General features: G+C 38.2%; 6 protein-coding genes across 6 annotated transcripts; 3 read left to right on the forward strand and 3 right to left on the reverse strand.

Annotated features, from left to right (window-relative positions):
• Window positions 1–297: 297 nt before the first annotated feature.
• Window positions 298–15,037, reverse strand: LOC120302209 (vomeronasal type-2 receptor 26-like). The gene is made up of 8 exons (XM_039330285.1): window positions 14,978–15,037; window positions 14,180–14,216; window positions 7,747–7,852; window positions 6,458–6,749; window positions 5,438–5,854; window positions 2,667–2,790; window positions 1,285–2,174; window positions 298–327 (listed from the first exon to the last, which is right to left on the reverse strand). Exons 1-8 carry the CDS (start codon window positions 15,035–15,037, stop codon window positions 298–300), a joined length of 1,956 nt encoding a protein of 651 aa, XP_039186219.1.
• A 3,122-nt stretch (window positions 15,038–18,159) lies between these two features.
• LOC120302210 (vomeronasal type-2 receptor 26-like) lies at window positions 18,160–19,526 on the forward strand. The gene is made up of 2 exons (XM_039330286.1): window positions 18,160–18,166; window positions 18,604–19,526. Exons 1-2 carry the CDS (start codon window positions 18,160–18,162, stop codon window positions 19,524–19,526), a joined length of 930 nt encoding a protein of 309 aa, XP_039186220.1.
• A 3,800-nt stretch (window positions 19,527–23,326) lies between these two features.
• LOC120302211 (vomeronasal type-2 receptor 26-like) lies at window positions 23,327–30,530 on the reverse strand. Its single transcript, XM_039330287.1, has 8 exons — window positions 30,495–30,530; window positions 29,038–29,216; window positions 27,760–28,051; window positions 26,432–27,286; window positions 25,298–25,337; window positions 24,735–24,768; window positions 24,399–24,579; window positions 23,327–24,238 (listed from the first exon to the last, which is right to left on the reverse strand). Exons 1-8 carry the CDS (start codon window positions 30,528–30,530, stop codon window positions 23,327–23,329), a joined length of 2,529 nt encoding a protein of 842 aa, XP_039186221.1.
• Window positions 30,531–33,736: 3,206 nt separating this feature from the next.
• On the forward strand, window positions 33,737–43,884 carry LOC120302212 (vomeronasal type-2 receptor 26-like; the record flags this gene model as incomplete). Its single annotated transcript, XM_039330288.1, has 4 exons — window positions 33,737–33,982; window positions 39,669–39,896; window positions 42,396–42,522; window positions 42,962–43,884. Coding segments are annotated over 4 exons (1,524 nt in total), but the record flags the coding sequence as incomplete, so codon positions are not given.
• Window positions 43,885–51,128: 7,244 nt separating this feature from the next.
• LOC120302213 (vomeronasal type-2 receptor 26-like) lies at window positions 51,129–58,436 on the reverse strand. Its single transcript, XM_039330289.1, has 6 exons — window positions 58,186–58,436; window positions 56,903–57,194; window positions 56,184–56,315; window positions 53,130–53,256; window positions 51,750–52,626; window positions 51,129–51,156 (listed from the first exon to the last, which is right to left on the reverse strand). Exons 1-6 carry the CDS (start codon window positions 58,434–58,436, stop codon window positions 51,129–51,131), a joined length of 1,707 nt encoding a protein of 568 aa, XP_039186223.1.
• A 209-nt stretch (window positions 58,437–58,645) lies between these two features.
• Window positions 58,646–71,326, forward strand: LOC120302214 (vomeronasal type-2 receptor 26-like). Its single transcript, XM_039330291.1, has 5 exons — window positions 58,646–58,705; window positions 62,072–62,158; window positions 66,606–66,833; window positions 69,839–69,965; window positions 70,404–71,326. Exons 1-5 carry the CDS (start codon window positions 58,646–58,648, stop codon window positions 71,324–71,326), a joined length of 1,425 nt encoding a protein of 474 aa, XP_039186225.1.
• Window positions 71,327–71,630: the final 304 nt, after the last annotated feature.

Consider the following 71,630-nt stretch of genomic DNA (forward strand, 5'->3'; position numbering starts at 1 on the left):
ACAAGTTTCAAGAAGCGCAGCCTCCGCTGCGAAGCTGCAGTCAGGAATTCTCCCTCAAGGTCTCGACGTGAGCAAATGGTCTCCGAGCCGAAATCTGATCTCCGTTGCTCAGCTGATCGTCAGAATTGTAAAGAGGCTACAGATCGGCAGAACGGGAGCTCCCCTCCGAACGAAGTCTGCAGCCTCCCCCTTTCAAAGCCCAAAGGGCTGCAGAGAAGGAAGGGCAAAGCCCCTATCCCCCCCCAACGCAATCTCCAAGGATTCCTAATTTGGAAGTGAAAGCCAAATTATTCTAATTTAAAGGTAACCAATTTCAATTTGAATAGTCTAAAAGAACAAAAGGAAGAATCAAGCTAAACTGGGAGCCTTCTAAAAAGCGTCTTGTCTGAGCACGAGACTAAGACAAAACTGGGAAGCCACACCCAGAAGGAGGCGTGGCAGAGTTTTTTTGTCTTAGTCTGAGCAGGTGGGATTAAATTACCCAATCAGTGGAGTCTACATCCATCCTGATGGAGAAAATGGCAGACTGCGTTGTTTGGTGACCCCCGTGAAATGGTCATTCGACCCCAAATGGGTCCCGACCCACAGGTTGAGAACCATTGCAATAGACCAACTGATAATGAGCATTGGATCCCAAATCAGCAATAAGTATAAATGGCACACCAGAAAAGTTTATGCAAAACTCTCCTGCCTCACCCGCCATTTTCCCAAAAAGAAGACCTGAACCATATAAGCAAAAGCCTCTTATCTTTCTGGATTTTCTTTTATTTTTGTGGGATTAGATTAATTTTAATAGCAATCACCTCCTAGTGTAAACATAAAGCAAAATATCTCAAGACTGAACTTAATTTCTTTAATAGAGCCACCAACTATCTGCTTTGCAAAGAATCTTGGCCAATTTCCATTATTATTAATTTGATCAATAATTTTCATTTAATCATTGAAACAAAAAAAAAACCTGAAGCTCCTTTTTAAATTTATTTTTATTTTTTGTTTCTGCACTATTGTATTTTCTTTTCTTTTTTCTTAATGTTAGCTTTTATGTTAGTTTAAAATTTTTAATAAGATATATATTAAACAAAATGAAGAACGTATCTTTATTCAGCAAAAAGCACACAATTAGCCTTCAACCATTCTCAATTTTTCAGCTAACAAATGAGCCAATCTCACCTTAGAATCTTTCAGAGATTGTCTGCATTACGTCTACCCTGGCATTGTGCCTTTATTTTGAAGCTACGAATCTTAGATTCTTCTTATGCAGTATCAATCATTCCTTTTCCTTACCATTTGATCCTTTTTATTTAATTCAGGATGTATTATAATAATATAGCATTCGGGAAGGAAAATACAACTCAATAAACCAAAAGCAGAGGTTAAGATGGAGAAAATCTCCACGGCTACCATCAATTTGCCCTTGGTGCTCAAGTAGGTGGGGATGAAGGAAATCCAAACACTGCAAAACACCAACATGCTGAAAGTGATGAACTTGGCTTCATTGAAACTGTCAGGCAATTTCCTGGCAAAGAAAGCCACTGTGAAGCTGACAATGGCCAGAAGACCCAGGTAGCCCAACACAATGTAAAACATCATCTCTGAGCCTTCGTTGCATTTCACTAAGATCTCACCCACTTGGGAATGCTTCTCTAATTCTGGAAAAGGGGGCTTGTTCACTAACCAAACAGCACAAATGGCAATCTGAATCAAAGAACAAGGCACAATAACCAAGATTGCTAGCCTCTTTCCCATCCATTTCCTCATCTTGTTCCCTGGTTTTGTAGCCACAAAAGCCAGAACCACAGTGATCGTTTTGGCCAGTACACAGGAAACAGCAACAGAGAAGGTGATACCAAACACAGCCTGCCTTAAAAGGCAGGTTTCCTTGCTAGGTCTTCCTATGAAGAAGAGGGAGCAAAGAAAACATAGCAGCAGAAAGGTGAGCAGGATACATGTGATGCTCCAATTGTTGGCTTTCACAATGGGAGTGTTCGAGTGTAACCTGAAGATTGCTATCACAATAAGTGTGGTCAGAGAAAGAAAAAGTGCCAAAGATGTCAGAGTTGTTCCCAGGCCATCTTTATAGGACAGGTAAGTAATTACTTTAGGAATGCATTCTTGTTGATTTGTGTTAGGATACTGTTCTTCTTGGCAAGACTCACATTCATCTGCATCTGAAGATCACAAGCATAAATTCATTATTTGAACTTTGTACTAATATTTTTCATACTTCCTGCTCTTTATATATTATTTGATATAAAAAAAGTTAGTATTGAACTCTACAAAAGTCTTTTAAAATGATGGTCCCCAATCTTTTCAGCTTTCTGGAACAGTAACAGCACTGGCAGTGGTGGGGAGAGGGAACAGTTTTGCACAAGCAATGGGTGAGCATACAAAGCTCCATTTGCATGAGCAGCAGGTGCACAAAGCTCACACAAATGGAGCTTCACATGTTCATACATATGCCTGCACACCACTTGCATGGCCCAGTTCCGAATAGGCACACCTTGGGGGTTGGGGTCCCTGATTTAAAAGCACAAAGAATAGCCTTTGAGTACACTACTGAAGACCATAAACCATAATAAAGTCATTAGATGTATGTGAGAGAGAAAGCACAAAATAGAAAATTTCGGGATGTTTTCCTAGATAGATCTGAATTCTACACTTAACCATTTGTGTTGAAATCCTCCCTGAAGGACACGGAATGCAATCATAACAACAGATTTGTTTCCCCTGCTGAATTAGTTTGCTTTGTCCAGGATGGCAGCTCTCAACACAGGTAGATTTTGGCACCATCTGTTAATATTGTCTATAGAACAAGAAATAGTTTTCTCCTCTCGCTGATAATTCTGAATTACATATGTTTGGAACAGATAGATTTTAGAAATTATGAATCAGGTTATTAATATCTTAGAAAGATTCCTAATTTCACAACTATCTGACATTGGTAACTCTTTCTGCATTTTTCTTTTCCCCCAATATATTTTCTAAATTCAGCTCTCTCAACAAATTTCCTTGCTGTTCTCCAGATTACCACTCAAATGATACTGATATTAAGCGTAAGAAAATATAACAGTTCCAACCTGATGAAACGTGGGATTCCACATAACGGCACTTGCATTAATGATGAATTCTTTTCCAAGTTGAAAACTGGGATCGATTCTTCCAACTTGGACTCTCTGGAAAGATTCATTGGGAAATGTCACCAAATTGATGAGGTCATAGCCTATCGCTAAATCCCTCTTCATCGAGAAATATTTCATCTCCAACGTTATTGTTAAAGTGGACTTGTCTCAAAAATGAATTAAGCTAGAGGGAAGGAGAAAGGTGTTACTGCTGTAACAAAAAGTAACGGTCACTTGGAACATCAGTGATATGACATTTAAATTGAGATATGATGCAGTACTGAAAATTAGTGTTTTCAAAGTACATCAAGAATCAAAAAGGTTTTATCTAACTAGAACATGGATGGTTAACCATAACAGCAATATTTTTCATCTGAATCTGAAACCAGGGACTCATTCCATTCTGTCTAAACTATGTAAGATGACAGAAAGGATTTTTTTTCCTGTTCCCTGAGAAACTACAAATCTGCCTATCAAATTCATTCTCCAGAGACTCACTTCTCCCATTTTTGAATGACGTGGATAAATATTTTGTTTCAAAGAAATTAGGCTATAGTCCGTTCATCACTTTTTTATTTCTACCTCAATCATAACAAACTTACACCTTTTCTGGAGCACTCCAGCTACAAGCAATTTAGGCCTTTTTACTCATTTGGGAGAAGTAACCAGTCCTTACTGTTTATTCCTCTTCTGATAGTGGGATTAAATATCTGGTTGTTTTTGCTAATTTGAGAAGGAGCCAACCCAGAATGGAGTAAATCAGGGCTTTTCAACCTTTTCACCCATTGTACCACTTTTAGGATATGTCAACATCCGAGTACCACCAGTCACCTAGCAAGGTGTCAAAAACTTGATGACCAAAAAAAAAAAAAAAGGAAAAAGGGATAAAGTACAGGTAGTCCTTGACTTACAACAGTTCACTTAGTGACTGTTCAAAGTTACAATGGCATTGAAAAAGTGCCCCCCAAGCCATAGCTGAGCAAGACACCTACCTGCCCGCCCGGTGGTGCTCTTCCTCCTGTCTGAGATTTTCATTGTTGGGAGCATTTCTGTTGAGGATTGGCAGTGGGGGTGGGGGGGGGTGTTTGGTTTTTATTTCCCTGCCCCCTCTGCTGGGACACTGTGACCATCATAAATATGAATCAGTTGCCAAGCATCTGAATGTAAATCATAAGACTCTGGAGATGCTGCAACATTCCAGCTGATCAGTGCTTCTTCAGGGCTCAGCGGAAGTGCCAGCATCGGTGCTGCTTTCCAGCTGATTGGTGCTTCCTCAGAGGTCAGTAGAAGCACCAGGATCAGTGCTGAGCTCCAGCTGGAGCCTGGAGCTGATCCTGTTGCTTCCACTGAGCCCTGACAGCCCCAAAGAAGTGTCAATCAGTTGGAAAGCGGCACTGATCCTGGCGCTTCCGCTGAGCCCTGACAGCTCTGCATCTCCAGCCATCTCTCACTTAGGCTTGTGTGGTGCTGCCACCGATTCAGCTCATTTCCCTCCCCCGCTACCACTTTTATAGGATGGTTGTGTACCACCTGCCAGGTGCCAATTTATGACAGGTGGTACCCATATCACTGGTTGAAAAGGCCTGGATTAAATTATCCATTTTCCCTATGGTGTTAAATTTAGCATTAATTTTAAATCAGTATATCATTGGTGCATCTGGACTCTCAATTTCTAATTCACTTTAAATATTTTATAAGGTATCTCCATTCTCTCAACATTCTTCTAAAAACATTCACTTGCTTTTCTTTGCAGTTTCAAATGGTGGTTGTGTTTACTAGTTTATCTCTGTTGTTACATCATGTATGCTTCTGTTTTAGTTCTCTTTTGGTTTTCTAAATTATTTTGGTTTTAATGAATTGACCAATTTACTTGTGAGTACCTGCCAGGGAGGAACATTTTGGAGATTCCATTGGCCTTGATTCCTGCTTCCCCTCCGTTTGTTCCTCCAGGAATACAAAGCATGGAGAGAATGTGCCACAAGATAAACAGCATTGTAGATGCTATAACTCCAACCAGACATCCCCATTTCAAAGACAAAATCAGGAAGGCTCTCCAGCTTCTCTTCCCCAGTGCAATTCTTCATTTTCTGTCCATAAATTATATGGATGTTGAGTGAGCAGAAGAATGTTGATGTCCAGATTTCAGACAGGAAATAAAATGTAGACTTCAGAGGATTTATTTTCTCAAGAAAATTCTGAAATCCTGGCACATCTTTGGTATGGAGTGAGAATGATAGGGTTCCATTGAAGGATTTTTTGCTAAATTGTCTGGCAGGGTTCTGAGCAGTGAAATCCCATTCACATGTTGTGATCCATACCTTCTCCAAAGGCTTGTTACGGCCAATTTCCATTGAGTATAAAGTCAGATGTAATCCTTCCAGAGACTGGCCATTTCCATATACAAGGAACACATTGATTTTACTTTGGGAGATAACAGATTGAATTTGAAGGATTTTTTTCTCAAGTATCTCTCTTAATAAAAATAGTGACATAATTGGGATCATCTGTATCCCAGCTATGCAAATATTATTTTGTAGAAGCTTGGGTCTCAAAGTTCGAAGAAAGTTTTCACCACTTTCATCGTCTGAAACAATTAGACTAACCCAATTCCATCCAAAATATTTCAGAAGTTGAACTATCCCCATGTATTGAAAATCTTCATTGGGAATCATTCGGTAGAAAGAAGAAAACCCAATTTTCTTTCTTAATATGGGGTCAGAGGAGCCATAACTAACCTGGGGAAAACATTTCAAATCACAGAAAAACATTCAATTTTGTATAAACTCTTTTTAAATGGCTGCTAATATTAGATACAAATTTACTGGACATTCTTAAAAATCCACTTTAGTATATTGTTTGGTGAGTGGATGGACTCACTTACATTGCCCATGGGTGGTCCTTTTTTTAATTAAAAGTTTTTGCAATTTTACAATAAAATCCCTCTCCCACTACCTCCCTACCCCCCAAAAAACTCTCCCCCCCTCTTCCCAGAGCTGAATACAGGGTTAAGTAGAACTAAGATCATAGGTGGTCCTTTTGAAGATGAGAAATACCAGTTAAGTAGCTTTCATATTTATGTGGTCACTAAAAATCAACATCAACTTGATGGCACATAGTCAGACAATCAATCAATCAATCAGTGTATTTACTTTGAAATTCGTGAAAAGGATATGAAAGAAATTTGATTTCTCTAGTTTACATTTCAAGCTTGCAGTAAGCCAGGTCCTCAGTTAGAAGTAGATGTAAAATGACAGTTCAAACAATAGAAGAATTTACCTTTACAACTGAGACTTAACAGATTCTCCTTTTCTTCTATATACCTATTTCCAAACATTTACCTGAGGAATCTTGTAAGTACTTAAGATGTTGGCCATGTGAATAGAATTTTCAGAGGTGAGTCCCCCAATGTTGGCCATGACTTCCTCTTCAGTGATACAGTAATAATTGAGTGGATCCCCTTGTCTTAGAAAGAGAAGATCCAAAGTGGTCCAAGTGGTTCTCCATGAATTGTACGCATTGTCATAAATCTTGGACCCTAATGTGTTGTTGGGTAACAGATCGGGATTCTTATTGATTTCTTTAATGGCAAAAAGAAAAGCAAGGACATGCTGGTAGTTTTTAGGGATTAGACTGCCAAGAGAATTTTGAATATTAGATCTTAAGGGCTAATAATTAAGTGACTTGCAGCTTAGATCATCGCTTGCCCATAGAGCTCAACTGAATATCGTTCTCTATATGATGGGAAACTCTTTCTGAAATAAATGCTTCAGATATTCCCCTAAAGCAAAGTGAATAAATTTCTTTCTTCTGTCATTAATGCACACACTATATATCTGTCTATATATTTTAGGTTTCTTTTTTAAAATTGATACTCTTTTCTTTTGTACTTTATTATATATCTCAATGGTGTAATTCATACAAGTTATAGATGTCATAAAGAAACTATGCTCTTAAATCAGAGAGATGGGGGAGACAGACAGAGAGACAGAGAGGATCTAATCTTCCAGGTAAAGTATATAAGGATACACAAAATTTTGGATGTATACTTTGGATATACAAAATTGCTTCTCCCTTTACGCATCCAAAGTACATTATTAAATATAATATAGCCATAGACATACTTTGTCAGGGTTTCTAATGAGAATTCTTGAAAGGAATTAGGGATGTAAGAATTCCTAATTACTCTCATTCAACTTGCCCAAGGTACTATACCCAAGAAATGAAACAATATCTTGGAATTAACATTTTAAAATCTTATTATTTATTCCTTATTGTCTACCAGAGGATCTAAATTGTACAGAGAGAACTATTAGGGCTCTGAGCAAATCCATCTTCACACACAGACTATCTATATGTTTTCAGTCAAAAGTTAATAGCTGAAATCTGCCTCCCACCTCAATTTCTGCTATAAGTGTGCTTGGCATACAAAATGTCAAAACATGGAGAAAATTAGAAGACAGAATAAGAGATCTATCATTATTTAGAAATAATCATTTAGGTGGGGAAAGTAAGAATGATCATCAGACCCAAACAGAATCTTCCAAGAATGAAAAACCACTGAAGGTTTTTTAAACAAAGAATGTTATGGGTTCAGAGACACCTTAGATAAAAATGAAGAATTACTTACTAAGCTTGTGTTGGTGAAGAAAGTGGATGTTCCCTAAACTTCTGTTCACTATAATTACCAAGTGTCATGGATACAAATTCTCCAATTATAATTTCATCTGAGAGACCTGAAGGATGTGTGGAAACTTTTCGCTGATAAGGATCTTTTAGAGTCAAATGTTTTCTGAAGGAATGGTTGAGCTTTACAAGCAGGAAGATTAGAAAAAGAGCTAGGAGCTCTTGAGGCAAGCCCCACCCCAATCTTACCACCATGATAAAAAAGCACCCAGCACCTTGATCAAAAGTTCAGGAAATAAAAGTGAATAATTGTGCTGTTGTCAAATGTGGATCAAAGAGTGATATTAAAAAACAACCTTTTGGCAGGGCTTTTATGCAGTAAGCACAACTTGTCAGAGCTGAAATGGCTTTGCAGTCATCGATATTCTACCTCTCACAATTTCCTTCCATTAATCACTATCATTATGCCAGTTGTAGGGCATCAAATCCCTGTTGATAAAGAAAATGATCTCAGCATAAACTCTGTATTATATACCATCCAAAGTGACTTTGTTTGAGTTAGATGACATTTATTTATTTGTGCCACATATTTATAACTTTTCCCATAAACAACTCAAGGGGCAAACATATACAACCTATCTTCCTCCTCCTATTTTCCCTAAACAGCAACCCTGTGAGGTGACAGGCTGATAGAGAGCAACTTGCCCAAGATCATCCAGCTGGCTTTAATGGACTAGAACTCATGGTATCCTGATTTCTAGCCTGATGCCTTAACCACTAGACCAGGCACACTGACTGAGGAATTCTGGGAGTTGAAGTCCACAAGTCATAATAGGGCCAAGTTTGAAGACCCCTGCACTAGACCATACTGGCTCTTATAAATTGAGTAAGTAAATAAATCAGCAATAAAATGCTTCTCTTCCCTCATTCTTCCACTGTGGGAATTAACAAGCCTTTCCATTTTTGCCCATATAGGATTCTTACTGCTGTCAACATATGTAATAAATTTCCATTTTTTTCCCCAAATTCTTCATCCAATAGTTCTAAAAGAAAATCTTCTGGTTTCAATTTTATACAGTGGTACCTTGGTACTTATCCTTAATTGGTTCCAGTGAATACCAAACAATGAGTACCAAACAAATTTGGAATAATATAGTGAGTCACAAAGCAGCTGACACCAACAATGAGTACTGAGACAAGATTTTCACATCAAAATGTGTTGAGTATCAAATTCAATGAATTTCAAAGCAGTTGAGCGGGGTGTGGTTTTGCTAGGATGCATCTGGCCTGGGGGCAGCAGTTTGACATCCCTGCTCTCTATAATGACATTAGCTAATTTTTTCTTTTAACAACCTTGCAATCCCTTGCATCAGGGTGGAGTTGGAGCAACTGAATGGAGCTCAAGTGTTTACTGGCCAGATGCCCTGCCTGATGTCTATGCAGAGTTCGCAGCAGACAATTACTCATTGTGCCCAGAGAGAGAAATATCTGCCACTACATATACGATCAACCCACAGCCTCCTGATTATGAGAAGAGAGCTCTACCTCTAGGTCACTTCACCCCTCAATGACATTAGCTATTTAGTTGTGGCCAATTGTAGAACATCAGAGCAAGATCAAAGCCTTCCAGACAACTATTCAGCCACCATGATAGAGCAGTAGTCAGCAGCTGTATGTGTCTCTTTCAGCAATGAACAGGAAAAAAATGGTGACAGGAAGTTGCCCAGGAGTCCAGGGGGAGGGAACAGCCACACCCAATCTTAATGAGTTAAGTAGCTGGTACCTACAAAGTGGTCTCCATTCTGCATAGTTCATCCAATTGCCCTTTTATTAGAAGAGTTTTCTAATAAAACTACAGAGTTTCTTTTTCCAATATGACCATTTCAGCAAAGCGATGGGCAGAAGAAATAAGTATTTTTTATGAATTAGGAGGTTGTGAGAGGAGAAGGGAGAATTTATCTCTTCCTCCTTTTAACCAGCATTGCTTTCTTTGGATAGGAAAAGCAAGACTCGGTTCTCCAAATCTGTTATGATCCCAAGATCATTTCTTTCTTGCTTGATGAGGAGTAGCCAAGAGATGGGTTTGGACCATATAATTTCTTCAACTGGAAAAATAGTTGAATAGCTTTGAGAAAGAGGTTTGCCTACCTCATAGTTATCAGAATTAATTAATTAATTAAACTTGTTTTTGGGGAAAGCACAGAACATTTAAACACTTAACAATTTAATTTTAATATTAACAACAACTTCATGAGGCTCAGTAGGTTGCATTATGAATCACTCCAATGATAATTATTGTAATCTACAACTTTAGTTATGCATAAAACCAACAGAGACTCTCTTTCATTGTTGCAGGCAAAGTGCTGTGATGAAGATATGCCTGCACATCACATTGGAGCCAAATTCCTTTGGCATTCAAAAGGACTCACATACTTTGCCATGTGTTTCTACTCTCTGTCCTTATCCTCCAGGCTTCTTTCAGCAAGACCTTTAACCCCATGTGTGGTGACAAAAGACATTTTAAGCTTAATTTCCCTGCCCTCTCCAATGATATAATCATTGGAGAATTTGTGTCTACTATATATCCTGAATTGCCTTTACTCCACTTTGTGGAACACCCAGAAGGATCCTTGCGTGGAAAGCAAGTACTCATTGGAAAGAAACCTTTCAGGTTTTTTTTTAATGTGATTGAATTCAAGAGATTCACTTTAAAATTTTTCCACTGTAGATGAGAATCAAAACTGGTTTAGGCATGATTCTTATTTATAAATCTCTCTTAGTCAGGTGCTAGAATATAGCTGTTGAATGTAGCCTTGTAGATTCCTGGTTTTTCATGTGGCTGTTGCTACACAAGAATTAATCTGATCATAAAAAAAACTCCTAAGTTTAATTTTAACAATATTGTTCCTCTATTTTTTATTTGTATGCAAAAAGAAAAAGAATCCTTGTTAAAAATATCTAGCATGATATTTTATTAAAATTTATAAATATATATCTATGATTCTCATAATATATAATGACATCATTAGGATTTTATCATTTATTCCTTATTTGCAAACACTTCTATATACCAAGACTTTTATTTTAAATAGATTATGGTTGCTTGAGATTTCTATTTATCATGCAGTATGTCTCCTTAGTACTTTAAGGCATAGAAAGGTGGGTCATTTTTAAATATATGAGTGTGATCAAATGTTACAGTACATTGTGAGTATTTGGATTGTCTTAACAGTTGGCACAATTCATCAGTTTCTGCCCTCCAATTCCATTGCTATGCTACACATAAGAAATAATCCTTTTAATTGCATTAAAACCCTGTTTTAAACTTCTCAAAGTATGATGCATAGATGACCACATGATCCTCAAGTGATATTCAGACATTCCAACAAAGCTCCTCATTCCATGCTTTCCTCACCTCTGGAATATCTTAACTACTGAAATTTAAGAATGAAGGTTTTATTCTTTTTCAAAGAAGTGCTTCAGAACATAGGTGCACTCTTCACTTCTCTAATACTCATTAAAGCAGACAAATACATCATTTTAGGTAAAGAGAAAAGCATTATCAAGAAGTCTATCTAAATCCAATCCTTGTCACATTCTAAGATTGTAGAACTAACTGAAACTCTTCTTACAGGCTGTTGCCTAAAAACCTACAGCATATCCTAGCCTTCAGTTTTGCCATTCAGGAGATCAACATGAATGAGAACTTGTTACCCAACATCACCGTGGTCTCCAAGGTCTATGACAATGGTTTTCAAGCACTGAAAGCCTCTGAGAACCTTTTGACTCTTTTCTTTGTTGAAGGCCGTTGTCCCCTCAATTACAGGAGGGGAAAGGAGCAAAACATCATGGCTGTCATTGGTGATCTCCCTTCCCAGAACACCATACAGATGGCCAACATATTAAATGCCTACAAAATTCCACAGGTAGGTATCCGGGCTCACATAAATGCACAAGAAAGGAAAGAGTGGTGGTTAAAAGTGGAGAGAACCCCTCAAAAACAGCTGCAATATTGGGGAACTGATTTGGGGTAGTTTTTACTTATTTATTTATCTTTCCAGAGAAATGTAAGGTATCAATTACTATTACAACCACAGTAATTCTTAATAAGCACAAACATATTTAGTTTGTAAGAATTGGTGTAGGTATCATTGTTTCTGTCTTCTTCTTCTTCTTCTTCTTCTTCTTCTTCTTCTTCTTCTTCTTCTTCTTCTTCTTCTTCTTCTTCTTCTTCTTCTTCTTCTTCTTCTTCTTCTTTATTCTTTGGGTGTTGAGAGAGATACAAAATTCTGGTTCTTGCACTTCTGGTGTGCTCAACCATTGTTAATTGATGCTGTAATAATATGTCTGATATTGTCTCTCCATCTTCTGGGTGTGCCTCAAGTTCTTTTACTTTCTCCTCTTTCTGTAAATGCCACAACAATGTTAAATACATTTATCAGTAAAGCACTAGTTATCTTAGCCTTATTATATAAAATGCTAGATGAATACTCTCAGATACTGTCAGGTCCTTAATGAATAAGACTCCTCTCTTGTTACTCATTCCTCTCTCCTCTCTATTTCTGGTTAGCACAATCAAAGACTGAGATGATTTTTGTCCAAAAAGTGTTGAATGGAATGCTAATGATGGTCTGGTTGCAAAAGCTCTGAGGAAAGATTTGTTGAGCTCCAGATTTGGTATTTGTCTCACCCATCAAGATTTTCTATGGAAAAACAGTGTCCCAAAGAAATGTACTTTTCCATTTTTTGATGCAATATTTAGTCTAAAAGTACATCGTTATTATTCCTTCTCTGCATCTTAGTTATGGCTCTTTTGACCTTGCATTGAGTGATAAAATGCAGTTTCCTTCTTTCTTCTGGATGACTCCTAATGAAAACCTTCACTATGTTGGGATTATTCAGCTCTTGAAACATTTTGGATGGAATTGGATTGGCCTTCTCATCCCAGAAGACACCACTGGAGAGAGATTTTTCAGAATTCTGAGGCCAAAATTAATTCAGAGTGATATTTGCATTTCTTTCATTCAATTTATTCCAAGACTGATAAATTATGAGCCCAGTACCTTCCGGAAGAATAATCTAAATAACATAGCACTTTTCCTATGGTATAGTAAAATCAATGTAATACTTGTTTATGGAGACATGCAATCTATAGAAGGCTTACGAGTAATTCTTGAATGGTATGAAATTAGTAACAGTCTCCCATTAGAGCGGGTTTGGATCATAAGTGCTTTGTGGGATGTCACTTCCGTCTTTGAGCCCCAGAAATTCACAGCATTGTCCTTCAATGGCAGCTTGTCTTTCGCCCTTCACACAAATATGGTACCAGGCGTTCAAGAGTTCCTTGAGAACCTAAATCCATTTCACTCTAAAATGTATTTCCTACCTCAGTTCTGGGGTGCTGCATTTACCTGTTCATTTCCAACGTACAATATATATGCACAAGGCAAAGGAAGCTGCACTGGGAAGGAGGATCTGGGGAGTCTCCCTGGAACTGTCTTTGAAATGGAGATGTCTGGTCAGAGCTACAATATTTACGATGCTGTGTATTCTGTAGCCCAAGGTCTCTATACCATGTATTCACCCAGAACCAGGAAGAAGACAATGGACAAAGGAGAGAAGTGGAATTTTCTGAAAGTCCAACCTTGGCAGGTGAATTATGGTGCCTCCTAATGTAATGGAAATGTAGCTTTAATCGCATATTGATTTCAATTTTTACAACATTCATTAACAGTGTATTTTTACTCCAGTCCCATCTGCATTTATCTGAAAGTTTCTGGTTGAACAAAACATAATTTTGTTTAGATTACAGAAGATTACTTGCTGAGCCCGAGGGTGGGGTCAAATGCATCATCAGTTTCGTGTCTCTATACCCCCATAAAAGACCTAAGTCCCGCTCCCTTGACTTTTCTTTGGTACCAATTCGCCTTGACCATTAGTAGTTCATATTGCTATTTATAGGTATAATGAAATAAACTTGTACGACTTATGAACTCAATTCTGGTTCCTGATTTCTTGCACCTGACAGGTAGGCATGCAACAAGTAACAATACCAGGTTCTTCATTTAGCTATTCCATTAGAGTAGAAGAATTATATATCTAATATATATTTTAAATTGCTCTTTATAATTTTTAGTTGTCTAGACACTTGGTGGTAACCTCTGAAAGTGCTTATTCCTTGTTGCAATTTTGATTTTTTTTTTACAGATATTATTTTAGCTATATGGAAGTAATTTTTTCCCCAGAGGCCTTTTGCTCTGTTTCCAATCTTCAATCCAAAAAATTCTCAAATCCAGTAAAAGATTACCTTTTTTGCAGCATTTTGTGGCTGAGTAGAGAAAACAATTTACTGCAGTAGAGAGAAGAAAGAATTTCTGCAAAATAATAATAATGGAATGAAGTTGGAGGCAGGGTTATGATAGAATGAGAATACTTACCTTTCTCTAAGATATGTTTGGTGTAAACTGATTTAATCTGCAAAAGCCATAAAGGAACTTCTTAATCATGTTTTCTGGGACAGGATTCCAATAAATATGTTTTGTTATGATATCCATTAGATATAATGCGCAGCCACAAAGAGTCAAGCCATTTTCCAAAGCACATGAAAGCAGAACAAAAAGCAATGGTTGGAAATTAATCAAGGAGAAAACCAACTAAACCTAAGGGGAAATTTCCTGACAGTTAGAATAATTGATCAGTGGAACGGCTTTCCTTCCGAAGTTGTGGGTGCTCCGACACTGGAGGTTTTTAAGAAATTGGGCAGGCATTTGTCTGAAATGATCTAAGGTCTTCTGCTTGAGCAATAGGTTGGAGTAGAAGACCTTCAAGGTCGTTTCCAATTCTATTATTCTAATATTCTGCTTTTCTGTTATATTTCTTAGCAATAATTTTTGTCTCTCATGAAATGCAAAATTTGGAAGAGCAATCTATCTGACAAAATCTGTATTAATTACTTAAACTTAAAAAATGTGAACATATTCATGCAAAGTGGAATTATGCCTTTCAACACAAAAAATATTAACTAAAATGTTTGGAAGTTCATTAAAAATCAAGCTCAGCATCATTTGGTAAATCACAGCATGGAACTGTAAATCCTATTGCCTACTATCAGCACTAATTTCTCACTTATCTCTCTTACCTTTTAGCTTTGTTTATTTCTGACAAAACTCCATTTCAACAATAGTGCTGGGGAAGAAATAGTTTTCAATGAGAATGGAAACCTGGCAGCAGCATACGATATCATCAACTTGATTACTTTCCCCAATCGATCCTTTCAGAAGGTCCAAGTTGGACATATTGAACCTCAGAGTTCTCAGAAGGAAGACCTCACCATTAATACAACTGCCATTGTATGGAATCCCAAATTTAAGCAGGTGAATTTTAAAAAAACAACTAAAATGGTGATGTTTTCTCAATTTCTGGAATTTTAAACAAGTCAACTCAGAGCGGTTCCAAGGTCATTTGAAATCTTCCTAATGATGTTAGAACAATTTTGTATCCTGGAAAAATGAAGCAATTCTCAATTCTACATTATACTTTCAGATTGTGGGGAAAGAGAGCTTTGCTGGCTGGGGTTATGGACCATCTGGGTCCAGAGGACTTTCCCACTAATGGGTTTATCTGACTGTTTAGTCGATGGTTGAATCAGTTTGAGAACCAAAGCATGAAAACGGTCAGCATATCTATTCACCACTTCAGCCTAACCTACACATCCCATCTCCCTGGAGTTTTGCAGGGCATGTTTCTGTTGCCACTCACAGTTTTTGCTTCCCATAGCCAATTCAAAAACCTGGGGAGAGCTGCTGGCAATTTTGATACAGTGGTTTTTTCAAGTGATGTGCTTTGAAAAAGTATAGTACAGGGGTAGGCAACCTTGGCTCTTTTATGACTCATAGACTTCAACTCTCAGAACTCCTGAGTCAGCTGTGCTATGTATACAGCTATGCTGACTCAGGAATTCTGGGAGTTGAAGTCCATGAGTCATAAAAGAGCCAAGGTTGCCTTCCCCTGGTATAGTAAATTTACTATAGTGAATAGCTTTTCAGCAGGCACTGATACTATGCATTTTGAAATACAGGCAAGATTGGACTAATGTGCTATCCCATTTTATTGCTCATCACAGAATAGGAGAGATTAATTGGACATCTACCAAAGCTGACCATCGCCCCAAGTCTTGCGCTCACCACACCTGCATTTACTTCCCTGATTGACATAATTTGTTCTTGTATGGTAGCCTCTGCGGTGGTAATGCCCCCTTGCACATCTCAGAAGCTGCATTCTACTGCTTGTGAAATACTTTGGATATACTGTATGTCAGGCTGTGCCATGTGGTTGGTCTTATACCTTCCTTCTTCCTTTCTCTCCCCACCGTGTTGCACAGACATCTTGTGACAAATGATTGTGGGCACCCATTCTGCTTGAATTGTTCATGTAGGTACCTGCTCTCCAGCTGTTTGTCTTGCTGGGTACTACAGTGGCTTTTCACCTTGCCATATAGTGTTCTGATGCAACATTGTTTGTGTGACAGTGGATGGTTGCTTTGAAATTCAGAATCTGTAGAGTGTTGGTAGCCTTGTGATAAACTGTGGTTTCTAGGTATCCCAAAGATGCTTGGATGAGAAGCAAAACATCTTCAAAGAAAAACAACAAGTCCTGTTGTCTCATAAAAAAGCATATTTGGGATAAGTATGACCTGGTGACTTAGAATCTCCATAGACATTTAGCTGTAGTTTCTAGGCATCCATCTTCTGTGTTTACAAATGGTAATTGCCTAGCTGTTTCTTCCTCCATTGTGAACTATACTTTAAGGAAGATGGAGTGCATCTGTAAGTGCATTTCTCTTGATGATGACAAATATCTCATCCATATAGTGGCACCAGAATTTAGGTGTGTAGTTCTGAAATGAATGGTGTTATAATTCATGCAGGACTGTTTCTGTAATGACTCTCTCATGGTTCCGACAGAGTCATGAATAAAGCAGAACTCCGAGGCTTGAAACTTTCTCTAAGAACATGTTTATTAGTTACAAAGTATTGGCATGCTCAAGTGTGAAACCAAGTCTGGATGCATACATAACAATTCCCCAGTAAAAAGTTAGCAATCCCACCCATAAAGCTATGCAAGCAACTACATTCCCCAATGCAGCTATTTGGTGGGCTTTTTCCAAAATGCCCAGCCTGCAGGCTCGGGAACAACTGATGACCTTGGTTTCCACAGGACAAAAGATTATTATGACTAGAGAAACACCTGGGCAACACCCTCCTCCCTCCATTCTATGTAGCAATGAGCAGGAAAATGGCTATAACCTTGCTCAGTCGCAGTGCTGACAGACTCCTGATATTGATCAGACAAGGAGACCAGAACTCATTGGTGGCCACACACTGCAATGAACAAGGACACACATTCAATTTTCAGCTATTAAGATTGTTTGACAAGCAGGCACAAAAACAGCCAGGGAAGTGATTGAAACCTGGGAAACAGGCCCCTGGTCAGTCAATAGGAGTGCTGATTTACATCTAGCCTAGTAGTTAGAAGGTGAGGACTGGGCAGCACAAGCAAATGACAGCTAATGACTTAAAAGCCAGTCATCAACATCTAAAAAGCCACTTACCACAGGCACTATAAATACCACACACAGAACAGCACATACTATGCTAGAGAGAAGTTCCCTGAAGATGGGTTCTAGCACAAGTCCGAAAGCTCAGAATACAAAATCTCAGGTCCCAGGTACCAAGAGCAACATTATCCTGGGACATATAAATTGGCCTTCATTCGTGAGTAAATTTACTATACATGGAGAATCAGGATACCACTGTTGAATGGCAATGCAACACAGATAATTGAAAAAGGTTAGCAAATGCTAGGCAGGAATATATTTGCCATCAGATCAATGAATGGAGGAAGACTAAATATGGATGTCATTACCAACTAAAGTTGTCAGAAATTCAACAACATTTTCCATATAAGTTTATTTCTTATTATTATTCAAATTAAAATAGCTCATTAAATTTGTGAGAGATTCTTTTATGACCCTCTTCAGGACATTTCAAATTCCTTTATGTATGATGTAGGTGTTGTGAAGGGTTTTCTATCCAAATTTTCAACAGCAGTTAGAAGATGTTCACCTCTACCCTGACTGAATCTAGCAATCAGTTCTAGGAATTTAAAAATTTGCATTAATGGAAATTACAAGAATATGATTGCTTTAGGATTTATTTACAGCGAATAACTGCTGACTGATTGAGTAAAAAATAGATTATAACCAATTTTAATTATTTTCTTTTGCCATTCCTATTAGACACCACCTTCTGCCACCTGTGTAGAAAGTTGCTATCCTGGGTACCGGAAATTAATTAAGGAGGGGAAACAGGTTTGCTGCTATGACTGTGTCCAATGTTCAGAGGGGAGCATTTCCACCATGATGAGTAAGAAAAAAGGTCTATAGTATATTTCTTTAAAAATACATTATTCTCTAATCAAGTTCAGTTCCTGAGTATAGTTTTAAAGAAAATGATAGATTGATTTGGATCTCTCATCTGTCTTGTTCTCTTTCTCCTTTTTTAAGTATAAACTTTTCTTTATTTTCTTTATTTCTTTATTTTCTTCAGGAAACGTGGTTATTGAATACAAAAATAAACTTTAAGAAAGATTTTCCTAAAGCATAATTTTTAAAAGAGATTTATTCTCTTTATATGAAGCCAATTCTACTTATCAGATTCAAGAGGTAGCATGGAAACCTGCTCAGAATACAACTATATTTTTATATGAGAAGATTCCAAAACGTTTCAGCAAGGAATAATTGTTAAAACTTAATATCAATTCAATGTGTAGACTTTTTAAAGATCTTATTTATGATTTTTAGATTCCAAGCAATGTGAGAAGTGCCCAGAAAAACAATATCCAAATGAGAAACACCATCAATGTATTCCCAAAATTATCACCTACTTATCTTACAAAGAATCCCTGGGAGGAATCCTGACTAGCTTTGTTGTTTCTTTTGCTGTAATCACAGTTGTGGTGCTGGGGACATTTATCCGCCACCAAAACAATCCCATTGTCAAAACCAACAATTGGCATATCACGTGCACCCTGCTTTACTCACTCCTGCTATGTTTTCTCTGCTCCTTTCTCTTCCTCGGATGCCCAGGGACAGTCACATGTCTACTCTGCCAAGCAGTTTTTGGAGTTGTCTTCTCCACTGCAGTATCTTGTGTGTTAGCCAAAACCATCACTGTGGTTCTGGCCTTCATGGCCACAAAGCCAGGGAACCGCATGAGGTGGTGGGTAGGGAAAAGGCTGTCTGTCTCAGTCATTGTTTTTTGCTCACTTATTCAAACAAGCATCTGTGCTGTGTGGTTGACCCTTTCTCCTCCTTTCCCAGAGTTGGACATGCATTCCCAATTGGATGAGATCTTAGTGCAATGCAACGAAGGCTCAGAGATCATGTTTTATGTTGTGCTGGGCTACATGTGGCTTTTGGCCCTCATCAGCTTCATAGTGGCCTTCTTTGCCCGGAAGTTACCCGACAGTTTCAATGAAGCCAAACTCATCACCTTCAGCATGCTGGTCTTTTGCAGTGTTTGGGTCTCCTTTGTGCCCACCTACTTAAGCACTAAGGGGAAATCCATGGTGGCTGTGGAGGTCTTCTCTATCTTGGCCTCAAGTGGTGGCTTATTAGGTTGCATTTTTATGCCCAAGTGCTATATTATCATGCTGAGACCAGAGCTGAATACCAGAGAGCAGCTAGTTAGGAAAAAGACTAGTGTGGTTTCAAGTGCCGCATAAATGCTGACCTAATTCCAAATTTAGTTGAAGAGAACATAATACATGATTGGCCAAAGAATTTTATTCAGGAATAGATGTCTTCTTCCATTTTTTTAAAAAGCAATAACATTTAGATTTGTATACAGCTCCATCGCAATTTCAGCACTCTCTGCATGGTTTACCATGTAAGCATTACTTGCATATTGCTCCAAACAATTTGGGTCCTCATTTACCAACCTTGGAAGTTTGGAAGGCTAAGTCAACCTTGAGCTTGTCAGGATCAAGCTACAGGCTGTAGGCAGATGTTGCATGCAATACTGTCTTCCAACACTATGCCACAAAGGCTCTTAATGTAAGAAACATCATATATATGTGATAGCAGGGGAAAAAGTGTGCAATACTTCTTCTGGATGAAGACGTCTTTGTCTTTGAACAATAAATTGGGAACTACATTCAGAAATATAGTGGCTAGGATATCCAAAATTAATCTTATTTATTTAATAAGATTTTGTCTTCTTTATATTGAATTACAATAAAATGATAATATGATTTATAGTCATGTATTTATGTATCTTTCTAACACATTTTTGTTTTAATATCATATTTTAAATTTCAGGATATAGGGATCAGATTCAAAATTTTGGAAAATGCAAACACCTCAGAATGTTATGCTCTGCTATAAAACATGATGAGTTAGACCATCCAAATTACTTCTCTACTTGTGGAAACATTTTCTGCCTGGGTATTTTAACAAAATAGTGATTTGTTATTAGCAATTTTACTTCAGCTTACAATATTTATGCAATTTTATTATATTGTCAACACATGTTCTTTGCCATCTTGTCGCTTATTTTATTTATTTTTTATTGAATTTATAAAGCTACCCACCACACATGGAAGAGAAATCTCAGTGATGCACAACTAATTTTAGGGATGAAGAATGTTCCATAATCAGGATAACACAGCAGAGAAGTTACATTTCATAGGAACCACTAAATACATGTCCCTATCTGATGGGCGCCACAGCATGCATCCTCTAGTCCATCTGATGAGGTGACCTGATGTAATCAGGGAGAGGCGGTCCATAAAATAGCCTGGCCCCATGTCACGAAGGAGTCATGTTTATTGCTTATTCTTTTTTTATTGTATTCCTCCTAGCATTACATTGTTTGAGTTGGGTGACCTTATAAATTTAATAAACAAATACATCAACAAAGAAAAGATGTTGATAGGATCCTCACAGAGGATGTGGCTTTCTTTCATTTCAATAGAAAAATAGATATTGAGAATCAAAAGTATAATATGCTTGATGAGGAAAAAAAGTGATAATTAAAACAAAAATAGACCATCTGCACATCTCATCTTGAGGCAGGTAAATGAGGGATAAGGCCAACTGTGATTTCTCTATAGCACAGAAACTTACAAAGGTAGATTTCAGATGCCCATAAATGAGGTTCTGAATGTACGCAATTGATTATGGGCCAACCTCAGTGAAAAGAAAAGGAAATATAAGTCTATTGTTAAGTATATAATGGAAGGGGGAAGGGTTTTCTATTCACAGATTGGCATAATTTAACTATCAGGCAATGTCCATGCCAAGAAAGCCACCATGACATTGATGATCCCAGCACAATGATCTCTGAGACATCTCTTACATAGTCGTATGAGTTATCTATCTGGGCATGGATATCAGATGTGGAAAAGAGTGCAAGCTGACTCTTCAAAGCACAATTGTTGATGTGATGGAATGAACAGATCATGAAGACTAAAATAGAAATAGAAATACAAGAATATGATTGCTTTAGGATTTATTTACAGAGAATGACTGCTGACTGATTGAGTAAATCATTAGACAACACCTTGTGCCACCTGTGTAGAAAGTTGTAGAATTAATTCTGTGTAAGAATTAAACAACTTCCACCTCCATTAAAGGACTCCACCAATATTCTAGCCTGAATGACTGAAGAAGGAACCAATTCTTCAAGATTTCTAGAAAGTCCACATGGTTGGGACCCTCTGAATTTGAAAAGAAGCTTCACAGTACAGAAGACATATGTCCAGACTTTTAGACTTTGTCCATGCCAAGAAAGCATGGAGTGCAAGCTGACTCTTCAAAGCACAATTGTTGATGTGAAGGAATGAATAGATCATGAAGACTAAAATAGAAATAGAAATTACAAGAATATGATTGCTTTAGGATTTATTTACAGAGAATGACTGCTGACTGATTGAGTAAAAGATTATAGCCAATTTTAATTATTTTCTTTTGCCATTCCCATTAGACAACACCTTGTGCCACCTGTGTAGAAAGTTGTAGAATTAATTCTATGTAAGAATTAAACAACTTCCACCTCCATTAAAGGACTCCACCAATATTCTAGCCTGAATGACTGAAGAAGGAACCAATTCTTCAAGATTTCTAGAAAGTCCACATGGTTGGGACCATCTGAATTTGAAAAGAAGCTTCACAGTACAAAAGACATATGTCCAGGATCCCACTCGGTATCATTCTTTCACAAAATGGATCCAGAATTTCCCAACCTGCCAGAAGTGTGACACCACTGAAAACAGGCAGCCCTGCACATTACTATGTATCATGTAGTAGTTTAAAAATGACAAGCAACATTTGATCAAGAGCATCCTGTCATATTGCATTACAGTCTGGTTTGGAAGCATTACTGCTTCAGACTGGAAGGCTGTGCAGAGAATGGTGAGGATGGCAGAAAAGATTATTGGCAGTCTCCTTCCTTCAATCCAGGACATAGCATATAAGCATTGCTTGAGCAGGGTCCGCAATATTGTCTGGAACACTACACATCCACTTCATAACCTGTTTTCCTTGTTACCTTCTGGGAGGAGGCTTTTGGGTATCCAAAACAGAACATCCAGATTAAGTCTTACTTTTGTTCCATATAGTATCAACCTTGTGAACTCTCAGCCTTCCTCTATATATATCATGTGTATATAGGTGTTATGCATGTGTATGGATAGATATATACTTTCTTTTGAGAGCAGGCAACAGAATTTCAGTTTTAATGTGGGCCAGTATACTCATAATAAAAAATGACAAATACAATTGCACTGCAAATCAGACACAGCTTCCACATGCTTTTGAAGGGCAGTTCCAAGTAAGTCCATTGCAATAGACCAACTCATAATGAGCATTGGATCCCAAATCAGCAATAAGTATAAATGGCACACCAGAAAAGTTTATGCAAAATTATCCTGCCTCACCCGCCTTTTTCTCAAAAAGAAGACCTAAACCGTATAAGCAACAGCCTCTTATCTTTCTGGATTTTCTTTTATTTTTGTGGGATTAGATTAATTTTAATAGCAGTCATCTCCTAGTGTCAACAGAAAGCAAAATATCTCAATCGATAAACTTCCTGTACACAAGACTGAACTTAATTTCTTTAATAGAGCCACCAACTATCTGCTTTGCAAAGAATCTTGGCCAATTTCCATTATTATTAATTTGATCAATAATTTTCATTTAATCATTGAAACAAAAAAAATTGAAGCTCCTTTTTAAATTTATTTTTATTTTTTGTTTCTGCACTATTGTATTTTCCTTTCTTTTTTCTTAATGTTAGTTTTTATGTTAGTTTAAAGTTTTTAATAATATATATATTAAACAAAATGAAGAACGTATCTTTATTCAGCAAAAAGCACACAATTAGCCTTCAGCCATTCTCAATTTTTTCATCTAACAAATGAGCCAATCTTACCTTAGAATCTTTCAGAGATTGTCTGCATTACGTCTACCCTGGCATTGTGCCTTTATTTTGAAGCTACGAATCTTAGCTTCTTCTTATGCAGTATCAATCATTTCTTTTCCTTACCATTTGCTCCTTTTTATTTAATTCAGGATGTATTATAATAATATAGCATTCGGGAAGGAAAATACAACTCAATAAACCAAAAGCAGAGGTTAAGATGGAGAAAATCTCCACGGCTACCATCAATTTGCCCTTGGTGCTCAAGTAGGTGGGGATGAAGGAAATCCAAACACTGCAAAACACCAACATGCTGAAAGTGATGAACTTGGCTTCATTGAAACTGTCAGGCAATTTCCTGGCAAAGAAAGCCACTGTGAAGCTGACAATGGCCAGAAGACCCATGTAGCCCAAGACAATGTAAAACATCATCTCTGAGCCTTCGTTGCATTTCACTAAGATCTCACCCACTTGGGAATGCTTCTCTAATTCTGGAAAAGGGGGCTTGTTCACTAACCAAACAGCACAGATGACAATATGAATCAAAGAACAAGGCACAATAACCAAAATTGCTAGCCTCTTTCCTACCCATTTCCTCATCTTGTTCCCTGGTTTTGTAGCCACAAAAGCCAGAACCACAGTGATCGTTTTGGCCAGTACACAGGAAACAGCAACAGAGATGGTGATACCAAACACAGCGTGCCTTAAAAGGCAGGTTTCCTTGCTAGGTCTTCCTATGAAGAAGAGGGAGCAAAGAAAACATAGCAGCAGAGAGGTGAGTAGGATACATGTGATGCTCCAATTGTTGGCTTTCACAATGGGAGTATTCGAGTGTAACCTAAAGATTGCCATAACAATAAGTGTGGTCAGAGAAAGAAAAAGTGCCAAAGATGTCAGAGCTGTTCCCAAGCCATCTTTATAGGACAGGTAAGCCATTACTTTGGGAATGCATTCTTGTTGATTTGTGTTAGGATACTGTTCTTCGTGGCAAGACTCACATTCATCTGCATCTGAAGATCAGAAGCATAAATTCAGTATTTGAACTTTGTACCAATATTTTTCATACTTCTTGCTCTTTATATATTATTTGATGTAGAAAAGTTAGTATTGAACTCTACAAAAGTCTTTTAAAATGATGATCCCCAATCTTTTCAGCTTTCTGGAACAGTAACAGTACCAGCAGTGGTGGGGAGAGGGAATAGTTTTGCACAAGCAATGGGTGAGCACACTCAGCTCCATTTGCATGAGCAGCAGGTGCATAAAGCTTACACAAATGGAGCTTCACATGTTCATACATATGCCTGCACACCACTTGCATGGCCCAGTTCTGAATAGGCACACCTTGGGGGTTGGGGTCCCTGATTTAAAAGCACAAATCAATATAAGAATAGCCTTTGAATACACTACTGAAGATCATAAACCATAATAAAGTCATTAGATGTATATGAGGGAGAAAGCACAAAATAGAAAATTTCTGGATGTTTTCCTAGATAGTTCTGAATTCTACACTTACCCATTTGTGTTGAGATCCTCCCTGAAGGAGGATCCTAAATTGAGATATGATGCAGTACTGAAAATTAGTGTTTTCGAAGTACATCAAGAATCGAAAAGGTTTTATTCAGCCAGAACATGGATGGTTAACTATAACAGCAATATTTTTCATCTGAATCTGAAACAAGACACTCATTCCAGGCTGTCTAAACTATGTAAGATGACAGAAAGGATTTTTTTTCCTTTTCTCTGAGAAAAGTCTGCCTATCAAATTCATTCTCCAGAGACTCACTTCTCCCATTTTTGAATGACGTGGATAAATATTTTGTTTCAAAGAAATTAGGCTATAGTCCGTTCATCACTTTTTTATTTCTACCTAAATAATAACTAACTTACATCTTTTCTGGAGCACTCCAGCTACAAGCAATTTAGGCCTTTTTACTCATTTGGGAGAAGTGGTCAATCCTTACTGTTTATTCCTCTTCTGATAGTGGGATTAAATATCTGGTTGTTTTTGCTAATTTGAGAAGGAACCAACCCAGAATGGATTAAATCAGGGCTTTTCAACCTTTTCACCCATTGTACCACTTTTACGATATGCCAGTAACCGAGTACCACCAGTCGCCTAGTAAGGTATCAAAAACTTGATGATCAAAAAGAAAAGAATAAAAAGGAAAAAAGTGATAAAGTACAGGTAGTCCTCGATTTACAACAGTTCACTTACTGACTGTTCAAAGTTACAATGGCACTGAAAAAACTGCCCCCCAAGCCACAGCCGAGCAAGACACCTGCCTGCCCAACTGGTGGAGCTCTTCCTCCTGTCTGAGGTTTTCATTGTTGTGAGCATTTCTGTTGAGGATTGGCAGCAGGGGTGGGGTGGGGGTGTGTTTGGTTTTTATCCCCCCACCCTCTGCTGGGTGGTTGCAGCAGGTTTTGGTCACTTCACATGACCCTGGGACATTGTGACCACCATAAATATGAATCAGTTGCCAAGCATCTGAATGTAAATCACAAGACCCTGGAGATGCTGCAACATTCCAGCTGATCTGTGCTTCTTCTGGGCTCAGCAGAAGTGCCAGGATCAGTGCTGCTTTCCAGCTGATTGATGCTTCTTCAGGGCTCAACAGAAGCACCAGGATCAGTGCCGAGCTCCAGCTGGAGCCTGCACTGATCCTGGTGCATCCACTAAGCCCTGACAGCCCCAAAGAAGTGCCAATCAGCTGGAAAGCAGCACTGATCCTGGCGCTTCCACTGAGCCCTGACAGCTCTGCCGCTCCAGCCATCTCTCACTCAGGCTTGTGCGGTGCTTCCACCAGTTCAGCTCATTCCCTTCCCCTGCTACCACTTTTATAGGATGGTCATGTACCACCTGCCAGGTGCCAATGTACTACAGGTGGTATCCATATCACTGGTTGAAAAGCCCTGGATTAAATTATCCATTTTCCCTATGGTGTTAAATTTAGCATCAATTTTAAATCAGTATCTCATTGGTGCATCTGGACTCTCAATTTCTAATTCACTTTAAATATTTTATAAGGTATCTCCATTCTCTCAACATTCTTCTAAAAACATTCACTTGCTTTTCTTTGCAGTTTCAAACGCTGGTTGTGTTTTCTTGTTTATCTCTGTTGTTACATCATGTATGCTTCTGTTTTAGTTCTCTTTTAGTTTTCTAAATTATTTTGGTTTTAATGAATTGACCAATTTACTTGTGAGTACCTGCCAGGGAGGAACATTTTGGAGATTCCATTGGCCTTGATTTCTGCTTTCCCTCCGTTTGTTCCTCCAGGAATACAAAGCATGGAGAGAATGTGCCACAAGATAAACAGCATTGTAGATGCTATAACTCCAACCAGACATCCCCATTTCAAAGACAAAATCAGGAAGGTTCTCCAGCTTCTCTTCCCCAGTGCAATTCCTCATTTTCTGTCCATAAACTATATGGATGTTGAGTGAGCAGAAGAATGTTGATGTCCAGAATTCAGACAGGAAATAAAATGTAGACTTCAGAGGATTTATTTTCTCAAGAAAATTCTGAAATCCTGGCACATCTTTGGTATGGAATGAGAATGATAGGGTTCCATTGAAGGATTTTTTGCTAAATTGTCTGGCAGGGTTCTGAGCAGTGAAATCCCATTCACATGTTGTGATCCACACCTTCTCCAGAGGCTTGTTATGGCCAATTTCCATTGAGTATAAAACCATCTGTAATCCTTCCAGAGACTGGACATTTCCATATACAAGGAACACATTGATTTTACTTTGGGAGATAACAGATTGAATTTGAAGGATTTTTTTCTCAAGTATCTCTCTTAATAAAAATAGTGACATAATTGGGATCATCTGTATCCCAGCTATGCAAATATTATTCTGTAGAAGCTTGGGTCTCAAAGTTCGAAGAAAGTTTTCACCACTTTCATCGTCTGAAACAATTAGACTAACCCAATTCCATTCAAAATATTTCAGAAGTTGAACTATTCCCATGTATTGAAAAGCTTCATTGGGAATCATTCGGTAGAAAGAAGAAAAACCAATTTTCTTTCTTAACATGGGGTCAGAGGAGCCATAACTAACCTGGGGAAAAACATTTTAAATCACAGAAAAACATTCAATTTTGTATACACTCTTTTTAAATGGCTGCTAATATTAGAAACAAATTTACTGGACATTCTTAAAAATCCACTTTAGTATATTGTTTGGTGAGTGGATGGACTCACTTACATTGCCCATGCGTGGTCCTTTTGAAGATGAGAAATACCAGTTAAGTAGCTTTCATATTTATGTGGTCACTAAGAATCAACATCAACTTGATGGCACATAGTCAGACAATCAATCAATCAATCAGTGTATTTAGTTTGAAATTCGGTGAAAAGGATATGAATGAAATTTGATTTCTCTAGTTTACATTTCAAGCTTGCAGTAAGCCAGGTCCTCAATTAGAAGTAGATGTAAAATGACATTTCAAACAATAGAAGAATTTACCTTTACCACTGAGACTTAACAGTTATTCTCCTTTTCCTTCTATATACCTATTTCCAAACATTTACCTGAGGAATCTTGTAAGTACTTAAGATGTTGGCCATGTGAATAGAATTTTCAGAGGTGAGTCCCCCAATGTTGGCCATGACTTCCTCTTCAGTGATACAGTAATAATTGAGTGGATCCCCTTTTCTTAGAAAGAGAAGATCCAAAGTGGTCCAAGTGGTTCTCCATGAATTGTACGCATTGTCATAAATCTGGGACCGTAATGTGTTGTTGGGTAATAGTGCGGGATTCTTATTGATTTCTTTGATGGCAAAAATAAAAGCAAGGACATGCTGGTAGTTTTTAGGGATTAGACTGCCAAGAGAATTTTGAATGTTAGATCTTAAGGGCTAATAATTAAGTGACTTGCAGCTTAGATCATCGCTTGCCCATAGAGCTCAACTGAATATCGTTCTCTATATGATGGGAAACTCTTTCTGAAATAAATAGTTCAGATATTCCCCTAAAGCAAAGTAAATAAGTTTCTTTCTTCTGTCATTAATGCACACACTATATATCTGTCTATATATTTTAGGTTTCTTTTTTAAAATTGATACTCTTTTCTTTTGCATTTTACTATATATCTCAATGGTGTAATTCATACAAGTTATAGATGTCATAAAGAAACTATGCTCTTAAATCAGAGAGATGGGGGAGACAGACAGAGAGACAGAGAGGATCTAATCTTCTAGGTAAAGTATATAAGGATACACAAAATTTTGGATGTATACTTTGGATATACAAAATTGCTTCTCCCTTTACGCATCCAAAGTACATTATTAAATATAATATAGCCATAGACATACTTTGTCAGGGTTTCTAATGAGAATTCTTGAAAGGAATTAGGGATGTAAGAATTCCTAATTATTCTCATTCAACTTGCCCAAGGTACTATACCCTACAAATGAAACAATATCTTAGAATTAACATTTTTTAATCTTATTATATATTCCTTATTGTCTACCAGGGGATCTAAATTGTACAGAGAGAACTATTAGGGCTCTGAGCATATCCGTCTTCACACACAGGCTATCTATATGTTTTCAGTCAAAAGTTAATAGCTGAAACCTGCCCCCCACCTCAATTTCTGCTATAAGTGTGCTTGGCATACAAAATGTCAAAACATGGAGAAAATTAGAAGGCAGAATAAGAGATCTATCATTATTTAGAAATAGTCATTTAGGTGGGGAAAGTAAGAATGATCATCAGACCCAAACAGAATCTTCCAAGAATGAAAAACCACTGAAGGTTTTTTAAGGAAAGAATGTTATGGGGTCAGAGACAAATGAAGAATCACTTACTAAGCTTGTGGTGGTGAAGAAAGTGGATGTTCCCTAAACTTCTGTTCCCTATAATTACCAAGTATCATGGATACAAATTCTCCAATTATAATTTCATCTGGGAGATCTGAAGGATGTGTGGAAACTTTTCGCTGATAAGGATCTTTTAGGTTGAAATGTTTTCTGAAGGAATGGTTGAGCTTTACAAGCAGGAAGATTAGAAAAAAAGCTAGGAGCTCTTGAGGCAAGCCCCACCCCAATCTTACCAACATGATAAACAAGAACCCAGCACCTACCACCCAAAGTCACTTTGTTTGAGTTAGGTGACATTTATTTATTTGTGCCACATATTTATACCTTTTCTCATAAACAGCTCAAGGGGCAAACATATACAACCTATCTTCCTCCTCCTATTTTCCCTAAAAAGCAACCCTGTGAGGTGATAGGCTGATAGCGAGCAACTTGCCCATGATCATCCAGCTGGCTTTAATGGACTAGAACTCATGGTATCCTGATTTCTAGCCTGATGCCTTAACCACTAGACCAGGGGTCTTCAAACTTGGCCCTTTTATGACTTGTGGACTTCAACTCCCAGAATTCCTCAGCCAGGCACACTGATTGAGGAATTCTGGGAGTTGAAGTCCACAAGTCATAACAGGGCCAAGCTTGAAGAACCCTGCACTAGACCATACTGGCTCTTATAAATTGAGTAAGTAAACAAATCAGCAATAAAATGCTTCTCTTCCCTCATTCTTCCACTGTGGGAATTGACAAGCCTTTCCATTTTTGTCCATATAGGATTCTTACTGCTGTTAACATATGTATTAAATTTCCATTTTCTTTTCCAAATTCTTCATCCAATAGTTCTAAAATAAAATCTTCTGGTTTCAATTTTATACAGTGGTACCTTGGTACTTATCCTTAATTGGTTCCAGTGAATACCAAACAATAAGTAAAAAACAAATTTAAAATAATATAGTGACTCACAAAGGAGCTGACACCAACATGTTTTACCTCAATGAGTACTGAGACAAGATTTTCACATCAAAATGTGTTGAGTATCAAATTCAATGAATTTCAAAGCAGTTGAGTGGGGTGCGGTTTTGCTAGGATGCATCTGGCCCAGGGCCGGCAGTTTGACATCCCTGCTCTATATAATGACATTAGCTATTTTTTTCTTTTAACAACTTTGCAATCCCTTGCATCAGGGTGGAGTTGGGGCAACTAAATGGACCTCAAGTGTTTACTGGCCAGATGCCCTTCCTGATGTCTATGCAGAGTTCTCAGCAGACAATTACTCATTGTGCCCAGAGAGAGAAATATCTGCTACTACACATAGGATCAAACCCACAGCCTCCTGATTATGAGAAGAGAGCTCTACCTCTAAGTCACTTCACCCCACCCCTCAATGACATTAGCTATTTAGTTGTGGCCAAATTGTAGAACATCTTTACATCTCTCCTGTGCTTCTACTTTACCTTTTGGTAAGATGCTGAAATCTTCCATTCTAACATGTTAAAGACAAAATGAGTGTTTAAGTAACAAAGTGGAAATATGTGTCAGTATAGTTGCATTCTCCAAAAATGAAAAGAACAGAAGAAGAGATAATTATTCTTTATACTTCTTCAAAAAAATCAAAGTAACAACTGGCAAATACAGTGGTACCCTAGTACTCATTGTTAATTTGTTCAGGGAAGCATGATGAGGACAAAAAACGATGAGTACCAAACAATGTTTTCTCATAAGGAATAATGGCAGCCAATGCTTAGAAGTTCAAACTTGTGCATGAAACAAACAATGAATACCACCACAAAATTTTCATTTTTCATGTTGAAATGTATTGACTACCAAATTTGATGAGTTTGAAAGTAGCTGAGTACCAAGGTACCACTATATACTTTACTTCCTTCATTCATTCATGGAAACTAATTCCTAAGAGAAGGGAGTGGTCAAACTAGCACTTTGCTGCTACGCAAAAAATTATACAACTATATCTGCATGGTCACTAAGATTTTGAGTGATAAAACTATGCTGGGTTATTTTAATGTTATTATTTCTATTGTATTTAATGCATGATTTATTACGTGTATGCCATTTTTTAAAGCCACTGAAATTTCTGGGTTTCTTTTTTCAATTAAAGCAATGTAAGAGTTTGGAATAATATAAAGCAACGTGCCTACCTAATATACCTCTTTGGTTGCCATTTTAAGAATTTTTTTTTTTTTAGAAAAACAATGACTATAAGACCAAACTGATGGACCTATTGAAATATGGTTTAGTCATAGTGAACCTAATTTCAAGCTGAAAGAAGAATTGCCATTCCTCATCCTTCACAGAGGATGGTGAGTTTTGATAGAGGACCAAGCCTCTTCTTTTCCACTGCTTCAGGCAACGATGCATGAGATCCCTCTCTCAAAACTCACCACCTCTTTCAAAGTGCATCAAGATCAAAGCCTTCCAGACAACTATTCAGCCACCATGATAGAGCAGTAGTCAGCAGCTGTATCTGTCTCTTTCAGCAATGAACAGGAAGAAATTTTGACAGGAAGTTGCCCAGGAGTCCAGGGGGAGGGAACATCCACAACCAATTTTAATGAGTTAAGTAGCTGGTGCCTACAAAGTGGTCTCCATTCTCCACAGTTCATCCAATTGGCCTTTTATTAGAACAGAGTTCTAATAAAACTACAGAGTTTCTTTTTCCAATATGACCATTTCAGCAAAGCGATGGGCAGAAGAAATAAGTATTTTTTATGAATTAGGAGGTTGTGAGAGGAGAAGGGAGAATTTATCTGGCTATTAAACTATCTCTTCCTCCTTTTAACCAGCATTGCTTTCTTTCGATAGGGAAAGCAGGACTCAGCTCCCCAAATCTGTTATGATCCCAAGATCATTTCTTTCTTTCTTTCTTGATGAGGGGTAGCCAAGAGATGCGTTTGGACCATAACATTTCATCAACTGGAAAAATAGTTGAATAGCTTTGAGAAAGGGGTTTGCCTACCTCATAATTGTCAGAATTAATTAATTAATTAAACTTGTTTTTTGGGAAAGCACAGAACACTTAAACACTTAACAATTTAATTTTACTATTAGCAACAACTTCATGAGGCTCAGTAGGTTGCATTATGAATCACTCAGATGATAATTATTGTAATTTAATACTTTAGTTATGCATAAAACCAACAGAGACTCTCTTTCATTGTTGCAGGCAAAGTGCTGTGATGAAGATGTGCTTGCACTGCTGTGATTGGAGCCAAATTCCTTTGGCATTCAAAAGGACTCAGATACATTGCCATGTGTTTCTACTCTCTGTCCTTTTCCTCCAGGCTTCTTTCAGCAAGACATTTAACCCCATGTGTGGTGACAAAAGACATTTTAAGCTTAATTTCCCTGCCCTCTCCAATGATATAATCATTGGAGAATTTGTGTCTACTATATATCCTGAATTGCCTTTACTCCACTTTATGGTACACCCAGAAGGATCCTTGCGTGGAAAGCAAGTACTCTTTTGAAAGAAACCTTTCAGGTTTTTTTTTAATGTGATTGAATTCAAGAGATTCACATTAAAATTTTTCCACTGTAGATGAGAATCAAAACTGCTTTAGGCATGATTCTTATTTATAAATCTCTCTTAGTCAGGTGCTAGAATATAGCTGTTGAATGTAGCCTTGTAGATTCCTGGTTTTTCATGTGGCTGTTGCTACACAAGAATTAATCTGATCATAAAAAAATTCCTAAGTTTAATTTTAACAATATTGTTCCTCTATTTGTTTATTTTGTATGCAAAAAGAAAAAGAATCCTTGTTAAAAATATCTAGCATGATATCTTAATAAAATTTATAAATATATATCTATGATTCTCATAATCCAAATTTCTTTTTCTGACAAAGAATTAAAGAATTAAATTGGGAGACTAAGATGGCCATTTCGAGCTCATTCTGCTCTCTTCAGTTAGCCACACCCTTTATGGGATTTGAACCTGGGCAGTTTACATACTAGGCAGTGATTTAACCACCAAGCCACAGGCTCTCCTCCCTCTTTGCCAGCTCATAATATATAACGACATCATTAGGATTTTATCATTTATTCCTTATTTGCAAACACTTCTATATACCAAGACTTTTATTTTAAATAGATTATGGTTGCTTGAGATTTCTATTTATCATGCTGTATGTCTCCTTAGTACTTTAAGGCATAGAAAGGTGGGTCATTTTAAAATGTATGGGTGTGATCAAATGTTACAGTACATTTTGAGTATTTGGATTGTCTTAACAGTTGGGACAATTCATCAGTTTTTGCCCTCCAATTTCATTGCTATGCTACACATAAGAAATAATCCTTTTAATTGCATTAAAACCCTGTTTTAAACTTCTCAAAGTATGATGCCCAGATGCCCACATGATCCTCAAGTGACATTCAGACATTCCAACAAAGCTCCTCATTCCATGCTTTCCTCATCTCTGGAATATCTTAACTACTGAAATTTAAGAATGAAGGTTTTATTCTTTTTAAAACAATGCTTCAGAATATGGGTGCATTCTTCACTTCTCTAATACTCATTAAAGCAGACAAATATATCATTTTAGGCAAAGAGAAAAGCACTATCAAAGAAGTCTATCTAAATCCAATCCTTGTCACTTTCTAAGATTGTAGAACTAACTGAAACTCTTCTTGCAGGCCGTTGCCTAAAAACCTACAGCATATCCTAGCCTTCAGTTTTGCCATTCAGGAGATCAACGTGAATGAGAACTTGTTACCCAACATCACCTTGGTCTCCAAGGTCTATGACAATGGTTTTCAAGCACTGAAAGCCTCTGAGAACCTTTTGACTCTTTTCTTTGTTGAAGGCCGTTGTCCCCTCAATTACAGGAGGGGAAAGGAGCAAAACATCATGGCTGTCATTGGTGATCTCCCTTCCCAGAACACCATACAGATGGCCAACGTATTAAATGCTTACAAAATTCCACAGGTAGGTATCCGGGCTCACATAAATGCACAAGAAAGGAAAGAGTGGTGGTTAAAAGTGGAGAGAACCCCTCAAAAACAGCTGCAATATTGGGGAGCTGATTTGGGGTAGTTTTATTTATTTATTTATTTTCCCAGAGAAATGTAATGTATCAATTAATTCTTAATAAGCACAAACATCATATTTTGTTTGTAAGAAATGGTGTAGGTATCATTGTTTCTGTCTTCTTCTTCTTCTTCTTCTTCTTCTTCTTCTTCTTCTTCTTCTTCTTCTTCTTCTTCTTCTTCTTCTTCTTCTTCTTCTTCTTCTTCTTCTTCTGGGTGTTGAGAGAGATACAAAATTCTGGTTCTTGCTCTTCTGGTGGACTCAACCATTGCTAATTGATGCTGTAATAGTGTGTCTGATGTTGTCTCTCCATCTTCTTTGACTTTCTCCCCTCTCTGTAAATGCCACAACAATGTTAAATACATTTATCAGTAAAGCACTAGTTATCTTAACCTTATAATATAAAATGCCAGATGAATACTCTCGGATACTGTCAGGTCCTTAATGAATAAGGCTCCTCTCTTGTTACTCATTCCTCTCTCCTCTCTATTTCTGGTTAGCACAATCAAAAACTGAGATGATTTTTGTCTAAAAAGTGTTGAATGGAATGCTAATGATGGTCTGGTTGCAAAAGCTCTGAGGAAAGATTTGTTGAGCCTCAGGTTTAGTATTTGTCTTTCCCATTAAGATTTTCTATGGAAAAACAGTATCCAAAAGAAATGTACTTACTTCCATTTTTGGATGTGTCTGCAGAAGCAATACTTAGTCTAAAAGTACATCATTATTATTCACTCTTTGCAGCTCAGTTATGGCTCTTTTGACCTTGCATTGAGTGATAAAATGCAGTTTCCTTCTTTCTTCTGGATGACTCCTAATGAAAACCTTCACTATGTTGGGATTATTCAGCTCTTGAAACATTTTGGATGGAATTGGATCGGCCTTCTCATCCCAGAAGACACCACTGGAGAGAGATTTTTCAGAATTCTGAGGCCAAAATTAATTCAGAGAGATATTTGCATTTCTTTTATTCAATTTATTCCAAGACTGATAAATTACGAACCCAGTACATTCCGGAAGAATAATCTAAATAGCATAGGACGTTCCTTATTGAATAGTAAACCCAATGTAATAGTTGTTTATGGGGACATGCAATCTATAGAAGGCTTACGAGTAATTCTTGAATGGTATGAAATTAATAGAAGGCTCCCCATAGAGAGGGTTTGGATCATAAGTGCTCTATGGGATGTGACGTCCGTCTTTGTGCCCCAGAAATTCACAGCATTGTCCTTCAATGGCAGTTTGTCTTTTGCCCTACACACAAATATGGTACCAGGTTTTCAAAAGTTCCTTGAGAACCTAAATCCATTTCATTCTAAAATGTATTTCCTATCTATGTTCTGGGGTGCTGCATTTACCTGTTCATTTCCAATGTACAAAATGTATGCATCAGGCAAAGGAAACTGCACTGGGAAAGAGGATCTGCAGAGTCTCCCTGGAACTGTCTTTGAAATGGAGATGTCTGGCCAGAGCTACAATATTTACAATGCTGTGTATGCTGTAGCACATAGTCTCCATGCTATGTATTCATCCAGAGCCAGGCAGAAGAGAATGGGCAATGGAGAGAAGTGGAATTTTCTGAAAGTCCAACCTTGGCAAGTGAGTTATAGTGCCTTCTATTTTAATGGGAATGTAGCCATAATAACATATTAATTTCAATTTTTACAAAATTCACTAACAATATATTTTTACTCCAATCCCATCTGCATTTACCTGAAAGTGTCTGATTGAACAAAACATGATTTCGTTTAGGTAATGTAGGAGATTATTACTAGGCTGAGCTCGAGGATGGGGTCAAAAGCATCATGAGTCTGGCATCTCTCTATCCCTATAAGAGACCTAAGTCCAGCCCTCTTTAAAATCCATTCATTCTTTTCTGGCACCAATTCACCTTGGCCATTAATAGTTCAGAGTCTCGTGTATAGATAGCATGAAATAAAATTGTAGTACTGTTCTGGTCCTGATCGCTTGCATCTCACAGGTTGGCATAGAACAAATAACATTATCAGGTTCTTCATTAAGCTATTCCTCTAGAGTAGAAGAATTACATATCTAAAAATTTAAAATTGCTGTTTATAATTTTTAGTTGTCTAGACGCTTGGTGGTAATCTCTGAAATTGCTTATTCCTTATTTCTTGTCGCCATATTGTTATATTTTTAGGTATTGTTCTATATTTTAGGTATCACATTAGATATATGGAAGTAATTTTTCTCCCAGGGGCTTTCTGCTCCCTTTCCAATCTTCAGTTCCCAAAATTCTCAAATCCAGAAAAAGACTACCTTTTTTGTAGCACTTTCTGGTTGAGTAGCAGAAGAAAAATTCACTAAAGTAAAGAGAAGGAGGAATTTCTATACAATAGTAATAATAATAATAATAATAATAATAATAATAATAATAATAATAATAATAACAACAACAACAATAATAATAATCCCCCAGTGAGGCACTACATTGACGTGGTTGTGGAGCTTGTGTACTCTGAGGAAGATGAGAGCTATGCCAGAGGTTCAACCTCACTGGACAGGTCTCATCAGAGGAGTCAGACAAAGAGTGTCTCTTCCCTAAAAAATATGGTGAGACGTAAATTTCAGAATGCCATACCGGCTCGGATGTTGCCCGGGTTAACAAGGTCCACGCTAGATATTGGAGTTCCTGGATATCTGGTGAAAAATTGGTTACAGGACTTAGGATTGTTGGCTGAGCAACCAGGGCCAGCAGCTGCAGAACTACTGGAAGAAAAGGTGTTTACCCGTCGCAGATACACAGTGATGGAAAACAAAGAAATAATGATCTGTTACTACAGATCAAGTCCAACAAGAAGAGGATATCAAAAACGAATGCACCAGTTCTGGAAAAAACAACATCCAGAATCAGAAATAACAGAACAGAGACTAGCAACTCAATGCAGATTTATAATATGAAATAAAGTATTCACAGAAACAGAATTGGACGAACTGCAAAGGCCTGAGCAGGGGGTTGGACTAGATGACCTCCAAGTTCCCTTCCAACTTTATTATTATTATTATTGATCATCGCACAGTCAGCCAGATGTTCAGACTGGATTTGGCATTTTGTCTACCTATCGAGTCCTTACCCAGGACCTGGGATAGGCAGATGGGGATGTTTGATGGTATTACAGATATCGTCGCAGGATGGAAGCAGTTCCTAATAAGGCCGCCTTTTGCAATTGACTAATAGCGAATTTGTCAATGCCAATTGTGTTCAAGTGGTGCTCCAGCTGTTTTGGGATTGCACCCAAGGAGCCTATTACTATTGGTACTACCCTTGCTTGCTTTTGCCACAGTCTTTCTATTTCTATTTGTAGGTCTTTGTATTTTGTTATCTTCTCCAGTTCTTTCTCTTCTATTCTGCTGTCTCCAGGCACTGCCACGTCCACTATCCAGACTTTTTTGTCTTTCTTATCGACAATTGTTAAGTCTGGGGTGTTATGTTGCAGGTGCTTGTCTGTTTGAATTCTGAAGTCCCAGAGCAGTTTAATTTTATCATTTTCTATGACTTTCTCTATTTTATGATCCCACCAGTTTTTGCTTACAGGCAAATGATATTTTTTTCAGATCTTCCAATGCACCATTGTTGCTACTTTGTCATGCCGCTGCTTGTAATCAGTCTGTGCAATCTTCTTGCAACAGCTTACCAAGTGGTCCACTGTTTCTTCAGCTTCTTTGCATAGGCGGCACTTACTGTCTGTTGCTGTCTTCTCAATTTTGACTTTGTATGCATTTGTCCTTAAGGCTTGATCTTGTGCAGCCAGAATTAGTCTGTGCGATGATCGATAATAATAATAATAATAATAATAATAATAATAATAATAATAATAATAATAATAATAATAATAATAATAATGGAATAAAGTTGGATTCAGGGGTAGTATAGGATGAAAATACTTGTCTTTCTCTAAGATATGCTTGGTGTAGATATTTTCAGTCCCACAATGGAACTTCTTAATCATGTTTTCTGGGACAGAATTCCCAAAAATATGGTGACATCCATTATATATAATGTGCTGCCACAAACCTATTCTCCAAAGCATCTGAAGGCAGAATAAGAAGTAATGGATGGAAAATAATCAAGGAGAGAAGCAACCTAAAACTAAGGAGTAATTTCCTGACATTTAGAACAATTAATCAGTGAAATGATTTGCTTCCATAAGTTGTGGATGCTCCAACATTGGAGGTTTTTAAAAAGATATTGAACAACCATTTGTCTGAAATAATATAGGACAGGGGTCTCCAACCTGTGGTCCATGACCCGGTACTGGCCTGCGGTCTCTGAGTCACCCAACTGCAGGAATGGTTGGCGAATGTGGGAGCGCTAGGGCTCCTGCCAGTGTCACGCAGGTGCTAGTGGCCTTTTGTGCATGCATGCAAGTGTTAGCCACCCATTTGTGCATGCGCATGGGCACTAGCAGCCCATTTGCAGCCCCTAGCATCCTGCTTGCACAGGCGTGCAGATGGCATGAAACAGCACGGCTGCAGGTGTGTGGGTCCTAGTGCCGCTGTCATGCACGTGCTTGTTTGTCCATGCCTACGCACACTCACACATTTCTCTGCTCCTCCTTTCCCTCTGGGCTGCCAACTCGGAAAGTTTGGGGAGGTCTGGTATAGGACAGGCATTTGTCTGAAATGATCTAGGGCAGTGGTGGCGAACCTATGGCACATGTGCCAGAGGTCGCACTCAGAGCCCTCTCTGTTGGCACACACGCTGCCAATGCCAGCAGCAGGTCCATCAGACTGCCACCACCACCCAGAGCAGGACCCCCACCCAGCACAAAGCAGGCGAAGAAGCCAACTTGCAAGCTGAAGTAGAAGTGGTAGAACAGAGGTCACAAACCATTGTCGATTGGTGGACTGGAAGAAAAGGGAGGGGGAAGTATTTTACATGCATGCGTGCATGCATGGGGCCGTGAGCATGCATGTGCTACAAATAGGTGTGGCTAGTGCCTGCATGATATTCACTAGCCCTGCCTCATTCTTGCATGGTGCAGCACTTTGTATCTGTACCCCGCAGCGTGGCAGAGGCCATTTTTGCACCATGCCCCACGGTGACCCATTTTTGCGCCACTGGTTTTTGAATGGCAGAGGTGGCACTCAGAAGCGTCTACCTGCCCCCCCCAGGGCACCACAATGCTGATGCGCCCCTGGAACTTTGCGATAAATAAGTGGGTTTGGGGTTTCGATTTAGGCTCTTGGTCTCTAAAAGGTTCGCCATCATTGATCTAGGGTCTCCAACTTGAGAAAGAGGTTGGAGTAGAAGACCTTCAAGGTCCTTTCCAATTCTGTTATTCTAATATTCTGTTTTTCTATTATATTTCTTAGCAATAATTTTTGTCTCATGAAATGCAAAATTTGGAAGAGCAATCTATCTGACAAAATCTGTATTAATTACTTAAACTTAAAAAATATGAACATATTCCTGCAAAGTAGAATTATGCCTTTGAACATAAAAAAATATTAACTCAAATGTTAATAATCAAGCTCAGCACCATTTGGTAAATCACAGAATGGAACTGTAAATCCTATTGCCTACTATTAGCATAATTTCTCACTTATCTCTCTTATCTTTTAGCTTCGTTTATTTCTGACAAAACTCCATTTCAACAATAGTGCTGGGGAAGAAATAGCTTTCAATGAGAATGGAAATCTGGCAGCAGCATACGATATCATCAACTTGATTACTTTCCCCAATCGATCCTTTAAGAAGATCCAAGTTGGACATATTGAACCTCAGAGTTCTCAGAAGGAAGACCTCACCATTAATACAACTGACATTGTATGGAATCCCAAATTTAAGCAGGTGAATTTTAAAAAAACAACTAAAATGGTGATATTTTCTCAATTTCTGGAATTTTAAAGAAGTAAACTGAGAATGGTTCCAAAGTCATTTGAAATCTTCCTAATGATGTTAGAACAATTTTGTATCCTGGAAAAATGAAGCAATTCTCAATTCTACATTATACTTTCAGATTGTGGGGAAAGAGAGCTTTGCTGGCTGGGGTTATGGACCATCTGGGTCCAGAGGACTTTCCCACTAATGGGTTTATCTGACTGTTTAGTTGATGGTTGAATCAGTTTCAGAACCAAAGCATGAAAACGGTCAGCATATCTATTCACCACTTCAGCCTAACCTACACATCCCATCTCCCTGGAGTTTTGCAGGGCATGTTTCTCTTGCCACTCACAGTTTTTCCTTCCCATAGCCAATTCAAAAATCTGGGGACAGCTGCTGGCCATTTTGATACAGTGGTTTTTTCAAGTGATGTGCTTTGGAAAAGTATAGTAAATTTCCTGCTTTAGAGAAGTGAATAGCTTTTCAGCAGGCACTGATGCTTATGCATTTTGAAATACAGGCAAGATTGAACGAATGTGCTATCCCATTGTATTGCTCATCACAGAATAGGAGAGATTAATTGGACATCTACTAAAACTGACCATCACCCCAAGTCTTGCACTCACCACACCTGCATTTGCTTCCTTGATTGGTATAATTTGTTCTAGTATGGTAGCCTCTGTGGTGGGAATGCCCCCTTGCACATCTCAGAAGCTTCATTCTACTGCTTATGAAATGCTTTGGATATACTGTATGTCAGGCTGTGCCATGTGGTCGGTCTTATACCTTCTTTCTTCCTTTTTCTCCCCATTGTGTTGCACAGAAATCTTATGACAAATGATTGTGGGCACCCATTCTGATTGAATTGTTCATGTAGCTACCTGCTCTCCAGCTGTTTGTCTTGCTGGTTACTCCAGTGGCTTTTCACCTTGCCTTATAGTATTATGATGCAACTCTTTTTGTGTGACAGTGGATGGTTGCTGTTAAAATTCAAAATTGTGGAACATTGGTGGCCTTGTGATAAACTGTGGTTTCTAGGTATCCCAAAGATGCTTTTTCATGCAGCAACTGGACTTTCTTGTTTTTCTTTGAAGACATTTCACTTCTCATCCAAGAGCTGAAGTAGCCTCTTGGATGAGAAGTGAAACATCTTCAAAGAAAAATAGCATAGTCCAGTTGCCTTGTAAAAAAGAATTTTTGGGATTACTATGACCTGGATAACGAGAATCTCCATAGACATTTAGCTCTAGTTTCTAGGCTTCCATCTTCTGTGTTTACAAGTACATCTAAAAATCATAATTGCCTAGTTGTTTTTCCTTCATTGTGAACTGTATATTAGGGAGGATGGAGTTCAGTATGGTATGAAAATCTGTAAGTGTATTTCTCTTGATGAGGACAAATATCTCATCCACATAGCAGTACCAGAATTTAGATATGTAGTTATGAAATATATGGTGTTCTAGTTCATGCAGGACTGTTTCTCCTGCATGAATTCCTGACATTCATCAGATGAGGAGCCCCAAACTCATTGGTAGCCTCACACTGCAATGGACAAGGATACACATTCAATTTTCAACTTTTAAGATTGTTGGACGAGCAGGCACAAAAATAGCCAGGGAAGTGATTGAAGCCTGGGAACGGTCCCCTGATCATTCATTAGGAATGATGATTTACATTTAGCCTAGTACTTAAAAGGTGAGGGCTGGGCAGCACACGCTAATGACTTAAAAGCCAGCCATCAACATCTAAAAAGCCACTTACCACAGGCACTATAAATACCACACACAGAACAGCACATACTGTGTTAGAGAGAAGTTCCTAGAAAATGGGTTCCAACACAAGTCCAAAAGCTTGGAATACAACCTCGGGTCCCAAAGAATGACCCAGATTAGATCCTGCAATATTATCCCGGGACACACATATTGGCCTTCATTTGTGACTACATTTATTATACATGGAGAATTAGGACACCATTCTCCAATGGCAATGCAACACAGAGATAATTGAAAAAGGACAGCAAATGCTACCAAGGAATATATTTGCCATCAGCTCAAGGAAGTGAGGAAGACTAAATATGGATGTCATTACCAATCAAAATTCTTAGAAATTCAACATTTCTCATATAAGTTTATTTCTTATTATTTGTCAAATTAAGACAGGTCATTAAGTTTGTGAGAGATTCTTCCATGACCCTCTTCAGGACTTTTCAAATTCTCTTATGTATGATGTAGGAATTGTGAAGGGATTTTTATCCAAATTTTCAATAGCATTTAGAAGATTGTTCAGATGTTTACTTCTACTCTGACTGAATCTAGAAATCAGTTCTAGGAATTCAAAATTTTGCATTAAAGAACTTACAAGAAAATGATTGCTTTAGGATTTATTTACAGAGAATGACTGCTGACTGATTGAGTAAAAACCAGATTATAATTCTTCTTAATTATTTATTCTTTCCATTCCCATTAGACACCACCTTCTGCCACCTGTGTAGACAGTTGCTATCCTGGGTACTGGAAATTAATTAAGGAGGGGAAACAGGTTTGCTGCTATGACTGTGTCCAATGTTCAGAGGGAAGCATTTCCACCATGGTTGGTAAGAAAAAAAGATCTACGGTAATACTGTATCTCTTTAAAAGTATATTTTTCTCTAATCAAGTTTGGGTTTTTTAATATAATTTTAAATACAAGAATAGATTGATTGGGATCTCTCACCTGCCTTGTTTTCTTTCTTCCTTTTTTAAATAGAAGCTTTTCTTTATTTCGGTGTGTAATCTCTTCTTCAAGAAACATGGCATATTAAATAAACTTTTAAAAAGATTTTCGTAAGGCAAAATTTTTGAAAGAGGTTTATTTTCTTTATATGAAGCCAATTCTACTTATCAGATTCAAGTGGTAATATGGAAACTTGCTCAGAATACAACCATACTTTTATGTGTGAAGATTCCAAAAACTGTTTCAGCAAGGAATAATTGTTAAAACCTAATATCAATTCAATGTGTAGAATTTTTAAAGATCTTATTTATGGTTTTTAGATTCCAAGCAATGTGAGAGGTGCCCAGAAGAACAATATCCAAATGACAAACACCATCAATGTATTCCCAAAATTATCGCCTACTTATCCTACAAAGAATTCCTGGGAGAAATCCTGACTAGCATTGCTGTTTCTTTTGCTGTAATCACAATTGTAGTGATGGGGACATTTCTCCGCCACCAAAACACTCCCATTGTCAAAGCCAACAATTGGGATATCACCTGCACTTTGCTTTTTTCACTCCTGCTGTGTTTTCTTTGCTCTTTCTTCTTTCTCGGATGCCCAGGGATAGTCACATGTCTCCTCCGGCAAGCAGTTTTTGGAGTTGTCTTCTCCATCGCGGTATCTTGTGTGTTAGCCAAAACCATCACTGTGGTTCTGGCCTTCATAGCCACAAAGCCAGGGAACCGCATGAGGTGGTGGGTAGGGAAAAGCCTGTCTGTCTCAGTCATTGTTTTTTGCTCACTTATTCAAACAAGCATCTGTGTTGTGTGGTTGACCATTTCTCCTCCTTTCCCAGAATTGGACATGCATTCCCAATTGGATGAGATCTTAGTGCAATGCAACGAAGGCTCAGACATCATGTTTTATGTTGTGCTGGGCTACATGTGGCTTTTGGCCCTCATCAGCTTCGTGGTGGCCTTCTTTGCCCGGAAGTTGCCTGACAGTTTCAATGAAGCCAAACTCATCACCTTCAGCATGCTGGTCTTCTGCAGTGTTTGGGTCTCCTTTGTGCCCACCTACTTAAGCACTAAGGGGAAATCCATGGTGGCTGTGGAGGTCTTCTCTATCTTGGCCTCAAGTGGTGGTTTATTAGGTTGCATTTTTATGCCCAAGTGCTATATTATCATGCTGAGACCAGAGCTGAATACCAGAGAGCAGCTAGTTAGGAAAAAGACTAGTGTGGTTTCAAGTGCAGCGTAAATGCTGCCCCAATTCCTAATTTTGCTGAATACAACAGATGATTGGTCAAAGAATTTTATTCAGGAATAGATGTCTTCTTCCATTTTTGAAAGCAATAACATTTAGACTAGTATACAGCTCCATAGCAATTTCAGCACTCTCTGCACGGTTTACCATGTAAGCATTACTTGCATATTACCCCCAACAATCTGGGTCCTCATTTACAGACCTCAGAAGGTTGGAAAGCTGAGCGAACCTTGAGCCTCGTCAAGATCAAACTCCAGGCTGTAGGCAGACTTTGTATACAATACTGTCTTCTAACCCTATGCCACCATGGCTCTTAATGTAAGAAACTTCACAAACACGCAATAACAAGGAAAAATGTGCACTATTTTTTCTGGATTTAGATGTCTTTGTCTTTGATCAATAAATTGAAAACTACAGTCAGAAATATAGTGGCTAGGATGTCCACAACTAATCTTTTTTATTTAATAAGATTTTGTCTTCTTTATATTGAATTACAATAAAATGCTAATATGATTTATTGTCATGTATTTACTGGTGTCCTCTTTCCAACACATTTTCGTTTTAATATCATATTTTAAATTTCAGGGTATGGGGATCAGATTCAAAATTTTGGAAAATGCCAACACCTCAGAATGTTATGCTCTGCTATAAAACATGATGAGTCAGACCATCCAAATTACTTCTCTACTTGTGGAAACATTTTCTGCCTGGGTATTTCAACAAAATACTGATTTGTTATTAGCAATTTTACTTCAGCTTACAATATTTACGCAATTTTATTATATTGTCAACACACTTTCTTTGCCATCTTGTCCCTTATTTTATTTATTTTTTATTGAATTTATAAAGCTACCCACCACACATGGAAGGGAAATCTCAATGATGCACAACAAAGAGGTAAAACCACAGATTAAAAACCACAGGTATAAATATATATACAAATCATATGAACAGTAAATATAAAAACAGAAATGCAAATCCTAGGTGAAGGGAGAGTAAAACTAGCCATCTCAGCAATAGAACCATCTACACATGTCTCCCATTCCCTGAGACCCCCAGGTCCGATGACATAATCAACTCTTCAGGGCCTTCAGGAATTAAACAGGATAGAGCTCATCTAATTTTAGGGACAAAGAATGTTCCATAAGCCGGATAACACAGCAGAGAAGTTACAACAGAGAAGAACGACTAAATACATGTCCCTTTCTGATGGTCCCCATAGCATGCATCCTCTAGCACATCTGATGAGGTGACCTGATGTAATCAGGGAGAGGCGGTCCATAAAATAGCCTGGCCCCATGTCATGAAGGAGTCATGTTTATTGCTTATTCTTTTTTTATTGTATTCTTACTAGCGTTACATTGTTTGAGTTGCGTGGCCATATAAATCTAATAAACAAATACATCAACAAAGAAAAGATGCTGATAGAATCCTCACAGAGGATGTGGCTTTCTTTCATTTCAATAGAAAAATAGATATTGAGAATCAAAAGTACAATATGCTTGATGAGGAAAAAAGTGATAATTAAAACAAAAATACACCATTTGCACATCTCATCTTGAGGTAAGTAAATGAGGGATAAGGCCAATTGTGATTTCTCTATAATAGCCCTACATAGCACAGAAACTTACAAAGGTAGATTTCAGATGCCCAAATAAATGAGGTTCTGAATGTACACAATTGATTATGTGCCAACCTCACTGAAAAGAAAAGGAAATATAAGTCTATTGTTAAGTATATAATGGAAGGGGGAAGGGTTTTCCATTCACAGATTGGCATAACTTAACTATCAGGCAATGTCCATGCCAAGAAAGCCACCATGACATTGATGATCCCAATTAGACACTTCATCCCAGTACAATGATCTCTGAGACATCTCTTACATAATCGTATGAGCTATCTATCTGGGCATGGATATCAGATGTGGAAAAAAGTGCAAGTTGACTCTTCAAAGCACAATTGTTGATGTGAAGGAATGAACAGATCATGAAGACTAAAATAGTTTTCTACTGACCTACTTCATTTGTGACCAAGGAAAGAGAAAGACTTAAGGAAGCCAAAAAGCACTCAAAAGTTCTTCAGAGGACAATCTTACCATTTCTTTGAAAATACAACAAACGCTGGCAGTTTTATTGAAGAAAAAAACTGACATGCTTCATTGTTCATCCTATCAGGTTATTCCAGAGGAACGGAAGCTGACTGGCACTTCTTGGCTACTTGACTAAATGCTTGTTTCATACCCCAGGCCTCTGAGTCAATCTCCAATTCAAGAAATGTGTTAAGCCTATGTTCAAAAGCAGTTCCATCAGCAGAGGACTTGTGAGAAGGCAGATGCATATGATAGTGCAGGATAAAGAGATCTGGCTTGTATAATCGCACCAATACCATGCCTGTCCATTGTTTAGACAGTATGGATTTATCTGTGTCCTCCCCCATACTGGGGGAAAGGTAGGCAGGTTCAGAGATGGGAAGAGAACACTTTCACTGAGCTGAGAAGGAGCATTCTAGGACCCTGTCACCACTGCATGCAAACAGGGATCTTGAACTTTCTACCAAAATATCCATCATTCTCCAGATTGTCCCATCCTGCTCTAAAAAATCTTTGCCCAACTTCAGGAGTCTTCCCTTGAAAAGTAGTAACCAAACTCTCAATATAATTCTTAATGCTTTGTCAGATGAATAGAACAAGGTATCTAATCTTGTTAGTATTTAAATCTGCATTCATTTAGCAAACCTATATAGCTTCCCATCCATACACAAATATATCTGAGCAGCTAATAAAGTATATATAAAAGCAAAATATAAACACCATTGGAAACATCATTTAAAAATCAATTGAGTCTCTTACAAGACATATAAGAATTAAACAACTTCCACCTCCATTAAAGGACTCCACCAATATTCTAGCCCCAATGACTGAAGAAGGAACCAAGTCTTCAAGATTTCTAGAAAGTCCACATGGTTGGGACCATCTGAATTTTGGAAAGAAGCTTCACAGTACAGAAGACATATGTCCAGGATCCCACTCGGTATCATTCTTTCACAAAATGGATCCAGAATTTCCCAACCTGCCAGAACTGTGACACCACTGAAAACAGGCAGCCCTGCACATTACTGTGTATCATGTAGCAGTTTAAAAATGACAACCAACATTTGATCAAGAGCATCATGTCATATTGCATTACAGTCTGGTTTGGAAGCATTACTGCTTCAGACTGGAAGGCTATGCAGAGAATGGTGAGGATGGCAGAAAAGATTATTGGCAGTTCCCTTCCTTCAATCCAGGACATAGCATATAAGCATTGCTTGAGCAGGGTCCGCAATATTGTCTGAGACACTACATATCCACTTCATAACCTGTTTTCCTTGTTACCTTCTGGGAGGAGGATTCTGGGTATCCAAAACAGAACATCCAGATTCAGTTTCACTTTTGTTCCATATAGTATCAACCTTGTGAACTCTCAACCTTCCTCCTTCCACTATATGGGGAAAAAAGTGGGGCAAAAAAGTATTTATTCAGCCACCAATTGTGCAAGTTCTCCCACTTAAAAAGATGAGAGAGGCCTGTAATTGTCATCATAGGTAGACCGCAAATATGAGAGACAAAATGAGAAAACAAATTCAGACAATCACATTGTCTGATTTGGAAAGAATTTATTTGCAAATTATAATGGAAAATAAGTATTTGGTCACCTACAAACAAGCAAGATTTCTGGCTCTCACAGACCTGTAACTTCTTCTTTAAGAGGCTCCTCTGTCCTCCATTCATTACCTGTATTAATGGCACCTGTTTGAACTTGTTATCAGTATAAAAGACATCTGTCCACAACCTCAAACGGTCACACTCCAAACTCCAGTATTGTGAAAGGACACCAGAAACAAAATTGTAAAACTGCACCAGGCTGGGAAGACTGAATCTGCAATAGGCAAGCAGCTTGGTGTGAAGAAATCAACTGTGGGAGCAATAATTAGAAAATGGAAGACATACAAGACCACTGATAATCTCCCTCGATCTGGGGCTCCACGCAAGATCTCACCCCTTGGGGTCAACATGATCACAAGAACGGTGAGCAAAAATCCCAGAACCACACGGGGGGACCTAGTGAATGACCTGCAGAGAGCTGGGACCAACGTAACAAAGGCAACCATCAGTAACACACTACGCCGCCAGGGACTAAGATTCTGCAGTGCCAAACATGTCCCCCTGCTTAAGCCAGTACATGTCCGGGCCCTTGTGAAGTTTGCTAGAGAGCATTTGGATGATCCAGAAGAGAATTGGGAAAATGTCCTATGGTCAGATGAAACCAAAGTAGAACTGTTTGGTAGAAACACAACTCGTCGTGTTTGGAGGAGAGAGAATGCTGAGTTGCATCCAAACAACACCATACCTACTGTGAAGCATGGAGGTGGCAACATCATGCTTTGGGGCTGTTTCTCTGCAAAGGGACTAGGACGACTGATCCATGTACAGGAAAGAATGAATGGGGCCATGTATCATGAGATTTTGAGTGCAAACCTCCTTCCATCAGCAAGGGCATTGAAGATGAAATATGGCTGGGTCTTTCAGCATGACAATGATCCCAAACACACTGCCCGAGCAATGAAGGAGTGGCTTCGTAAGAAGCATTTCAAGGTTTTGGAGTGGCCTAGCCAGTCTCCAGATCTCAACCCCATAGAAAATCTTTGGAGGGAGTTGAAAGTCTGTGTTGCCCAGTGACAGCCCCAAAACATCAATGCTCTAGAGGAGATCTGCATGAAGGAATGGGCCAAAATACCAGCAACAGTGTGTGCCAACCTTGTGAAGACTTACAGAAAACATTTGACCTCTGTCATTGCCAACAAAGGATATATAACAAAGTATTGAGATGAACTTTTGATATTGACCAAATACTTATTTTCCACCATAATTTGCAAATAAATTCTTTCCAAATCAGACAATGTGATTTGTCTGGATTTGTTTGCTCATTTTGTCTCTCATAGTTGAGGTCTACCTATGATGACAATTACAGGCCTCTCTCATCTTTTTAAGTGGGAGAACTTGCACAATTGCCCCACTGTATATCATGTGTATATATGTGTTATGCATGTGTATGGATAGATATATACTTTCTTTTGAGAGCAGGCAACAGAATTTCAGTTTTAATGTGGGCCAGTATACTCATACTAAAAAATGACAAATACAATTGCACTGCAAACCAGACACAGCTTCCAAATGCTTTTGAAGGGCAGTTCCAAGTATGTCCGTTGCAATAGACCAACTGATAATGAGCATTGGATCCGAAATCAGCAATAAGTATAAATGGCACACCAGCAAACTTTATGCAAAATTCTCCTGCCTCACCCGCCTTTTTCTCAAAAAGAAGACTTGAACCATATAAGTAACAGCCTCTTATATTTCTGGAATTTCTTTTATTTTTGTGGGATTAGATTAATTTTAATAGAATCACCTCCTAGTTTCAACAGAAAGCAAAATAACTCAGTCGATAAACTTCCTGTACACAAGACTGAACTTAATTTCTTTAATAGAGCTACCAACTATCTGCTTTGCAAAGAATCTTGGCCAATTTCCATTATTATTAATTTGATCAATAATTTTCAATTAATCATTGAAACAAAAAAACTTGAAGCTCCTTTTTAAATTTATTTTTATTTTTTGTTTCTGCACTATTGTATTTTCTTTTCTTTTTTCTTAATGTTAGTTTTTATGTTAGTTTAAAGCTTTTAGTAATATATATATTAAACAAAATGAAGAACGTATCTTTATTCAGCAAAAAGCACACAATTAGCCTTCAACCATTCTCAATTTTTCAGCTAACAAATGAGCCAATCTCACCTTAGAATCTTTCAGAGATTGTCTGCATTACGTCTACCCTGGCATTGTGCCTTTATTTTGAAGCTACGAATCTTAGCTTCTTCTTATGCACTATCAATCATTCCTTTTCCTTACCATTTGCTCCTTTTTATTTAATTCAGGATGTATTACAATAATATAGCATTTGGGAAGGAAAATACAACTCAATAAACCAAAAGCAGAGGTTAAGACGGAGAAAATCTCCACGGCTACCATCAATTTGCCCTTGGTGCTCAAGTAGGTGGGGATGAAGGAAATCCAAACACTGCAAAACACCAACATGCTGAAAGTGATGAACTTGGCTTCATTGAAACTGTCAGGCAGTTTCCTGGCAAAGAAAGCCACTGTGAAGCTTTGCTTGAGCGGGGGGGGGGGGAGACACTGGACTGAGAAGCTGGGGCGAGGAGCTGTCTGCCATTGCAGTCTAGGTATTCCTGGACAGTTGTACCTAGAAATGGGGGGAGGACCCAACACGCAGATCACAGTCAGAGATGGAAAACCGATCCTCGCTCTGAACAGAAGGCAATGGCAAGAACAGCCAGACAGAGTTCTAATACTGTCTGTACAGGCCTTGTGACAAAAGGTCACTGGCTAAACTGAGAAACAGGTGGTTAACAAAGGAATCTCTTCGCTCTTCCTTCTAGGCCTTAGGGCCAGTTAAAAACACCTTGGTCTGCTCAAATGCAGCCAAGGCCCACACCTGGAGTAGCCCCCACAAGTTTCAAGAAGCGCAGCCTCCGCTGCGAAGCTGCAGTCAGGAATTCTCCCTCAAGGTCTCGACGCGAGCAAATGGTCTCCGAGCCAAAATCTGATCTCCGTTGCTCAGCTGATCGTCGGAATTGTAAAGAGGCTACAGATTGGCAGAACGGGAGCTCCCCTCCGAACGAAGTCTGCAGCCTCCCCCTTTCAAAGCCCAAAGGGCTGCAGAGGAGGAAGGGCAAAGCCCCTATCCCCCCCCAATGCAATCTCCAAGGATTCCTAATTTGGAAGTGAAAGCCAAATTAATCTAATTTAAAGGTAACCAATTTCAATTTGAATAGTCTAAAAGAACAAAAGGAAGAATCAAGCTAAACTGGGAGCCTTCTAAAAAGCGTCTTGTCTGAGCATGAGACTAAGACAAAACTGGGAAGCCACACCCAGAAGGAGGCGTGGCAGAGTTTTTTTGTCTTAGTCTGAGCAGGTGGGATTAAATTACCCAATCAGTGGAGTCTACATCCATCCTGATGGAGAAAATGGCAGACTGCGTTGTTTGGTGACCCCCGTGAAATGGTCATTCGACCCCAAATGGGGTCCCGACCCACAGGTTGAGAACCATTGCAATAGACCAACTGATAATGAGCATTGGATCCCAAATCAGCAATAAGTATAAATGGCACACCAGAAACGTTTATGCAAAACTCTCCTGCCTCACCCGCCTTTTTCCCAAAAAGAAGACCTGAACCATATAAGCAAAAGCCTCTTATCTTTCTGGATTTTCTTTTATTTTTGTGGGAGTAGATTAATTGTAATAGCAATCACCTCCTAGTGTAAACATAAAGCAAAATATCTCAAGACTGAACTAAATTTCTTTAATAGAGCTACCAACTATCTGCTTTGCAAAGAATCTTGGCCAATTTCCATTATTATTAATTTGATCAATAATTTTCATTTAATCATTGAAACAAAAAAAAGAAACCTGAAGCTCCTTTTAAAATTTATTTTTATTTTTTGTTTCTGCACTATTGTATTTTCTTTTCTTTTTTCTTAATGTTAGCTTTTATGTTAGTTTAAAGTTTTTAATAAGATATATATTAAACAAAATGAAGAACGTATCTTTATTCAGGAAAAAGCACACAATTAGCCTTCAACCATTCTCAATTTTTCAGCTAACAAATGAGCCAATCTCACCTTAGAATCTTTCAGAGATTGTCTGCATTACGTCTACCCTGGCATTGTGCCTTTATTTTGAAGCTACGAATCTTAGCTTCTTCTTATGCAGTATCAATCATTCCTTTTCCTTACCATTTGCTCCTTTTTATTTAATTCAGGATGTATTATAATAATATAGCATTTGGGAAGGAAAATACAACTCAATAAACCAAAAGCAGAGGTTAAGATGGAGAAAATCTCCACGGCTACCATCAATTTGCCCTTGGTGCTCAAGTAGGTGGGGATGAAGGAAATCCAAACACTGCAAAACACCAACATGCTGAAAGTGATGAACTTGGCTTCATTGAAACTGTCAGGCAATTTCCTGGCAAAGAAAGCCACTGTGAAGCTGACAATGGCCAGAAGACCCACGTAGCCCAACACAATGTAAAACATCATCTCTGAGCCTTCGTTGCATTTCACTAAGATCTCACCCACTTGGGAATGCTTCTCTAATTCTGGAAAAGGGGGCTTGTTCACTAACCAAACAGCACAGATGGCAATCTGAATCAAAGAACAAGGCACAATAACCAAGATTGCTAGCCTCTTTCCCATCCATTTCCTCATCTTGTTCCCTGGTTTTGTAGCCACAAAAGCCAGAACCACAGTGATCGTTTTGGCCAGTACACAGGAAACAGCAACAGAGAAGGTGATACCAAACACAGCCTGCCTTAAAAGGCAGGTTTCCTTGCTAGGTCTTCCTATGAAGAAGAGGGAGCAAAGAAAACATAGCAGCAGAGAGGTGAGTAGGATACATGTGATGCTGCAATTGTTGGCTTTCACAATGGGAGTGTTCGAGTGTAACCTGAAGATTGCCATCACAATAAGTGTGGTCAGAGAAAGAAAAAGTGCCAAAGATGTCAGAGCTGTTCCCAGGCCATCTTTATAGGACAGGTAAGTCATTACTTTGGGAATGCATTCTTGTTGATTTGTGTTAGGATATTGTTCTTCTTGGCAGGACTCACATTCATCTGCATCTGAAGATCACAAGCATAAATTCAGTATTTGAACTTTGTACTAATATTTTTCATACTTCCTGCTCTTTATATATTATTTGATGTAGAAAAGTTAGTATTGAACTCTACAAAAGTCTTTTAAAATGATGGTCCCCAATCTTTTCAGCTTTCTGGAACAGTAACAGCATCGGCAGTGGTGGGGAGAGGGAATAGTTTTGCACAAGCAATGGGTGAGCACACACAGCTCCATTTGCATGGGCAGCAGGTGCACAAAGCTCACACAAATGGAGCTTCATGTGTTCATACATATAACTGCACATAACTTGCATGGCCCAGTTCTGAATAGGCACACCTTGGGGGTTGGGGTCCCTGATTTAAAAGCACAAATCAATATAAGAATAGCCTTTGAATACACTACTGAAGATCATAAACCATAATAAAGTCATTAGATGTATGTGAGGGAGAAAGCACAAAATAGAAAATTTCTGGATGTTTTCCTAGATAGATCTGAATTCTACACTTACCCATTTGTGTTGAGATCCTCCCTGAAGCACACGGAATGCAATCATAACAACAGATTTGTTTCCCCTGTTGAATTAGTTTGCTTTGTCCAGGATGGCAGCTCTCAACACAGGTAGATTTTGGCACCATCTGTTAATATTGTCTACAGAACAAGAAATAGTTTTCTCCTCGTGATGATAATTCTGAATTACATACGTTTGGAACAAATAGATTTTAGAAATTATGAATCAGGTTATTAATATCTTGGAAAGATTGCTAATTTCACAGCTATCTGACGTTGGTAACTCTTTCTGCATTTTTCTTTTTCCCCAATATATTTTCTAAATTCAGCTCTCTCAACAAATTTCCTTGCTGTTCTCCAGATTACCACTCAAATGATACTGATATTAAGCGTAAGAAAATATAACAGTTCCAACCTGATGAAACATGGGATTCCACATAATGGCACTTGCATTAATGATGAATTCTTTTCCAAGTTGAAAACTGGGATCGATTCTTCCAACTTTGACTCTCTGGAAAAATTCATTGGGAAATGTCACCAAATTGATGAGGTCATAGCCTATTGCTAAATCCCTCTTCATCGAGAAATATTTCATCTCCAACGTTATTGTTAAAGTGGACTTGTCTCAAAAATGAATTAAGCTAGAGGGAAGGAGAAAGGTGTTACTGCTGTAACAAAAAGTAACGGTCACTTGGAACATCAGTGATATGACATTTAAATTGAGATATGATGCAGTACTGAAAATTAGTGTTTTCAAAGTACATCAAGAATCAAAAAGGTTTTATCTAACTAGAACATGGATGGTTAACCATAACAGCAATATTTTTCATCTGAATCTGAAACCAGGGACTCATTCCATTCCGTCTAAACTATGTAAGATGACAGAAAGGATTTTTTTTCCTGTTCCCTGAGAAACTACAAGTCTGCCTATCAAATTCATTCTCCAGAGACTCACTTCTCCCATTTTTGAATGACTTGGATAAATATTTTGTTTCAAAGAAATTAGGCTATAGTCCGTTCATCACTTTTTTATTTCTACCTCAATCATAACAAACTTACACCTTTTCTGGAGCACTCCAGCTACAAGCAATTTAGGCCTTTTTACTCATTTGGGAGAAGTAACCAGTCCTTACTCTTTATTCCTCTTCTGATAGTGGGATTAAATATCTGGTTGTTTTTGCTAATTTGAGAAGGAGCCAACCCAGAATGGAGTAAATCAGGGCTTTTCAACCTTTTCACCCATTGTACCACTTTTAGGATATGTCAACATCCGAGTACCACCAGTCGCCTAGCAAGGTGTCAAAAACTTGATGACCAAAAAAAAAAAGGAAAAAAGGGATAAAGTACAGGTAGTCCTTGACTTACAACAGTTCACTTAGTGACTGTTCAAAGTTACAATGGCATTGAAAAAGTGCCCCCCAAGCCATAGCTGAGCAAGACACCTACCTGCCCGCCCGGTGGTGCTCTTCCTCCTGTCTGAGATTTTCATTGTTGGGAGCATTTCTGTTGAGGATTGGCAGTGGGGGTGGGGGGGGTGTTTGGTTTTTATTTCCCTGCCCCCTCTGCTGGGACACTGTGACCATCATAAATATGAATCAGTTGCCAAGCATCTGAATGTAAATCATAAGACCCTGGAGATGCTGCAACATTCCAGCTGATCGGTGCTTCTTCAGGGCTCAGCGGAAGTGCCAGCATCAGTGCTGCTTTCCAGCTGATTGGTGCTTCCTCAGAGGTCAGTAGAAGCACCAGGATCAGTGCTGAGCTCCAGCTGGAGCCTGGCGCTGATCCTGTTGCTTCCACTGAGCCCTTACAGCCCCAAAGAAGTGTCAATCAGTTGGAAAGCGGCACTGATCCTGGCGCTTCCGCTGAGCCCTAACAGCTCTGCATCTCCAGCCATCTCTCACTTAGGCTTGTGTGGTGCTGCCACCGATTCAGCTCATTTCCCTCCCCCGCTACCACTTTTATAGGATGGTTGTGTACCACCTGCCAGGTGCCAATGTATGACAGGTGGTACCCATATCACTGGTTGAAAAGCCCTGGATTAAATTATCCATTTTCCCTATGGTGTTAAATTTAGCATCAATCTTAAATCAGTATCTCATTGGTGCATCTGGACTCTCAATTTCTAATTCACTTTAAATATTTTATAAGGTATCTCCATTCTCTCAACATTCTCCTAAAAACATTCACTTGCTTTTCTTTGCAGTTTCAAATGCTGGTTGTGTTTACTGATTTATCTCTGTTGTTACATCAGGTATGCTTATGTTTTAGTTCTCTTTTGGTTTTCTAAATTATTTTGGTTTTAATGAATTGACCAATTTACTTGTGAGTACCTGCCAGGGAGGAACATTTTGGAGATTCCATTGGCCTTGATTCCTGCTTCCCCTCCATTTGTTCCTCCAGAAGTACAAAGCATGGAGAGAATGTGCCACAAGATAAACAGCATTGTAGATGCTATAACTCCAACCAGACATCCCCATTTCAAAGACAAAATCAGGAAGGCTCTCCAGCTTCTCTTCCCCAGTGCAATTCTTCATTTTCTGTCCATAAGCTATATGGATGTTGAGTGAGCAGAAGAATGTTGATGTCCAGATTTCAGACAGGAAATAAAATGTAGACTTCAGAGGATTTATTTTGTCAAGAAAATTCTGAAATCCTGGCACATCTTTGGTATGGAGTGAGAATGATAGGGTTCCATTGAAGGATTTTTTGCTAAATTGCTGGCAGGGTTCTGAGCAGTGAAATCCCATTCACATGTTGTGATCCACACCTTCTCCAGAGGATTGTTATGGCCAATTTCCATTGAGTATAAAACCATCTGTAATCCTTCCAGAGACTGGCCATTTCCATATACAAGGAACACATTGATTTTACTTTGGGAGATAACAGATTGAATTTGAAGGATTTTTTTCTCAAGTATCTCTCTTAATAAAAATAGTGACATAATTGGGATCATCTGTATCCCAGCTATGCAAATATTATTTTGTAGAAGCTTGGGTCTCAAAGTTCGAAGAAAGTTTTCACCACTTTCATCGTCTGAAACAATTAGACTAACCCAATTCCATTCAAAATATTTCAGAAGTTGAACTATCCCCATGTATTGAAAATCTTCATTGGGAATCATTCGGTAGAAAGAAGAAAAACCAATTTTCTTTCTTAATATGGGGTCAAAGGAGCCATAACTAACCTGGGGAAAACATTTCAAATCACAGAAAAACATTCAATTTTGTATAAACTATTTTTAAATGGCTGGACATTCTTAAAAATCCACTTTAGTATATTGTTTGGTGAGTGGATGGACTCACTTACATTGCCCATGGGTAGTCCTTTTTTTAATTAAAAGTTTTTGCAATTTTACAATAAAGTCCCTCTCCCACTACCTCCCTACCCTCCCAAAAACTCTCTCCCCCCCCTTCCCAGAGCTGAATACAGTGTTAACTAGAACTAAGATCATAGGTGGTCCTTTTGAAGATGAGAAATACCAGTTAAGTAGCTTTCATATTTATGTGGTCACTAAGAATCAACATCAACTTGATGGCACATAGTCAGACAATCAATCAATCAATCAATCAGTGTATTTACTTTGAAATTCGTGAAAAGGATATGAAAGAAATTTGATTTCTCTAGTTTACATTTCAAGCTTGCAGTAAGCCAGGTCCTCAGTTAGAAGTAGATGTAAAATGACAGTTCAAACAATAGAAGAATTTACCTTTACCACTGAGACTTAACAGTTATTCTCCTTTTCCTTCTATATACCTATTTCCAAACATTTACCTGAGGAATCTTGTAAGTACTTAAGATGTTGGCCATGTGAATAGAATTTTCAGAGGTGAGTCCCCCAATGTTGGCCATGACTTCCTCTTCAGTGATACAGTAATAATTGAGTGGATCCCCTTTTCTTAGAAAGAGAAGATCCAAAGTGGTCCAAGTGGTTCTCCATGAATTGTACGCATTGTCATAAATCTGGGACCGTAATGTGTTGTTGGGTAATAGATCGGTATTCTTATTGATTTCTTTGATGGCAAAAATAAAAGCAAGGACATGCTGGTAGTTTTTAGGGATTAGACTGCCAAGAGAATTTTGAATGTTAGATCTTAAGGGCTAATAATTAAGTGACTTGCAGCTTAGATCATCGCTTGCCCATAGAGCTCAACTGAATATCGTTCTCTATATGATGGGAAACTCTTTCTGAAATAAATGCTTCAGATATTCCCCTAAAGCAAATTGAATAAGTTTCTTTCCTCTGTCATTAATGCACACAATATATATCTGTCTATATATTTTAGGTTTCTTTTTTAAAATTGATACTCTTTTCTTTTGTACTTTATTATATATCTCAATGGTGTAATTCATACAAGTTATAGATGTCATAAAGAAACTATGCTCTTAAATCAGAGAGATGGGGGAGACAGACAGAGAGACAGAGAGGATCTAATCTTCCAGGTAAAGTATATAAGGATACACAAAATTTTGGATGTATACTTTGGATATACAAAATTGCTTCTCTCTTTACTCATCCAAAGTACATTATTAAATATAATATATCCATAGACATACTTTGTCAGGGTTTCTAATGAGAATTCTTAAAAGGAATTAGGGATGTAAGAATTCCTAATTACTCTCATTCAACTTGCCCAAGGTACTATACCCTACAAATGAAACAATATCTTAGAATTAACATTTTTTTAATCTTATTATTTATTCCTTATTGTCTACCAGGGGATCTAAATTGTACAGAGCGAACTATTAGGGCTCTGAGCAAATCCATCTTCACACACAGGCTAGCTATGTGTTTTCAGTTAATAGCTGAAACCTGCCTCCCACCTCAATTTCTGCTATAAGTGTGCTTGGCATACAAAATGTCAAAACATGGAGAAAATTAGAAGACAGAATAAGAGATCTATCATTATTTAGAAATAGTCATTTAGGTGGGGAAAGTAAGAATGATCATCAGACCCAAACAGAATCTTCCAAGAATGAAAAACCACTGAAGGTTTTTTAAGGAAAGTATGTTATGGGGTCAGAGACACCTTAGATAAAAATGAAGAATTACTTACTAAGCTTGTGCTGGTGAAGAAATTGGATGTTCCCTAAACTTCTGTTCACTATAATTACCAAGTGTCATGGATACAAATTCTCCAATTATAATTTCATCTGAAAGATCTGAAGGATGTGTGGAAACTTTTCGCTGATAAGGATCTTTTAGAGTCAAATGTTTCCTGAAGGAATGGTTGAGCTTTACAAGCAGGAAGATTAGAAAAAGAGCTAGGAGCTCTTGAGGCAAGCCCCACCCCAATCTTACCACCATGATAAACAAGCACCCAGCACCTTGATCAAAAGTTCAGGAAATAAAAGTGAATAATTGTGCTGTTGTCAAATGTGGATCAAAGAGTGATATTAAAAAACAACCTTTTGGCAGGGCTTTTATGCAGTAAGCACAACTTGTCAGAGCTGAAATGGCTTTGCAGTCATCGATATTCTACCTCTCACAATTTCCTTCCATTAATCACTATCATTATGCCAGTTGTGGGGCATCAAATCCCTGTTGATAAAGAAAATGATCTCAGCATAAACTCTGTATTATATACCACCCAAAGTGACTTTGTTTGAGTTAGGTGACATTTATTTATTTGTGCCACATATTTATAACTTTTCCTATAAACAACTCAAGGGGCAAACATATACAACCTATCTTCCTCCTCCTATTTTCCCTAAACAGCAACCCTGTGAGGTGACAGGCTGATAGAGAGCAACTTGCCCAAGATCATCCAGCTGGCTTTAATGGACTAGAACTCATGGTATCCTGATTTCTAGCCTAATACCTTAACCACTAGACCAGGGGTCTTCAAACTTGGCCCTTTTATGACTTGTAGACTTCAACTCCCAGAATTCCTCAGCCAGGCACACTGACTGAGGAATTCTGGGAGTTGAAGTCCACAAGTCATAACAGGGCCAAGTTTGAAGACCCCTGCACTAGACCATACTGGCTCTTATAAATTGAGTAAGTAAATAAATCAGCAATAAAATGCTTCTCTTCCCTCATTCTTCCACTGTGGGAATTAACAAGTCTTTCAATTTTTGCCCATATAGGATTCTTACTGCTGTCAACATATGTAATAAATTTCCATTTTTTTTCCAAATTCTTCATCCAATAGTTCTAAAAGAAAATCTCCTGGTTTCAATTTTATACAGTGGTACCTTGGTACTTATCCTTAATTGGTTCCAGTGAATACCAAACAATGAGTACCAAACAAATTTGGAATAATATAGTGAGTCACAAAGCAGCTGACACCAACAATGAGTACTGAGACAAGATTTTCACATCAAAATGTGTTGAGTATCAAATTCAATGAATTTCAAAGCAGTTGAGCGGGGTGTGGTTTTGCTAGGATGCATCTGGCCCGGGGGCCAGCAGTTTGACATCCCTGCTCTCTATAATGGCATTAGCTAATTTTTTCTTTTAACAACCTTGCAATCCCTTGCATCAGGGTGGAGTTGGAGCAACTGAATGGAGCTCAAGTGTTTACTGGCCAGATGCCCTGCCTGATGTCTATGCAGAGTTCGCAGCAGACAATTACTCATTGTGCCCAGAGAGAGAAATATCTGCCACTACACATACGATCAAGCCCACAGCCTCCTGATTATGAGAAGAGAGCTCTACCTCTAGGTAACTTCACCCCTCAATGACATTAGCTATTTAGTTGTGGCCAATTGTAGAACATCAGAGCAAGATCAAAGCCTTCCAGACAACTATTCAGCCACCATGATAGAGCAGTAGTCAGCAGCTGTATGTGTCTCTTTCAGCAATGAACAGGAAAAAAATGGTGACAGGAAGTTGCCCAGGAGTCCAGGGGGAGGGAAAAGCCACACCCAATTTTAATGAATTAAGTAGCTGGTGCCTACAAAGTGGTCTCCATTGTCCACAGTTCATCCAATTGCCCTTTTATTAGAAGAGTTTTCTAATAAAACTACAGAGTTTCTTTTTCCAATATGACCATTTCAGCAAAGCGATAGGCAGAAGAAATAAGTATTTTTTATGAATTAGGAGGTTGTGAGAGGAGAAGGGAGAATTTATCTGGCTATTAAATTATCTCTTCCTCCTTTTAACCAGCATTGCTTTCTTTGGATAGGAAAAGCAAGACTCGGTTCTCCAAATCTGTTATGATCCCAAGATCATTTCTTTCTTGCTTGATGAGGAGTAGCCAAGAGATGGGTTTGGACCATATAATTTCTTCAACTGGAAAAATAGTTGAATAGCTTTGAGAAAGAGGTTTGCCTACCTCATAATTATCAGAATTAATTAATTAATTAAACTTGTTTTTGGGGAAAGCACAGAACATTTAAACACTTAACAATTTAATTTTACTATTAGCAATAACTTCATGAGGCTCAGTAGGTTGCATTATGAATCACTCCGATGATAATTATTGTAATCTACAACTTTAGTTATGCATAAAACCAACAGAGACTCTCTTTCATTGTTGCAGGCAAAGTGCTGTGATGAAGATGTGCTTGCACTGCTGTGATTGGAGCCAAATTCCTTTGGCATTCAAAAGGACTCAGATACTTTGCCATGTGTTTCTACTCTCTGTCCTTTTCCTCCAGGCTTCTTTCAGCAAGACATTTAACCCCATGTGTGGTGACAAAAGACATTTTAAGCTTAATTTCCCTGCCCTCTCCAATGATATAATCATTGGAGAATTTGTGTCTACTATATATCCTGAATTGCCTTTACTCCACTTTGTGGAACACCCAGAAGGATCCTTGCGTGGAAAGCAAGTACTCTTTTGAAAGAAACCTTTCAGGTTTTTTTTTAATGTGATTGAATTCAAGAGATTCACATTAAAATTTTTCCACTGTAGATGAGAATCAAAACTGCTTTAGGCATGATTCTTATTTATAAATCTCTCTTAGTCTTGTAGATTCCTGGTTTTTCAGGTGGATGTTGCTACACAAGAATTAATCTGATCATAAAAAAATTCCTAAGTTTAATTTTAACAATATTGTTCCTCTATTTTTTTATTTTGTATGCAAAAAGAAAAAGAATCCTTGTTAAAAATATCTAGCATGATATTTTAATCAAATTTATAAATATATATCTATGATTCTCATAATATATAACGACATCATTAGAATTTGATCATTTATTCCTTATTTGCAAACACTTCTATATACCAAGACTTTTATTTTAAATAGATTGTTGTTGCTTGAGATTTCTATTTATCATGCAGTATGTCTCCTTAGTACTTTAAGGCATAGAAAGGTGGGTCATTTTTAAATATATGAGTGTGATCAAATGTTACAGTACATTTTGAGAATTTGGATTGTCTTAACAGTTGGCACAATTCATCAGTTTCTGCCCTCCAATTTCATTGCTATGCTACACATAAGAAATAATCCATTTAATTGCATTAAAACCCTGTTTTAAACTTCTCAAAGTATGATGCACAGATGCCCACATGATCCTCAAGTGACATTCAGACATTCCAACAAAGCTCCTCATTCCATGCTTTCCTCACCTCTGGAATATCTTAACTAGTGAAATTTAAGAATGAAGGTTTTATTCTTTTTCAAAGAAGTGCTTCAGAACATAGGTGCACTCTTCACTTCTCTAATACTCATTAAAGCAGACAAATACATCATTTTAGGCAAAGAGAAAAGCATTATCAAGAAGTCTATCTAAATCCAATCCTTGTCACATTCTAAGATTGTAGAATTAACTGAAACTCTTCTTGCAGGCCGTTGCCTAAAAACCTACAGCATATCCTAGCCTTCAATTTTGCCATTCAGGAGATCAACATGAATGAGAACTTGTTACCCAACATCACCTTGGTCTCCAAGGTCTATGACAATGGTTTTCAAGCACTGAAAGCCTCTGCGAACCTTTTGACTCTTTTCTTTGTTGAAGGCCGTTGTCCCCTCAATTACAGGAGGGGAAAGGAGCAAAACATCATGGCTGTCATTGGTGATCTCCCTTCCCAGAACACCATACAGATGGCCAACATATTAAATGCCTACAAAATTCCACAGGTAGGTATCCGGGCTCACATAAATGCACAAGAAAGGAAAGAGTGGTGGTTAAAAGTGGAGAGATCCCCTCAAAAACAGCTGCAATATTGGGGAACTGATTTGGGGTAGATTTTACTTATTTATTTATCTTTCCAGAGAAATGTAAGGTGTCAATTACTATTACAACCACAGTAATTCTTAATAAGCACAAACATATTTAGTTTGTAAGAATTGGTGTAGGTATCATTGTTTCTGTCTTCTTCTTCTTCTTCTTCTTCTTCTTCTTCTTCTTCTTCTTCTTCTTCTTCTTCTTCTTCTTCTTCTTCTTCTTCTTCTTCTTCTTCTTCTTCTTCTTCTATTCTTTGGGTGTTGAGAGAGATACAAAATTCTGGTTCTTGCACTTCTGGTGTGCTCAACCACTGTTAATTGATGCTGTAATAATATGTCTGATATTGTCTCTCCATCTTCTGGGTGTGCCTCAAGTTCTTTGACTTTCTCCTCTTTCTGTAAATGCCATAACAATGTTAAATACATTTATCAGTAAAGCACTAGTTATCTTAGCCTTATAATATAAAATGCCAGATGAATACTCTCAGATATTGTCAGGTCCTTAATGAATAAGACTCCTCTCTTGTTACTCATTCCTCTCTCCTCTCTATTTCTGTTTAGCACAATCAAAGACTGAGATGATTTTTGTCTAAAAAGTGTTGAATGGAATGCTAATGATGGTCTGGTTGCAAAAGCTCTGAGGAAAGATTTGTTGAGCTCCAGATTTAGTATTTGTCTCACCCATCACGATTTTCTATGGAAAAACAGTGTCCCAAAGAAATGTACTTTTCCATTTTTTGATGCAATATTTAGTCTAAAACTATATCGTTATTATTCCTTCTCTGCAGCTCAGTTATGGCTCTTTTGACCTTGCATTGAGTGATAAAATGCAGTTTCCTTCTTTCTTCTGGATGACTCCTAATGAAAACCTTCATTATGTTGGGATTATTCAGCTCTTGAAACATTTTGGATGGAATTGGATTGGCCTTCTCATCCCAGAAGACACCACTGGAGAGAGATTTTTCAGAATTCTGAGGCCAAAATTAATTCAGAGAGATATTTGCATTTCTTTCATTCAATTTATTCCAAGAATGATAAATTATGAGCCCAGTACCTTCCGGAATAATAATCTAAATAACATAGCACTTTTCCTATGGTATAGTAAAATCAATGTAATACTTGTATATGGAGACATGCAATCTATAGAAGGCTTACGAGTAATTCTTGAATGCTATGAAATTAGTAACAGTCTCCCATTAGAGAGGGTTTGGATCATAAGTGCTTTGTGGGATGTCACTTCCGTCTTTGAGCCCCAGAAATTCACAGCATTGTCCTTCAATGGCAGCTTGTCTTTCGCCCTTCACACAAATATGGTACCAGGTTTTCAAGAGTTCCTTGAGAACCTAAATCCATTTCACTCTAAAATGTATTTCCTACCTCAGTTCTGGGGTGCTGCATTTACCTGTTCATTTCCAACGTACAATATATATGCACAAGGCAAAGGAAGCTGCACTGGGAAGGAGGATCTGGGGAGTCTCCCTGGAACTGTCTTTGAAATGGAGATGTCTGGTCAGAGCTACAATATTTACAATGCTGTGTATGCTGTAGCGCAAGGTCTCCATACCATGTATTCACCCAGAACCAGGAAGAAGACAATGGACAAAGGAGAGAAGTGGAATTTTCTGAAAGTCCAACCTTGGCAGGTGAATTATGGTGCCTTCTAATGTAATGGAAATGTAGCTTTAATCGCATATTGATTTCAATTTTTACGACATTCATTAACAGTGTAGTTTTACTTCAGTCCCATCTGCATTTATCTGAAAGTTTCTGGCTGAACAAAACATGATTTTGTTTAGATTACAGAAGATTACTTGCTGAGCCCGAGGGTGGGGTCAAATGCATCATCAGTTTCGTGTCTCTGTACCCCCATAAAAGACCTAAGTCCCGCTCCCTTGACTTTTCTCTGGTACCAATTCGCCTTGACCATTACTAGTTCATATTGCTATTTATAGGTATAATGAAATAAATTTGTACGACTTATGAACTCAATTCTGGTTCCTGATTTCTTGCACCTGACAGGTAGGCATGCAACAAGTAACAGTACCATGTTCTTCATTTAGCTATTCCATTAGAGTAGAAGAATTATGTATCTAATATATATTTTAAATTGCTCTTTATAATTTTTAGATGTCTAGACACTTGGTGGTAAACTCTGAAAGTGCTTATTCCTTGTTGCAATTTTGATTTTTTTTACAGATATTATTTTAGCTATATGGAAGTAATTTTTTCCCCAGAGGCCTTTTGCTCTCTTTCCAATCTTCAATCCAAAAAATTCTCAAATCCAGTAAAAGATTACCTTTTTTGCAGCATTTTGTGGCTGAGTAGAGAAAACAATTTACTGCAGTAGAGAGAAGAAAGAATTTCTGCAAAATAATAATAATGGAATGAAGTTGGAGGCAGGGTTATGATAGAATGAGAATACTTACCTTTCTCTAAGATATGTTTGGTGTAAGCTGATTTAATCTGCAAAGGCCATAAAGGAACTTTTTAATCATGTTTTCTGGGACAGGATTCCAATAAATATGTTTTGTTATAATATCCATTAGATCAGGGGTAGGCAACCCAAAACACTCAAAGAGCCACTTGGACTGGTTTCCCACCAAAAACAAAACACTGGGAGCCGCAAAACCCTTTTGATATCTAAAATGAAGATAACACTGCATATATCCTTTTTTACCTTTATTATAGGTATGTGTGTGTGTGTGTGTGTGTATTTTATAACCATTAAGGACATATATATATATGTATATGTATATAGGTCTTTGGTTGTTCGGGTTTTCTCCCACGTAAAATTGGAAGTGTCTTGGCGACGTTTCGACGAAGTCCCATTCATCATCTTCAGGCTGGTGCTTTCAGCTTCGTGCCTCGAGTAGCAGCATGAAGCTGAAAGCACCAGCCTGAAGATGACGAATGGGACTTCGTCGAAACGTCGCCAAGACACTTCCAATTTTACGTGGGAGAAAACCCGAACAACCAAAGACCTATATACAAATACCCGCGAAAACCTCAGAAAACGTATATGTATATGTATATATACACATTAAAAATAAAAGTAAAAATATTATTCTTGGGAATATTCATACTATTAAAACAATGATCACCAAGAGAATGGTTTAAGAGAATAAAATTACATACACACAAAGGTAAAAAAAGGATATATGCAGTGTTATCCTCATTTTAGATGTCAAAAGAGTCTCTCTCTCTCTGTCTCTCTCTCTCCCTCCCTCTCTATTTGCCCTTGGTCTGCCACTCCTCTTCCCCCCCCTCTCTCTCTCTTCCCCCCCCCTATCTGCTGCTCACCTGGCAAGCTTCAAGCTGTTGTCCAACAAGCTCAGGGGTAGGCAACCTCGTATCTTTTATGACTCATGGACTTCAACTCCCAGAATTCCTGAGTCAGCCTAGCTGGGCTAGCTAGCTCTCTCCTGCCCTTCCTGCTTCCTGCTTCCTGCAGAGACGCAGCAAAGGGAGGAGCTCCGCCCAGTAAGCTTTTCAGCTCCTCGGAGAACACTTGAGTGCATTCTCTTTTACACACACACACACACACACACACACACAACACCACTCACACACACACACACACACCCACACACACACACACACACCGAGAGAGAGAGAGAGAGAGAGAGAGAGAGAGAAGCAGGGAAGTGCAATTGCCTTTCTCTGTCTCTGTCTCTCTCTGCAAAGGCAGAGGAGGCTGGGAGCCACAGGGGAAGGCTCAAAGAGCCGCATGCAGCTCCGGAGCCGCAGGTTGCTGACCTGTGCATTAGATATAATGGGCAGCCACAAAGAGTCAAGCCATTTTCCAAAGCACATGAAAGCAGAACAAAAAGCAATGGTTGGAAATTAATCAAGGAGAAAATCAACTAAACCTAAGGGGAAATTTCCTGACAGTTAGAATAATTGATCAGTGGAACGGCTTTCCTTCAGAAGTTGTGGGTGCTCTGACACTGGAGGTTTTTAAGAGATTGGACAGGCATTTGTCTGAAATGATCTAAGGTCTCCTGCTTGAGCAATAGGTTGGAGTAGAAGACCTTCAAGGTCCTTTCCAATTCTGTTATTCTAATATTCTGTTTTTCTGTTATATTTCTTAGCAATAATTTTTGTCTCTCATGAAATGCAAAATTTGGAAGAGCAATCTATCTGACAAAATCTGTATTAATTACTTAAACTTAAAAAATGTGAACATATTCCTGCAAAGTAGAATTATGCCTTTGAACATAAAAAAATATTAACTCAAATGTTTGGAAGTTCATTAAAAATCAAGCTCAGCACCATTTGGTAAATCACAGCATGGAACTGTAAATCCTATTGCCTACTATCAGCACTAATTTCTCACTTATCTCTCTCACTTATCTTTTAGCTTCGTTTATTTCTGAAAAACCTCCATTTTAACAATAGTGCTGGGGAAGAAATAGCTTTCAATGAGAATGGAAACCTGGCAGCAGCATACGATATGATCAACTTGATTACTTTCCCCAATCGATCCTTTCAGAAGGTCCAAGTTGGACATATTGAACCTCAGAGTTCTCAGAAGGAAGACCTCACCATTAATACAACTGCCATTGTATGGAATCCCAAATTTAAGCAGGTGAATTTTAAAAAAACAACTAAAATGGTGATATTTTCTCAATTTCTGGAATTTTAAACAAGTCAACTCAGAGCGGTTCCAAGGTCATTTGAAATCTTCCTAATGATGTTAGAACAAATTTTGTATCCTGGAAAAATGAAGCAATTCTCAATTCTACATTATACTTTCAGATTGTGGGGAAAGAGAGCTTTGCTGGCTGGGGTTATGGACCATCTGGGTCCAGAGGACTTTCCCACTAATGGGTTTATCTGACTGTTTAGTTGATGGTTGAATCAGTTTGAGAACCAAAGCATGAAAACGGTCAGCATATCTATTCACCACTTCAGCCTAACCTACATATCCCATCTCCCTGGAGTTTTGCAGGGCATGTTTCTCTTGCCACTCACAGTTTTTGCTTCCCATAGCCAATTCAAAAATCTGGGGAGAGCTGCTGGCAATTTTGATATAGTGGTTTTTTCAAGTGATGTGCTTTGAAAAAGTATAGTACAGGGGTAGGCAACCTTGGCTCTTTTATTACTCAAAGACTTCAACTCTCAGAATTCCTGAGTCAGCTATGCTATGTATACAGCTATGCTGACTCAGGAATTCTGGGAGTTGAAGTCCATGAGTCATAAAAGAGCCAAGGTTGCCTACCCCTGGTATAGTAAATTTACTATAGTGAATAGCTTTTCAGCAGGCACTGATACTATGCATTTTGAAATACAGGCAAGATTGGACTAATGTGCTATCCCATTTTATTGCTCATCACAGAATAGGAGAGATTAATTGGACATCTACCAAAGCTGACCATTGCCCCAAGTCTTGCGCTCACCACACCTGCATTTACTTCCCTGATTGACATAATTTGTTCTTGTATGGTAGCCTCTGCAGTAGTAATGCCCCCTTGCACATCTCAGAAGCTGCATTCTACTGCTTGTGAAATACTTTGGATATACTGTATGTCAGGCTGTGCCATGTGGTTGGTCTTATACCTTCCTTCTTCCTTTCTCTCCCCACCGTGTTGCACAGACATCTTGTGACAAATGATTGTGGGCACCCATTCTGCTTGAATTGTTCATGTAGGTACCTGCTCTCCAGCTGTTTGTCTTGCTGGGTACTACAGTGGCTTTTTACCTTGCCATATAGTGTTCTGATGCAACATTGTTTGTGTGACAGTGGATGGTTGCTTTGAAATTCAGAATCTGTGGAGTTTTGGTAGCCTTGTGATAAACTGTGGTTTCTAGGTATCCCAAAGATGCTTTTTCATGCAGCAACTGGACTTTCCTGTTTTTCTTTGAAGAAGTTTTGCTCCTCATCCAAGAGCTGAAGAAATTTCTTGGATGAGAAGCAAAACATCTTCAAAGAAAAACAACAAGTCCTGTTGTCTCATAAAAAAGCATCTTTGGGATAATTATGACCTGGTGACTTAGAATCTCCATAGACATTTAGCTGTAGTTTCTAGGCATCCATCTTCTGTGTTTACAAATGGTAATTGCCTAGCTGTTTCTTCCTCCATTGTGAACTATACTTTAAGGAAGATGGAGTGCATCTGTAAGTGCATTTCTCTTGATGATGACAAATATCTCATCCATATAGTGGCACCAGAATTTAGGTGTGTAGTTCTGAAATGAATGGTGTTATAATTCATGCAGGACTGTTTTTGTAATGACTCTGTCATGGTTCCGACAGAGTCATGAATAACGCAGAACTCCGAGGCTTGAAACTTTCTCTAAGAACATGTTTATTAGTTACAAAGTATTGGCATGCTCAAGTGTGAAACCAAGTCTGGATGCATACATAACAATTCCCCAGTAAAAAGTTAGCAATCCCACCCATAAAGCTATGCAAGCAACTACATTCCCCAATGCAGCTCTTTGGTGGGCTTTTTCCAAAATGCCCAGCCTGCAGGCTCGGGAAAAACTGATGACCTTGGTTCTCACAGGACAAAAGATTATTATTATGACTAGAGAAGCACCTGGGCAACACCCTCCTCCCTCCATTCTATGTAGCAATGAGCAGGGAAATGGCTATAACCTTGCTCAGTCGCAGTGCTGACAGACTCCTGATATTGATCAGACAAGGAGACCAGAACTCATTGGTGGCCTCACACTGCAATGAACAAGGACACACATTCAATTTTCAGCTATTAAGATTGTTTGACAAGCAGGCACAAAAACAGCCAGGGAAGTGATTGAAACCTGGGAAACAGGCCCCTGGTCAGTCAATAGGAGTGCTGATTTACATCTAGCCTAGTAGTTAGAAGGTGAGGACTGGGCAGCACAAGCAAATGACAGCTAATGACTTAAAAGCCAGCCATCAACATCTAAAAAGCCACTTACCACAGGCACTATAAATACCACACACAGAACAGCACATACTATGCTAGAGAGAAGTTCCCTGAAGATGGGTTCTAGCACAAGTCCGAAAGCTCAGAATACAAAATCTCAGGTCCCAGTGACCAAGAGCAACATTATCCTGGGACATATAAATTGGCCTTCATTCGTGAGTAAATTTACTATACATGGAGAATCAGGATACCACTGTTGAATGGCAATGCAACACAGATAATTGAAAAAGGTTAGCAAATGCTAGGCAGGAATATATTTGCCATCAGATCAACGAATGGAGGAAGACTAAATATGGATGTCATTACCAACTAAAGTTGTCAGAAATTCAACAACATTTTCCATATAAGTTTATTTCTTATTATTATTCAAATTAAAATAGCTCATTAAATTTGTGAGAGATTCTTTTATGACCCTCTTCAGGACATTTCAAATTCCTTTATGTATGATGTAGGAGTTGTGAAGGGTTTTCTATCCAAATTTTCAATAGCAATTAGAAGATGTTCACCTCTACCCTGACTGAATCTAGCAATCAGTTCTAGGAATTTAAAAATTTGCATTAATGGAAATTACAAGAATATGATTGCTTTAGGATTTATTTACAGCGAATGATTGCTGACTGATTGAGTAAAAAATAGATTATAACCAATTTTAATTATTTTCTTTTGCCATTCCCATTAGACACCACCTTCTGCCACCTGTGTAGAAAGTTGCTATCCTGGGTACCGGAAATTAATTAAGGAGGGGAAACAGGTTTGCTGCTATGACTGTGTCCAATGTTCAGAGGGGAGCATTTCCACCATGATGAGTAAGAAAAAAAGGTCTATAGTATATTTCTTTAAAAATACATTATTCTCTAATCAAGTTCAGTTCCTGAGTATAGTTTTAAAGAAAATGATAGATTGATTTGGATCTCTCATCTGTCTTGTTCTCTTTCTCCTTTTTTAAGTATAAACTTTTCTTTATTTTCTTTATTTCTTTATTTTCTTCAGGAAACGTGGTTATTGAATACAAAAATAAACTTTAAGAAAGATTTTCCTAAAGCATAATTTTTAAAAGAGATTTATTCTCTTTATATGAAGCCAATTCTACTTATCAGATTCAAGAGGTAGCATGGAAACCTGCTCAGAATACAGCTATATTTTTATATGAGAAGATTCCAAAACATTTCAGCAAGGAATAATTGTTAAAACTTAATATCAATTCAATGTGTAGACTTTTTAAAGATCTTATTTATGATTTTTAGATTCCAAGCAATGTGAGAAGTGCCCAGAAAAACAATATCCAAATGAGAAACACCATCAATGTATTCCCAAAATTATCACCTACTTATCGTACAAAGAATCCCTGGGAGGAATCCTGACTAGCTTTGTTGTTTCTTTTGCTGTAATCACAGTTGTTGTGCTGGGGACATTTATCCGCCACCAGAACACTCCCATTGTCAAAGCCAACAATTGGCATATCACGTGCACCCTGCTTTACTCACTCCTGCTATGTTTTCTCTGCTCCTTTCTCTTCCTCGGATACCCAGGGACAGTCACATGTCTACTCCGGCAAGCAGTTTTTGGAGTTGTCTTCTCCATTGCAGTATCTTGTGTGTTAGCCAAAACCATCACTGTGGTTCTGGCCTTCATGGCCACAAAGCCAGGGAACCGCATGAGGTGGTGGGTAGGGAAAAGCCTGTCTGTCTCAGTCATTGTTTTTTGCTCACTTATTCAAACAAGCATCTGTGCTGTGTGGTTGACCCTTTCTCCTCCTTTCCCAGAGTTGGACATGCATTCCCAATTGGATGAGATCTTAGCGCAATGCAACGAAGGCTCCGAGATCATGTTTTATGTTGTGCTAGGCTACATGTGGCTTTTGGCCCTCATCAGCTTCATAGTGGCCTTCTTTGCCCGGAAGTTACCCGACAGTTTCAATGAAGCCAAACTCATCACCTTCAGCATGCTGGTCTTTTGCAGTGTTTGGGTCTCCTTTGTGCCCACCTACTTGAGCACTAAGGGGAAATCCATGGTGGCTGTGGAGGTCTTCTCTATCTTGGCCTCAAGTGGTGGCTTATTAGGTTGCATTTTTATGCCCAAGTGCTATATTATTATGCTGAGACCAGAGCTGAATACCAGAGAGCAGCTAGTTAGGAAAAAGACTAGTGTGGTTTCAAGTGCCGCATAAATGCTGACCTAATTCCAAATTCAGTCATAATACATGATTATGTATTAATACATAATACATGATTGGCCAAAGAATTTTATTCAGGAATAGATGTCTTCTTCCATTTTTTTAAAAAGCAATAACATTTAGATTTGTATACAGCTCCATCGCAATTTCAGCACTCTCTGCATGGTTTACCGTGTAAGCATTACTTACATATTGCTCCAAACAATTTGGGTCCTCATTTACCAACCTTGGAAGTTTGGAAGGCTAAGTCAACCTTGAGCTTGTCAGGATCAAGCTACAGGCTGTAGGCAGATGTTGC

The sequence above is a fragment of the Crotalus tigris genome, unplaced genomic scaffold (assembly GCF_016545835.1).
Source record: "Crotalus tigris isolate CLP2741 ecotype Arizona unplaced genomic scaffold, ASM1654583v1 scf7180000024427.8105951120:4207309, whole genome shotgun sequence".
NCBI lineage: Eukaryota > Metazoa > Chordata > Lepidosauria > Squamata > Viperidae > Crotalus > Crotalus tigris.

Coding starts and splice junctions, on each gene's coding strand:
- LOC120302211 (XM_039330287.1), bottom strand. CDS start 30,530: ATGTTAGAATGGAAGATTTCAGCATCTTACCAAAAG. Junction 28,052..29,037: donor TCTTCACCACCACAAGCTTA/GTAAGTGATTCT, acceptor TTCTCTTGGCAG/TCTAATCCCTAAAAACTACC. Junction 24,239..24,398: donor CCCTCTCCCCACCACTGCTG/GTACTGTTACTG, acceptor TTATGCTTCTGA/TCTTCAGATGCAGATGAATG.
- LOC120302209 (XM_039330285.1), bottom strand. CDS start 15,037: ATGTCCAACTTGGACCTTCTGAAAGGATCGATTGGGGAAAGTAATCAA. Junction 14,217..14,977: donor GTAATCAAGTTGATGATATC/GTATGCTGCTGC, acceptor TGGCTTTTGCAG/ATTAAATCAGTTTACACCAA. Junction 7,853..14,179: donor CAAACATATCTTAGAGAAAG/GTAAGTATTCTC, acceptor CACATCCTTCAG/GTCTCTCAGATGAAATTATA.
- LOC120302214 (XM_039330291.1), top strand. CDS start 58,646: ATGCCAGTTGTGGGGCATCAAATCCCTGTTGATAAAGAAAATGATCTC. Junction 66,834..69,838: donor GGAATCCCAAATTTAAGCAG/GTGAATTTTAAA, acceptor CATTCCCATTAG/ACACCACCTTCTGCCACCTG. Junction 69,966..70,403: donor GAGCATTTCCACCATGATGA/GTAAGAAAAAAA, acceptor TATGATTTTTAG/ATTCCAAGCAATGTGAGAAG.
- LOC120302213 (XM_039330289.1), bottom strand. CDS start 58,436: ATGGTGGTAAGATTGGGGTGGGGCTTGCCTCAAGAGCTCCTAGCTCTT. Junction 56,316..56,902: donor GTACTTACAAGATTCCTCAG/GTAAATGTTTGG, acceptor TGTTTTCCCCAG/GTTAGTTATGGCTCCTTTGA. Junction 53,257..56,183: donor AATATTTTGAATGGAATTGG/GTTAGTCTAATT, acceptor CAATATTAACAG/ATGGTGCCAAAATCTACCTG.